This window comes from Schistocerca nitens, chromosome 7 (assembly GCF_023898315.1).
Source record: "Schistocerca nitens isolate TAMUIC-IGC-003100 chromosome 7, iqSchNite1.1, whole genome shotgun sequence".
Lineage (NCBI taxonomy): Eukaryota > Metazoa > Arthropoda > Insecta > Orthoptera > Acrididae > Schistocerca > Schistocerca nitens.
This window is the reverse complement of record NC_064620.1, coordinates 625,740,538-625,812,626: the sequence shown is the minus strand read 5'-3', so window position 1 is coordinate 625,812,626 and position 72,089 is coordinate 625,740,538.

Here is a 72,089-nt window from a genome sequence, read left to right as displayed (position 1 = left end):
AGGTCCAAACTAACTGCTGGCACATTCTAACTGACATCATGACACATGATGACCTGGAAGTCATAGCAGTCAGCAAAGATAATACGCCAGGGCTTATATCGATAAGTGCCGCTGTTGCCGCTCACGGGCAGGCAAGACTTCAACTTAGCGACACCAGTAATTGAAGTTAACATAACGAGGTGGTAGTACGGTAAAAACAGGATGTCGAATGAGGTATGGCATGAACCCGAGCCACGTACGGCTCAGCTCCCTAGCACACTTTCCGCTGGTAGGCACTCCGTGGAGCACTTTTTTCTGACTAAATATTATGTTTCAAGTGGCATACATACTTTCGCCAATCCTGAGATGTTCTTATAATTTCATGAGGTCGAAAATGCTGTTCACACACCTACAACCAATAATCCACATCGCAATAATGCATGAGCGATTAACATCGTCTAAATAATGAGGAACTAAACTACAACAGCTTTTTTTTTACAAACTTTCATTTTTGTGAATTCTGAGTATTACATTTTAAAATTATTTCTAGTAGATACTTGTGAACTGTTAGTCGAGTTATCATAACAATCTCGGCGTCCGGCCATTTACATTACGCCACCTGATCTTCCCCAAGCCATGATGTTCAAAAACCAGGGTTGTTACCCTGAAATAGGGAAATACAGCCATGTCTCAGATAACCTACTTGCAAGATGGAAACATTACTCGTTTTGCCTTCCTTTCAATTGAGATTCGAGAACCTTGCTGTAAGTCTACTGAACCACTAATACAGTACCTGCTAAACACTTTGCCTCGTTAAATCTCTACGAGCAGCTCTGCTGGTATAGAAATAACCTCGACACATGTAGTGCTCTAAATAAGGAAAAAATAAAATAAAATGAAACGAACTTCGCTAAACATGTCACGTGAAACACGCCAAAGCACATGTCGATACCCTTTTGTTCCATATCAGACCTGCTTTCTCGGATTGCTAGACAATATTCAAACAAATAGTGTTAATGAGTTTTATTCCAAAAGGATCAAATACAATAATTAACTCTGTGTTGCAAGCAAAGGGCGACAGACAAAATAAGAAATCTCTTCAGTATAACAATTCCCAAGGCCGAGTTACATAGATTGTACAAGCAAAGTAACTAGTGTCGATGCTGCTATAGAACTCGCTAATCTTGAAACTACTCTTCGACTGGGGCGCGACCAGTCGGGCACGGCGCTTACGTTCTCTTCACATAGAGGCCGCTGCTGTAGCGTTGTCGTCCTGGGGAGGCGTCAGTCAGCGTACGATTGGCCGATGTCTTCTCGTTGTTGTTGTTGTAGTCTTCAGTCCTGAGACTGGTTTGATGCAGCTCTCCATGCTACTCTATCCTGTGCAAGCTTCTTCACCTGCCACTACCTACTGCAACCTACATCCTTCTGAATCTGCTTAGTGTATTCATCTCTTGGTCTCCCTCTACGATTTTTACCCTCCACGCTGCCCTCCAATGCTAAATTTGTGATCCCTCGATGCCTCAGAACATGTCCTACCAACCGATCCCTTCTTCTAGTCAAGTTGTGCCACAAACTTCTCTTCTCCCCAATCCTATTCAAAACCTCCTCATTAGTTACGTGATCTACCCACCTTATCTTCAGCATTCTTCTGTAGCACCACATTTCGAAAGCATCTATTCTCTTCTTGTCCAAACTAGTTATCGTCCATGTCTCACTTCCATACATGGCTACACTCCATACAAATACTTTCAGAAACGACTTCCTGACACTTAAATATGTATTCGATGTTAACAAATTTCTCTTCTTGAGAAACGCTTTCCTTGCCATTGCCAGTCTACATTTTATATCCTCTCTACTTCGACCATCATCGGTTATTTTACTCCCTAAATAGCAAAACTCCTTTACTACTTTAAGTGTCTCATTTCCTAATCTCATTCCCTCAGCATCACCCGACTTAATTCGACTACATTCCATTATCCTCGTTTTGCTTTTGTTGATGTTCATCTTATATCCTCCTTTCAAGACACTGTCCATTCCGTTCAACTGCTCTTCCAAGTCCTTTGCTGTCTCTGACAGAATTACAATGTCATCGGCGAACCTCAAAGTTTTTACTTCTTCTCCATGAATTTTAATACCTACGCCGAATTTTTCTTTTGTTTCCTTTACTGCTTGCTCAATATACAGATTGAATAACATCGGGGAGAGGCTACAACCCTGTCTCACTCCTTTCCCAACCACTGCTTCCCTTTCATGCCCCTCGACTCTTATAACTGCCATCTGGTTTCTGTACAAATTGTAAATAGCCTTTCGCTCCCTGTATTTTACCCCTGCCACCTTCAGAATTTGAAAGAGAGTATTCCAGTCAACATTGTCAAAAGCTTTCTCTAAGTCTACAAATGCTAGAAATGTAGGTTTGCCTTTTCCTAATCTTTCTTCCAAGATAAGTCGTAAGGTCAGTATTGCCTCACGTGTTCCAACATTTCTACGGAATCCAAACTGATCTTCCCCGAGGTCGGCTTCTACCAGTTTTTCCATTCGTCTGTAAAGAATTCGCGTTAGTATTTTGCAGCTGTGACTTATTAAACTGATAGTTCGGTAATTTTCACATCTGTCAACACCTGCTTTCTTTGGGATTGGAATTATTATATTCTTCTTGAAGTCTGAGGGTATTTCGCCTGTCTCATACATCGTGCTCACCAGATGGTAGAGTTTTGTCATGACTGGCTCTCCCGAGGCCATCAGTAGTTCTAATGGAATGTTGTCTACTCCCGGGGCCTTGTTTCGACTCAGGTCTTTCAGTGCTCTGTCAAACTCTTCACGCAGTATCTTATCTCCCATTTCGTCTTCATCTACATCCTCTTCCATTTCCATAATATTGTCCTCAAGTACATCACCCTTGTATAAACCCTCTATATACTCCTTCCACCTTTCTGCTTTCCCTTCTTTGCTTAGAACTGGGTTGCCATCTGAGCTCTTGATATTCATGCAAGTGGTTCTCTTCTCTCCAAAGGTCTCTTTAATTTTCCTGTAGGCAGTATCTATCTTACCCCTAGTGAGACAAGCCTCTACATCCTTACATTTGTCCTCTAGCCATCCCTGCTTAGCCATTTTGCACTTCCTGTCGATTTCATTTTTGAGACGTTTGTATTCCTTTTTGCCTGCTTCATTTACTGCATTTTTATATTTTCTCCTTTCATCAATTAAATTCAATATTTCTTCTGTTACCCAAGGATTTCTATTAGCCCTCGTCTTTTTACCTACTCGATCGTCTGCTGCCTTCACCACTTCATCCCTCAGAGCTACCCATTGTTCTTCTACTGTATTTCTTTCCCCCATTCCTGTCAATTGTTCCCTTATGCTCTCCCTGAAACTCTCTACAACCTCTGGTTCTTTCAGTTTATCCAAGTCCCATCTTCTGAAATTCCCACCTTTTTGCAGTTTCTTCAGTTTCAATCTGCAGTTCATAACCAATAGATTGTGGTCAGAATCCACATCTGCCCCAGGAAATGTCTTACAATTTAAAACCTGGTTCCTAAATCTCTGTCTTACCATTATATAATCTATCTGAAACCTGTCACTATCTCCAGGCTTCTTCCATGTATACAGCCTCCTTTCATGATTCTTGAACCAAGTGTTAGCTATGATTAAGTTATGCTCTGTGCAAAATTCTACAAGGCGGCTTCCTCTTTCATTCCTTCCCCCCAATCCATATTCACCTACTATGTTTCCTTCTCTCCCTTTTCCTACTGACGAATTCCAGTCCCCCATGACTATTAAATTTTCGTCTCCCTTCACTACCTGAATAATTTCTTTTATCTCGTCGTACATTTCATCTATTTCTTCATCATCTGCAGAGCTAGTTGGCATATAAACTTGTACTACTGTAGTAGGCATGGGCTTTGTGTCTATCTTGGCCACAATAATGCGTTCACTATGCTGTTTGTAGTAGTTAACCCGCACTCCTATTTTTTTATTCATTATTAAACCTACTCCTGCATTACCCCTATTTGATTTTGTATTTATAACCCTGTAATCACCTGACCAAAAGTCTTGTTCCTCCTGCCACCGAACTTCACTAATTCCCACTATATCTAACTTTAACCTATCCATCTCCCTTTTTAAATTTTCTAACCTAACTGCCCGATTAAGTGATCTGACATTCCACGCTCCGATCCGTAGCACGCCAGTTTTCTTTCTCCTGATAACGACGTCCTCCTAAGTAGTCCCCGCCCGGAGATCCGAATGGGGGACTATTTTACCTCCGGAATATTTTACCCAAGAGGGCGCCATCATCATTTAATCATACAGTAGAGCTGCATGTCCTCGGGAAAAATTACGGCTGTAGTTTCCCCTTGCTTTCAGCCGTTCGCAGTACCAGCACAGCAAGGCCGTTTTGGTTAATGTTAGAAGGCCAGATCAGTTAATCATCCAGACTGTTTCCCCTGCAACTACTGAAAAGGCTGCTGCCCCTCTTCAGGAACCACATGTTTGTCTGACCTCTCAACAGATACCCCTCCGTTGTGGTTGCACCTACGGTACGGCCATCTGTATCGCTGAGGCACGCAAGCCTCCCCACCAACGGCAAGGTCCATGGTTCATGGGGGGGATGTCTTCTCATAACCCTCTATTTTGTATTGTTCTTGATGTCTTGATGTCTTCTCATAACCCTCTTGATGTCTTCTCATAACCCTCTATTTTGTATTGTTCCCCACTGGCGTGCCGGCGATCGACTTTATGCCGTAACATTACACGCATAACCGTCCGCCCCCGTTAGCTGAGTGGTCAGAGATGCGGAATGCCACGCCAAGTGGCTGGGTTCGATTCGCGGCTGGGGCAGGAGATTTTCTCCGCCCAGGGACTGGGTGTTGCGTTGTCATCATCATTTCATCCCCATCTCCGACGCGCAAGTTGCCCAATGTGATATCGAATGCAATAAGTACTTTTCCTCGGCGGCTGAACTTCCCCGAGTGGGGGACTCCCAGCCCACAACGCCGTACACTCATTTCATTTCCACATGCGTAACCCAATAAGAAATTAGCGTTTAGTGTCCTGCAACTCTTATGATTTCAACGAGTACTGAATCGTTGCGAACCCATAGAGGTTAATTCCTTATACATAGTTTATCTTGAGCAGTGGACGCTCTTCATGCTTAGTGTTCAGTTTTAATCTCCCATTGAAAGATTTAAAACATGTTAATAATGATAATGATAACAACACAATACTGCCAAAACAGTACTCAGTGAGTGTAGATATAAGATTGTGCTTCACGTTGTTAACTTCATACTACAGTATAATCATAGAGGAATCTTTCTTATTTTGCTGATAGTTAAACTTTGCTTTGGGATAGCCCATTTGCATGTTTTATAGTTATTGTTCTTCATTTGGAAATGAAAAAACTTGTAGTTTTCGATCCTGTTCCATAATTTCCTTTACATTTACTGACACAAATTTGAAATATGCTTCACGCAAATAACATTAAAAATTGTGCGACATTCACGTATTCATAAGCTCAGCCCAACGTTATAAAACACTAGTCGATTTCTGTTGTTATAACTACTCTAGGTACACCCTTCATGTTGTTCGCAGGCAGCGCACAGGCCTTCTTAATATAAGTAGCGATGCAGGACACCCGTAATATGGACTCTTTGTCCCGACCAGAACTTCCACCATGTCTTCGTTCCGTGGCAGCAGTGTCCAGTGTCCACTGTGACCAGGAAGCGCGATCGCTCGGTTTTTCATGGCTGTGACGTGTATGCCCGGCGACATGGATACTGCACGGATACAACAGTTCCTGTACGCTATACTGACTCATAGACATAGGTAAAATTAAACTTCACATGTTCTCTGGGTTTATTCTTTACCAGACCCCACCAGTTTCGACATCTTAGAGAGTTTATAACTGACACGTATGTTATTTCATATGGACGTCCACAATATATAAGCAACCTTTCGACTGTTTTTTTTTTTGTATGCTAAATGTTAATACTTTGTATATGTATCGACATGTATACATTGTTTAAACAATGGAAAATCCTGGATGGAATGTAATTCTTTTATGTAAAGGGCAGTTGCTACTCGCCATCAGCGGAAATGCTGAGTCACGTATAGGCACAAGAAAAAGAGAGTCAGAAACTCAGCTTTAGAACAACAAGCCCTTCGTCAAAAACAACACACACACACACACACACACACATACTCACACACACACACACACACACACACACCGCCAAGGACTGTGGTAATGTGTGTATGTGTTTTGCGTTATCCGCGCGCGCGCGCTTGTGTGTGTGTGTGTGTGTGTGTGTGTTCTGCTCTATTTTCGACGAAGGCCTTGTTGATCGAAAGTTCACTTTCCAGTATTTTTGTTGTGCCTATATGCGACTCAGCTTCTCCGCTATATGGTGAGTAGCAATTATCCTCTCCACCCGCTATGCGGCGAGTAGCAACTATCCTTTTCATAACATTGTATACATCGTTTGATTGTGCTGTATACCGGACGCCACTGATGATGTACTCTGGCCCGAATGGCGGTCCGACAGTTTAATACTTTTCTTTCTGCTCGTCGTGTAGAGCAAAATGACTTTTAACAAATACTTACAAGCTGCAGAACACAAAGCACACGAGATTTCGCAATAAAAAAGAATTAATAAGTCGACTCAACACTTGAAAGCAAGCCAACATGCAGAGGAAACCTGACACATTACAGTATTTTTACGAGTTTAGTAAGTCTTATTGTTTTATTCCCTGTTCCCCCTAAAAAATTAGGTGACACACTTTGATAGCTATGCAGGTGATGGGACAGATATTCTGAGCAGTTGTCTAGACGAGGTTATAGTCGAAGAAACGGATGTGACGAGGTTTGTTACAGTAGGGACGAGGCGCCCCTACCTGAGGTAAGGTGCAGTGGCTGGTTATCGTGTCACACTGTCTTTTTTTTCCCTATGCTCAGCTTTCCCTAGAACGTCGCAAAGAACGTTTGCCAGCCCAGCTGTCTGATATTTGAATTTACCGAAGTGTAGTCGGCATTTTAACGACACATCTACGGGTATCTACCATAAATACTTTTTTTACCACGTTTTATTTTATAGTAGTAAACTCGACAGTACAATCTTTCTTATTAATTACAAATGTATCTCTTCGGTCACAGATTTTTCAGTGATCTTTGCTATTAGAGCTTGTACGGAAGACGAGAATGAGCAACTGATAGTGGAGACTCGGCGTGAGTTTGTGAGGTAAGCACGCGGCTGCAGGGAGACGTCGTGTCTCGCGACCCACCGAAAAGATGCCGAGAGCAACGTGTGAACTGAACTATAGCAAATGATAAGTGGCCAGTTATTAACGTAAGTAACCTGTGAACGGTTACATTTCACCTGACTGGACAAAGACGGTTTCGCAAGTACGCTGGGCAGCTATCGTATACTCGCAGTTGAAAGAATTTCTGAGCGTTATTAATACGAACAGCACAGATGTAATTGGTCACGTGCGTCAAGTTGGATCCCTGAAAGTATTATCTAATACGAGTGCGTTTCCGTGTCGTATCGTTATAGTATTTGCATCGCGTTACAGCGGTGGGATATCTGCTATTTCGGCATTGATGTCTTTGTAGTTATTACCCCAGGTTAGCTGGGAATTTTATGGTGTGCGTAGTAGAGATGGGCAAACTGAAACACGTAACTGTTTCGAAACAAATGAAACAGTACAATGTAATGTTTCGAAACAGTGAAACAGTTTGTGTTTTGTAATCTAATAAACCTACACGTTTTATCATCTTGAATGTCTACTGTATAAGTATGTCCATATAAACACAAATGAGGTGCGAGAGCGCTAATCATATCGCAGAAAGTATGAAACTATCACTTAGGCGTCTTGGCAGTTTCGTATTTCATGCAGCAAATGCTCTGCTTTGGTGTCGTGTGACTTTCATACTTTTCAATTGGCTGAGGACAGCCATAGCTGAAGACAGAAGAACCACCACGAACGGAACTGGAGGTGGGAGCGAACTGCAGAAACAACGGATATGGTACTGGGATTCCCACATTCCGTTAGTATGGGAATGTACCCATCCTGCTAATTCCCATGCACACAAAGGGAATCATTGTGGATAATAGGCACAGTCACTATAGACTCACAAATAATTCGAATAAATAACAAAATATAACAGAAAAATTTGTCTTTCAAGGTGTTTCGAACCGTAACTATAAATTCACCATGCTTCCCAGCCCTTCCCGTTCACCATTACACTATCACTGATATGTTAAACAGATTGCTTGCAATTATACCTACATTAAATTTATGTATATGTATAATAACTGTCACTCTACGCCTTTTTTTTATTCAAAATGTTCTAGGCTTACTTGCGTTTCTTAATATGATTACTGTACTTGAACAGAGAAACGTATGTTATAAAAAAAAGGAATTTAACTGAATGATTTTCACATATTTATTATTTTGAATGTGAATAGTATGCGTTGTTTTATTGTTTGGTTAATGTTTATAAAGCAAATGTTACGCCATTTCGGAATAGTACAGTCATCTAGAAACGAAGCTTTATTTTCGGATATCTTAAGCTTCATGCTATTGCTTGTCAAAACGATTTCGACACTCTTGAAAGTGTTTCACGAAGTGGTATGTTGTGTTTCAGTACCTGTGCCGAGCCCGAATCTCGTCCGACACAGAGCGGAATGAAACATCACTGTTTCGATACAATCAGTCCGTTCCAAGCACAGATGGACTGAAACAGCTTTATTTTGAAACAACGATACAGTTTCTGTGTCAGGCTCGAGATCGAATCTGGTCCGGATATCCGAGACAGGGGCGGAATGAAACACCACTACGGTATATTGATAATTTTCACTTATGGACCGTCTGACAGCAACTGAATAAAACACAATTTTAGTGCCATACGCGTTTCGCCTTTATTTTCTGCAAGGCATCATCAGTGGCCTGGAATATGTTCATATGTTAGCTATTTTATTTACATTTTTGTCACTGTGCCTATAGGTTATAAACAGTTCTGGTGGTTGGTATTTCCTATTAAGTAGTAATGTTTTGAACTGTACTTACAGGTTGCGTAGACAGTTTCTTACATATTACGCTCCTGTTGCATTTTTGGTGTTGTTCTAGCAAACATTTTCATCAGTCACCTTGAAAATCAGATATTTGATAAGATAACCACAAATGAAAGTTTCAAAATCATATATTGGTACACATACGTGGATGACATTATTTGTCTGGTAGACGAGCCAAGTGAAAAAATAGATGAACTCCATTCAGAAATAAACAAAGCTCATAAGAACATAAAATTCACACTTGAAAAAGAAAAAGAAAATCAAATAAATTTTCTTGACATTACAATTAAAAAAGAAAATGGAAAACATACATTTAACATCTTTAGAAAACCAACAGCCACGGACACAATAATACATTCCACATCCAACCACCCCCAAAGCCAGAAACTTGCAGCACTAAGACACATGTTACATAGATTAAACAGAATCACACTCAGCAAGAGAAACTATGAACAAGAAATGAACACGATCATACAAATATCTAGGAACAACGGGTATGACACACATGTGGTACACAGGCTCAATCAAAAAACAAAAACACAAATAAAAAACAAACACAACATTTCCACAATACAAAAGAACTCACAAGCTGAAAACTTACAAACACACTCAACAAACACACACAATGACAACACCACACAGAAAAGAACCAGATGGTACACCATGACCTACACACATAAACTAACACACAGAGTTGCAAACATCCTAAAGAGACAGGGCTTCAAAATAGCATATAAGCCTGGGCAAACCCTTCAATCACACCTAAGCCAGCCAGCTACCAAAAGGGACAAATTCCAACAATCAGGAATATATAAACTTGAATGTCAAAGTTGTGATGCAGTATACATAGGCATGACATGCAGGAATTTTGAAACAAGATACAAAGAACATATCAGATGTTGGAAGTATGAAACAAGCCATTCCACATTTGCAGAGCATTTAAAACACTACAACCATCATCCTACAAACATGGAACAAGAAATGAAAATAATGAGAATAAGCAACCATGACAAACATCTCATACAAATGCAAGAAAACTTCCACATCCAGAAAGCCATAGCAGAAAACAAACATGTGATAAATGAACAAACACACATCAACACAGGCTGCCTACTACACTTAATAAAGGAAATGATAACATAAAAAAAAATTCATGACACCAAAATACAGACAGACACACACACACACACACACAGCACAAAAAATATATATATTACACCAAAACACACACATACACAGGACAAAAAGAAAATACAATAAAATAAAATAAAATTAAATTAATACGACACCAAAAGACACTCACTCACACACACACACACACACACACACAAATGCATACACGAACAGACCACAGATACTTCAATAGTTACACTCATAAGTTTGGCAGTAATATTCGATCTTTGGCAAAAACATTTGACAGTCGGCAACAGAAACCAAAACATTGCATTAAAACAAGCGTTCAGTGCATAGTGCTGTGGAATGCGGAAAAAAACAGCAAATCGGCACTCATAGGAAGAAGAACAACATCGAAAATGCAACAGGAGCGTAATATGTAAGAAACTGTCTACGCAACCTGTAAGTACAGTTCAAAACATTACTACTTAATAGGAAATACCAACCACCAGAACTGTTTATAACCTATAGGCACAGTGACAAAAATGTAAATAAAATAGCTAACATATGTACATATTCCAGGCCACTGATGATGCCTTGCAGAAAATAAAGGCGAAACGCGTATGGCACTAAAATTGTGTTTTATTCAGTTGCTGTCAGACGGTCCATAAGTGAAAATTATCAATATACCGTAGTATTACGCGCAACTGAGGAGGACAGGACCACAAAAATTGAAGAAACACCACTGTTTCGAAACAGTGAACCACAGCCGTTCCGAAACACTGAAACAGTTGCACGTATCGATACACTGTATCGAAACATAGAAACAGTGGCCAAATCTAGTGCGTAGTCCTCTCGTGCCGGGCCCCTGACCATGTCAGGCGGACCCACTATGGAGAATCTCGTGGAGCAGCCCTCGCGACCCTCCGACTCTTGCACCGCCGCCCTTTGGGGAGAACCGCGTCGGAAACGTCGCCCATCCCGGCCTCCATTCGCGCATAATGCTCCGCCCACCTCGCAACGGGCGAAGGATCGCTTGAATCGCGCCAACCTCCACAAATCGCCGGTGGATACCACCGGCACTGAAACCGATCATCATGAACACTGTCCACCGTCGTGTGTCAGGGTCCGTTCATCCGTGTCGTCGTCGTCGTCCGACGATTCACCTGACCGACTAGTAATTGATCTTTCTCGTAGTGAGGCGGCGAACACATCGGCTCTGTCTGACCACCACTCGGCTGTACCTGCACCTCTTTCTACGCCGTCCCGCCACCGTGGCGAGTCTTCTGGACATCCTGACCCAGTCGGAAAGTCCTCTGGCCGTCGCTCCAAACGCTCCTCCGCCCTCGCGGGCTGTGGTGGCAGCGGATCGTGTTCCGATACCCCCCTGCTGGGGGACGCCGCACCGGATGGTCCTGTGGATGAGGAAATGGCTCATACTCCCTACCCTCCTTCTCAAGAGATCCCATCAAGCCCTCTGAAGAAAGAGAAGATACCCCCATTGTGGTATATAATGTGACTAATTATACGAAACTGAACACTGAGCTTCAGCGGCTCATTGTCGGCCAATTGAGAGCTGTTTACCAAAAAGATCATGTGAAATACCTGCTTGACAGTAGGGACGACAATCTTACCATTCTCGATTTCGTAAAATCAAAGGCGATGCATTACTTTACCCACCAGACGTCGGGTAATCGCCGCACCAAAATCGTCATCAAGGACTTGCCACCAGAGGTTACAGCAGAGGAGGTCAAGGAGGAACTGCTTCGACTCGATTTCGAAGATTCTTTGGTCCACCAGTATAGCAAGAGGAATCCTGAGACCAGGGCTCTGATGCCCTGCTCCACCCATGTCGTCCCCCTTTCCCGGAGGGAGGACATAGAGCGGATTTACCAAATCCAGTATCTTCTGTACACGAAAGTCCAGATTGAATCTTACGAGGACCGCAACGGGCCAGCCATCTGTCGCAAATGCCAACGTTTACGACATACTGGGAATTACTGCTCCCTACCGTTGCAATGTGTTAAGTGTGCTGGCCCACATTTAGTGGAGAACTGCACACTCCCTGCTTTGGAGAAACCTACCTGTGCCAGATGTTTGCGAACGACACACGATCCCCACCACATGGCATCCTGGAGGGGGTGCCCTGTTTACCAGAAGGCACTGAAGTCTTCTCATCCTCCAAAAAAGAAACCAAGAACAAATCGACCTCCCCCACCACTACGGGACATGACCAACTATCCTGTTTTGCGGGGTCAGCCTGGTGCACTGTCCTCAGCAGCCACTCTGGTACCAGCCACTCAGGCACCAGATGGTTGGGTGGCTCCTGTGCCCCTTCCTGCCCAGACTCCCACGACATCCTTTGCTGCTGCAGCCCGGTCTGCTCCTCATTGTCCATCTTCTGTGACGGCTCCCACTGCTCACCAACTACAGGAGCCAGCTGCAGCTCCCTCCAGTCCATCTGTGGCTCTATATCAGCCCTCTGCCCCTACCCCCACTCTGCCTACTACTACACCTGCACCTGCCCGCCGTAGGGGCAAGCAGACCACACGGGACCCTCCCCCAATGGTGGAGACTGATGCGGCCTTTCGGGCGGACATGCGTGAAATCCTCCAGGTCATCTCCTTTTTTACGAAACCCCACATCCAGTCTGTTATTCGTGACACTGCACAAAAAATCCTTTGGTCGGAGGACGGGCTCTCCAAGGTCATCGCCCTAGTGGAAGGGCTTAGTCAAATATTGTTGTAATGGCGAATGGACCTCCGCACCACCACCAGCCCCCTCGGGATCTTGTCACCTGCATTTTTAATGCCAATGGCATAAAACGGATGAAGACGGAATTGAACACCTTCCTCCATGACCATCGTGTGGATGTTTTACTGGTCACAGAAACACACCTCAAACTGGCAGAGTATTTCTGCCTTCGCAACATGGTGTGTTACCGCTCTGACCGCCTCGACCGCCGTGGTGGAGGCACAGCTGTATTCCTCAACAAAGCTCTTGTCCATACCCAAGAGACTCTCCAGCCAATGGAACACATAGAGGCCACAGCGGTTACCATCTCCACACACCTTGGTGCCATTACCTTTGCAGCAGCATATTTGAGCCCAAACAAGCCACTGCTGGAAGCAGACCTTCGCACATTGTCATCCTTCGACAGGCTCATCATTGGGGCGGATCTCAATGCCAAGCACCCACTATCACCAACAAGGGGCAAAAGCTAACCAGGGCTTTGTACCCGCTCTCTCGCAATAGGAAACTTAACCTGCATACCGAGCTCCGCATTTACCGAACAGTTATCCTGCCTGCCACGATTAGTGTCACCAGGATGCGGACATTGCAGCGCCTGCAGAACAAGGTGCTCAGGTGGAGCCTGCACGCCCCGCCACGCACGAGAATTGTCACTCTCCACGAGGAAGCGGATATCGTCCCCCTAAAGGCGAACATACGCAACAACGCGCGGCGGCTCTATGAGAAAGTGGATGCCTTGCGGGACACTGTCCATGGGTTACGCCACGTTGGGACCACACTTCCACGCCTCTGGGATCGACATCCGGTTCCCCTAACCATCCTAGAGGAATAGGATTCCGACCGTGGCTAACCATAGGCCCGGCACGCCCACCACGGACGCATCCTTTGGCGGGACTAGCCCCCATTCTACGTCCAATACTTTCCAACCATACCTGCCCACGTTAGGCTAAATTTTTCTGCCTGACTCATGTAGTACTGTCACCGTCAGAGGGTGGTACGGGACTACAAGTCCCACCGCCACACTCCAAAGTGAATTGCGGTGACGCAGTCACTGCCCTGTGGATAAATTTACTGCCTCACCAACACAGTTAGACCGCAATAGACCGGTGATGGTGTATTGTAACATATCACAAAAAAAATGTAATTGATTTGCTTAGAATATTATTCAGTAGTTCAAGGTCCGTCGTTGTTTATTACCGATTTGTAGCATCATAACGCAGAAGGGAAGGTGGAACCCGTAGAAATTATGTGACTGAGAGGGAAGTCGGCAGTGTGATGTTCTGGTATAAACAAATGATTTCAACTTTAGAAAAACTGGGTTATTCGTATAAGAGAAAGAGCTTCACAAACTGAGCAAGGCAGTAACGTGTTGGTCCACCTCGGGCCCTTATGCAAGCAGCTACTCGTTGGCACCGGTTGATCGAGTTGCTGGATGTCCTCCTGAGGAATAGCGCGCCACATTCTGTCCCACTGTCGCGTTACATCTAGCTCGTTGGAGGGCAAACTTCCTAAATTGTGGACAGTCCAGCAACCTCGTTGGGCAAGGTAATGTTTGGCATGCACGAAGACAAACAGTAGAAACTCTCGCCGTGTGAGGGCGAGCATTATCTTGCTGAAATGTAAGCCCAGGATGGCTACTCCAGTCAGTCAGATTGCAGGCCGAAGACACGTCTGGAGACGAGGAAATGTCTCGCATTCATCATCTTTCGATAAAGTTTTCACGATCTGTTTCAATGAGCTCAACATAATGTGTAGAGATCTCAACACAATTTTTTCGTCTACAAGATACAACATGACAAGCTTTAGGTACGAAAACAGCAAATGTAATGGGAGGCGGTGCTACACACAGAACACCGTAGTTTAAACAAGATGACTTCAGCCAGTCACAGGCGGGAAGACTGCATAGAGTGTAAGATTAATCGTAATAGGTTTAAATCGAATATACGAAAATAAAACAACATTATTGCAAGTGAATGACAAAACGCATGAAACGAGACATTTATGGAACACAATGTGTGGTGAATGTCCCTGAAGCAAATGAACGATGCTATTGAACACATTCGGATATAGAATATGCAAAACATTCAGTGGGAAAATTATTTTCGGCCTTTCTTGGTCTCTATTGATTGGGGTATCACACCAGCAGCATAGTCGGCTGTACCCTTAACATCATTACCTTGTCCGCGAGGGTAATGAAAGAAAAACGACTTTTGTAGATTAAACTAACTACACTGACATTTCGATCCAAACTTAACCCTTGCAAGCACAGTACATTCGTAGTCTGAAAGCCACACGAATTCAACGATCTAACTGTTTTGTTTATGTTGTACTGTTAGAATTCACTAAATTATTAGGTAAAATTTACACAGTTCTTAAGTGCTCAACTAATCCAGTGGTGGAATATAGGAATAAACTTTATTACGCTTGTAAGCCCATTTTCGAGTATAGAACTGTTTCCGAAGATGGAAACCACGTGAAGGTAAGTGAAGACCAAAGACAGATTGAATGTGGGAAATAGGTCGTGCAGTCACAAATTTTTGTCGAATAGTAGGAGCGAGTACCGTGAACAACGTACTAGAAATCCCGACTGGTAGGGGCTGAGTGTGGGAGTGAGGATGCATTTGAAGGTCACTTTTGTACGTTTTTCTTGAGTAACTCGAAAACTACGGCCTCTAGCGAAAACATACCCCAGTGTAAAATTATTCCTACAAAAAGGCCTTTTAATTGTTTCTCGAGGATTTGTAGTTTGCGCGTGCCGAGAGAGAGAATGAAAATCTCCCGCATGGTCTTTGAAGGCCAGCTATAACACTGCTGGCTGCATAAAACAACATCCGTAGGGGCAGCTGAGTCACCTTGTATATCATACACCAACTGAAATGTGTACAATGCGAAATATTTAAGGATGCTTCACGAAACATAACCTTCTATCAGTCCGTAAAACTATAGAAAATCGCGTAAATTGCTTATGGCGGTCTCCAACGAGGATTTCTTCATGTGAGTCTAAGATTTGTCATGTGACTGAAGTAACGACCAAAAGAAAAACACGTATTCCTAGCTACACTATCCGCTAGGTACAAAACTCTCCCTACCTAAAACTAGAGTAATGGCATTTCAGGGAATGTTCCCATTCTGTTCAAAGACAATTATCAACACAAAAGCTACAGAACAAATCCCTCATTTCTCCTATCTGGTTGCCGAAATAAGTGACAATAAAGGCTGACATATTGGAGCTACGTTTCAACGTTTCTGAACACATTTGTGGTGACGGTGAGTAGCAAGATAGAAAAAGGGCGCGAGCATAAAAGTACATAAAGGCATCACCAGTTTTAATGAATGGGAGTGAGACAAAAGGACGTCAGTAAGACCGAAAGGGCGGAAATGAGGATTTCAAGAAATGTTAAGAGGGTGTACAATATATTGTACCCAATACGTAATGAACACGGAAGAACAGACCTTAATGTTTAGAATATTAGAGAGTGGACTGTAACAGAAAAAGATCGAAAGAAGGTATGAACAGGATAAATGATGACAGATTGCCAAAACGCATAGGGCTAATAAGCCACAACCAAGAAGAGATTCGGCAAGGCCCAGGAAAAGATGTGAATAACTCTGAGTGTGAAGTCGGAAGACGTATTTTTCCTTCCTAAATCGTGGAGTGCAGAAGAACAAACAGACTTTTACTCATGTCGTTATTTTATAGCATGAATCTTATCCAGTGATTCCAGTAATGATTTATTACATGTTTATTATGTATCTAAAATTTTTCCGCGTGTCTCAGTTACAACATACTCAACAAGGAATGCAGGAGTACCAACTGGCCAACAATTGTACGGGCCGTGCATGTGGGAGGCAGCGAGGGTGTACGAGATCAGTTGCAACGCTTCGCCAATCTTCACAACGTATCGTTCGCGGTCCGTTCACTGGGAATTCACTTGTTTCCAGCTGATTTAGAAAATGTGGCAACCAGAAGGGGAGCCTTTGTGCCATCGTTCATAAATAAGTAATCACAGAAATACTCATACCTCTGCACACAGATCCACACCAGCTCGCTTATTCATAGCTGGAGTAAACACTGTCCTATTAAATGTCATAAAGTTGTTCGATGCAAATATAAACGTCAAAATAGACAACATTTATAGTTTAAGACGAGATTTCATTGATTAAGAACTTGACATGCATTTACCTGCACGTGGTTTCCATCTTCGGAAACAGTTCTGTACTCGAAAATGGGCTTACAGTCCTAATAAAGTTTCACGAAGCAAGGCAAAAAGTGTCCCGTTTAATCAACACAATACGAAATGTTTCTCCAAGATCCTACAGTTAAATCAGTCTTTTGCAGCCAGAAGTGTGGTGTACTGAATTCCTAAATAAAACCAACCTGCTTTCAGAGCAAAATGTTTTTGCATTACTTTCTGAACGCTCCTCGTAATTCTTGATCAGCTTCGAATGTGAAAAACTTCTCCCACTGGAAGCGACAGTCACTGGCATGGTTAGCAGTAATTGTTGGGTTATCGATTTCCAATTTCATTTAAGTATTTCAATATTAGCACTGAAGTTCTCATACTCTTGTTCACTTTTTCTCTGAACACTTTGATTTCTGTCAAAAGTTCTGACGCAACAATGTCTTTTGATTATTCACCATTTACCTTTCATACTTAGCTCTCTTACACGTTTATTTCACAGCGTTTTCAGTTCTTCATGCTATAAGTGTCTTAAACTTTTTGGTGAAAAAAACTGAATATTTCGGAATACTTAGCCAGTTGCCCAAACTTTTGTTTCAAACTTATTAATACTGTGTCAACGACAGGGTAGAAAAAATCAGTTTCGTCTTTCCTCTGGAAGCTGTGCCGTGCAAAGTACATCGTCACTTTTACAGTCAAATTGTTTTTTTTTTTTCGTGCCAGTTCTCTTTTGTTCAAATTTTGCCCAATCTGTAAAGTTTCAACTATCACTTTCGTAGTTAAAAAAAACCTTCCTCACGCGAATTCTAACTTAAACTTTATTTAAATTTCGAGCGATTTGGTTGTTAATTTCAAATCCATGTTTTCTACCTGAAGGGCCTTACTTGCTGTTATAAGGGCAAAGAGAAGCTCATACCGAATGACAACACCGTCAATAAACTCGAAGTTATCTAATTCGTTCACAGCAAGTAAGTGTGTTTCGCTTTTTGTTTTCAATTCATCAATGCTATTGCTCATCTCAAGAAGGGCATCTGTGACTTCTCTTGATTGGTACGTTATAGCTTCGACACTCTCCACCCAACTTTCCCATCGAGGTTCTGAAAGCTTCTCACTGTTAATGTTGGTACTCTGTTCAATAAGATTTCCGCTCTCAGAGAGGATGCACCGAAAACAATGTATATTCTTTGGATTACACGAAAAAATGTGAATGCTTTTGCTGTAGGTTTTGCCGCATCTGATAACACAAGATTAATATTCCACCTAGCACGTGGCAAATAAAACGCTCTTGGATTACATCGGGATTCTGGTTTGAACACCACTTCAATTACCTTCTATATTTATACCATTTTCGTAACTTTGGCCTCCGCAGCCACGAATATCGAGACCTAGTTGGTCTACTTTCGATAAACGGGTTTTAGGCAAACTTTCTCCCGTTGTTGAAGAGACATCCATAAAGTCTACAGTCATTGTGTGTTCTTATAGGTTTACAAACCTAACAATCAATGTCATTTGTTCATTGTTGGTTGTATCAGGAGTACAATGAGGGATGACTGAAAAATGTGTACTTTCTTCTACAAAATTAACAGTGTTGTTTTGTGCTTTGAGTGCAAGCAAATTAATGAGTTAAAGTCGAATGTTTTTGTACACAAGAGCGGTCTGGAATTTCTTAAGTTTTTAACCGCGATTAAATTTTTCTGCAAAACAGGTTCAAATTCTGCAATCATTTCCATTAAACCAAGAAAATTGCCATTAATACACCCCTGGAAATTGAAATAAGAACACCGTGAATTCATTGTCCCAGGAAGGGGAAACTTTATTGACACATTCCTGGGGTCAGATACATCACATGATCACACTGACAGAACCACAGGCACATAGACACAGGCAACAGAGCATGCACAATGTCGGCACTAGTACAGTGTATATCCACCTTTCGCAGCAATGCAGGCTGCTATTCTCCCATGGAGACGATCGTAGAGATGCTGGATGTAGTCCTGTGGAACGGCTTGCCATGCCATTTCCACCTGGCGCCTCAGTTGGACCAGCGTTCGTGCTGGACGTGCAGACCGCGTGAGACGACGCTTCATCCAGTCCCAAACATGCTCAATGGGGGACAGATCCGGAGATCTTGCTGGCCAGGGTAGTTGACTTACACCTTCTAGAGCACGTTGGGTGGCACGGGATACATGCGGACGTGCATTGTCCTGTTGGAACAGCAAGTTCCCTTGCCGGTCTGGGAATGGTAGAACGATGGGTTCGATGACGGTTTGGATGTACCGTGCACTATTCAGTGTCCCCTCGACGATCACCAGTGGTGTACGGCCAGTGTAGGAGATCGCTCCCCACACCATGATGCCGGGTGTTGGCCCTGTGTGCCTTGGTCGTATGCAGTCCTGATTGTGGCGCTCACCTGCACGGCGCCAAACACGCATACGACCATCTCTGGCACCAAGGCAGAAGCGACTCTCATCGCTGAAGACGACACGTCTCCATTCGTCCCTCCATTCACGCCTGTCGCGACACCACTGGAGGCGGGCTGCACGATGTTGGGGCGTGAGCGGAAGACGGCCTAACGGTGTGCGGGACCGTAGCCCAGCTTCATGGAGACGGTTGCGAATGGTCCTCGCCGATACCCCAGGAGCAACAGTGTCCCTAATTTGCTGGGAAGTGGCGGTGCGGTCCCCTACGGCACTGCGTAGGATCCTACGGTCTTGGCGTGCATCCGTGCGTCGCTGCGGTCCGGTCCCAGGTCGACGGGCACGTGCACCTTCCGCCGACCACTGGCGACAACATCGATGTACTGTGGAGACCTCACGCCCCACGTGTTGAGCAATTCGGCGGTACGTCCACCCGGCCTCCCGCATGCCCACTATACGCCCTCGCTCAAAGTCCGTCAACTGCACATACGGTTCACGTCCACGCTGTCGCGGCATGCTACCAGTGTTAAAGACTGCGATGGAGCTCCGTATGCCACGGCAAACTGGCTGACACTGACGGCGGCGGTGCACAAATGCTGCGCAGCTAGCGCCATTTGACGGCCAACACCGCGGTTCCTGGTGTGTCCGCTGTGCCGTGCGTGTGATCATTGCTTGTACAGCCCTCTCGCAGTGTCCGGAGCAAGTATGGTGGGTCTGACACACCGGTGTCAATGTGTTCTTTTTTCCATTTCCAGGAGTGTATATCGATAGAGCTTGTAGCTGGCTCCTTTGAAGGCCATATTATGCTCAGCCAGATACCTTATAGCGCGTATAATTCTGTTAGAGCCGAAAACCAACGTTCCTTCTCTGTTTCTAGTAGTTCACTTCGATAACTACCACTTTTTTGTTTCAACTGTCTCACACTGTACGCATCTTTTTGCAAAGTGTATGAGCAGATGTTAACAGAAGATGCTACTGTGGCGCATCCCTACTGGGGATGGTGGTTATCGTTGAAACAACTGGTTTCCCGTTATATCGGTTTGTTACAACGTCAGTGTCACGGACACCTGACAGCTCAAATTTTGAAATAACCGAGTTAAGTTTTTATTTCTGTTATTTCCTGTAATAAATGTAGAAAAAAGTTGACTTCCTGAGTTTCAAGATAAATAGAATCAAAATAATGAGTAGGCAATAAAAGAAAACTTAGTCCGACCATTGTTCACTGATTTTCTCGACAAGTGATAAGTGGGTGAATACTACGATAAATTACTAGTATTATCCTATTGATTCTAATTTTATGAAACTTAGCTAAAAAATGACGTTGTAATCGAGGACCATACCACTATTTGGCCATTATAAATAGCAAGCGCTACAGGATGGAAACTGAGGTTGAAGAGCTCGTATTTTGCGTGTTGGTCTGTCCTTTTTCAAGGGCTACAAGCGAATAAAGGCGTATTATGTAGACACAGATAGCAGGTGAGCTACATTCTATTCTTATTGTATACTATGAACAAATTATTGTTAAGCTTTTGATTTATTACGGTTACCATAATGTTGTTGTGGTCTTCAGTCTGCAGATTGGTTTGATGCAGCTATCCATGCTACTCTATCCTGTGCAAGCTTCTTCATCTCCCAGTACCTTCTGCAACCTACATCCTTCTGAATCTGTTTAGAGTATTCACTTCTTGGTCTCCCTCTTCGATTTTTACCCTCCGTGCTGCCCTCCAATACTAAACTGGTGATCCCTTGACGCCTCAGAATATGTCCTACCAACCGATCTCTTCTTCTAGTCAAGTTTTGCCACAAATTTCTCTTCTCCCCAATTCTATTCAATACCTCCCCATTAGTTACGTGATCTACCCATCTAATCTTCAGCATTCTTCTGTAGTACCACATTTCGAAAGCTTCTATTCTCTTTTTGTCTAAGCTATTTATTGTCCACATTTCACTTCCGTACATGGTTACACTCCAAACAAATACTTTCAGAAAAGACTTCCTGTCCCTAGAATCTATACTCTATGATAACAAATCTCTCTTCTTCAGAAACGTTTTCCTTGCCATTGGTCTACATTTTATATCCTCTCTACTTCGACCATCATCAGTTATTTTGATCCCCAAATAGCAAAACTCATTTACTACTTTAAGCGTCTGATTTCCTAATCTAATCCCCGCAGCATCACCCAATTTAATTCGACTACATTTCATTATCCTCGATTTGCTTTTGTTGATGTTCATCTAATATCGTCCTTTCAAGACACTGCCCATTCCGTTCAGCTGCTCTTCCAGGTCCTTTGCTGTCTCTGACAGAATTACAATATCATCGGCGAACCTCAAAGATTTTATTTCTTCTCTATGGATTTTGATTCCTACTCCGAACTTTTCTTTTGTTTCCTTTACTGCTTGCTCACTATACAGATTGAATAACATCGGGGATAGGCTACAACCATGTCTCATTCCCTTCCCAACCACTGCTTCCCTTTCATGCCCCTCGACTCTTATAACTGCCATCTGGTTTCTGTACAAATTGTAAATAGCCTTTCGCTCCCTGTATTTTACCCCTGCCACCTCCAGGAATTGAAAGAGAGAGAATGCTTTTGACAATGTTGACTGGAATACTAAGTCTACAAATGCTAGAAACGTAGTTTTGCCTTTCCTTAATCTATTTTCTAAGATAAGTCGTATGGTCAGTATTGCCTCACGTGTTAGAACATTTCTACGGAATCGAAACTGATCTTCCCTGAGGTTGGCTTCTACCAGTTTTTCCATTTGTCTGTAAAGAATTCGTGTTAGTGTTTTGCAGCCGTGGCTTGTTAAACTGATAGTTTGGTAATTTTCACATCTGTCGGCACCTGCTTTCTTTGGGATTGGAATTATTATATTCTTCTTGAAGTGTGAGGGTATTTCACCTGTCTCATATATCTTGCTCACCAGAAGGTAGACTTTTGTTAGGCCTGGCTCTCCCAAGGCTGTCAGTAGTTATAATGGAATGTTGTCTACTCCCAAGGCCTTGTTTCGACTTAGGTCTTTCAGTGCTCTGTCAAACTCTTCACGCAGTATCTTATCTCCCATTTCGTCTTCATCTACATCCTCTTCCATTTCCATAATATTGTCCTCAAGTACATCACCCTTGTATAAACCCTCTATATACTCCTTCCACCTTTCTGCTTTCCCTTCTTTGCTTAGAACTGGGTTGCCATCTGAGCTCTTGATATTCATGCAAGTGGTTCTCTTCTCTCCAAAGGTCTCTTTAATTTTCCTGTAGGCAGTATCTATCTTACCCCTAGTGATATACGCCTCAACATCCTTACATTTGTCCTCTAGCCATCCCTGCTTAGCCATTTTGCATTTCCTGTCGATCTCATTTTTGAGACGTTTGTATTCCTTTTTGCCTGCTTCATTTACTGCATTTTTGTATTTTCTCCTTTAATCAATTAAATTCAGTATCTCTTCTGTAACCCAAGGACTTCTATTAGCCCTCGTCTTTTTTCCTACTTGATCCTCTGCTGCCTTCACTATTTCATCTCTCAAAGCTACCTATTCTTCTTCTACTGTATTTCTTTCCCCCATTCTTGTCAATCGTTCCATAATGCTCTCCCTGAAACTCTCTACAACCTCTGGTTCTTTCAGTTTATCCAGGTCCCATCTCCTTAAATTCCCACCTTTTTGCAGTTTCTTCAGTCTTAATCTACCGTTCATAACCAACAGATTGTGGTCAGAGTCCACACCTGCCTCTCGAAATGTCTTACAATTTAAAACCTGGTTCCTAAATCTGTCTTACCATTATATAATACATCTGAAACCTGTCAGTATCTCCAGGCTTCTTCCATGTATACAATCTTCTTTTATGATTCTTGAACCAAGTGTTAGCTATGATTAAGCTATGCTCTGTGCAAAATTCTACCATGCGGCTTCCTCTTTCATTCCTTACTTCCATTCCATATTCACCTACTACGTTTCCTTCACTTCCTTTTCCTACTATCGAATTCCAGTCACCCATGACTATTAACTTTTCGTCTCCCTTCACTATCTGAATAATTTCTTTTATCTCATCATACATTTCATCAATCTCTTCGTCATGTGCAGAGCTAGTTGGCATATAACCTTGTACTACTGTAGTAGGCGTGGGCTTCGTGTCTATCTTGGTCACAATAATGCGTTCACTATGCTGTTTGGATATCTAACTTTAACCTACCCGTTTCCCTTTTTAAATTTTCTAACCTTCATGCCCGATTAAGCAATTTGACATTCCACGCTCCGATCCGTAGACCGCCAGTTTTCTTTCTCCTGAGTAGTCCCCGCCCGGAGATCCGAATGGTGGACTGTTTTACCTCCGGAATATTTTATCCAAGAGGACGCCATCATCATTTAACCTTACAGTAAAGCTGCATGCCCTCGGGAAAAATTACGGCTGTATTTTCCCCTTGCTTTCAGCCGCTCGCAGTACCAGCACAGTAAGGCCGTTTTGGTTAGTGTTCCAAGGTCAGATCAGTCAATCATCCAGAATGTTGCACCTGCAACTACTGAAAAGGCTGCTGCCCCTCTTCAGGAACCACACGTTTGTCTGTCCTCTCAACAGATACCCCTCCGTTGTGGTTGCACCTACGGTACGACTATCTGTATCGTTGAGGCACGCGAGCTTCTCCACTAACGGCAAGGTCCATGGTTCATGGTTCATATCGTTCCTCTGTTATTATTTCCTAGAAATCGCAGGAAGATCTTCAGTCATTCTAAAGTAAATGAAGTAATGTATTTCGAATTCAGGCTCGTTCTGTGCACCTACGTCGCGCGTTCTTCGGCAGCCAATGAGTCTTCAGCAGTGTTCTGAGCGCTGTGCTGTGAATGATGTACGCAATGCGAGCATCATACGCGATCGTAGCTAGTTATTTAACGAATTTTTATTCCATTTGTTCCGAGTTGTCACGGTTGATGGTGGTGGTAGGCGACTAATTCTGCACTAGCAAGCGAGAGATATAATTTGCAGGATGCACGCTTTCATCAGGTGCAAAGCACGTGTATGCGAGTACGGCAACTGCCACTTGTAACCGGCAACAATGCAATCCCCGTCCTTGAGCTGTGCTAACCGCCTTCGTTCGTGGATGGGACTCTAGGATTGGTGCCATCCTCCAATAGGATTGATGTCCGGTGACGACAGGGAGAAACTACCATATAGACCAGGTGGGGGTAAGTCTTCTACACTGCACGCACACACGTTTACGTAAAGCCACGACACATGGCAACGGGGACATAACTGTCTCAGCAATGCTGTACCATTTCTTATGCCATGTGTTTGTTGGTCGTTTCTGTCGGCAGTATTATTAAAATAGCGCTGATCACTTTTCTCTTTTTCTACAATAATGCCGTATTTCAAAACGATGGAAAATGTCTGAATAAAAACTACTCGTTTACCAAAAAAAGATTTGTTTAGAAACAAACAATGGGAAATTCCAAGTAGGAATAGCAACAATGCAGGAAAGGACTGGTTGCTGTTTCCCGTCAGGAAGACGTGTTATGTTGCAGATAGGCATTCTGACCGCAGATGCTGGACTTGGCGGTCGTGTGTGCATTAGGTGTACTTGATTGTGTGTGTGAGTGGTGTGTGTTTCGTTTTTGCTGATGAAGGCTGTGGCCGAGACCTAGCTTTTAATTGTGCCTGTCTGCAAATTAACGGGTCTAAAAACAAAAATTTAGCACTGCTGCTATGGCTAACTGATACTTCAGTATTTTTCCCAGTTATTAGTGACAAACAAAAACACCTTTTTTAACCGAGGCCAAAATATACGGAAAAATACCGGTTATCAAGAACTAAAATACCGTTATCGGTTTTAACCGGTCAGTTTCTTCCATCTCTAATCCTTATCATAGACCTTGGTTCCCCCGACTCCGATGCTGCGATAGTTTTCTGCGATGTACACCAGTAACATGTGCTAATGAAACAATGGGTATATACCGCAACACTTAAACACTTGATTCATGCCTAGCATTGTCATATCTATCGGGGGCCTCGTCGGGACGCTCTGAGATGGGGGTGTACAAGTGAAGTAAAAATTTCATTTAATATAATCACTTTTTATTTAGAAATCAAATACGTGGAATTTGTTGCGACCGAAGTAGTTGGTACACAATAATGTTCCGAAAGATAATCTGGCCACTTGCGACGCGGTTTTGTCAACATTACGGGCAGCGCATAAACAGTTACTTCCGTGGAAGTCCCCGCGACTTCACTTCCTACTTTCACCGAAAACGGTTTCAAGACTGGTTATCTCTGACGTGATGCAAGGCGCAACACAAGCGGGCGTTTGACTGATGCGGACAGTTTGATTACTAAGTGTGTCCTAGCACTGCCTCAATTGACTGTATTTTTCTAGAGGCGCAGCGGACCGCCAAACGAAACATCTGGAATGAACCACCCTACGCAAAGGTAGCAGTACCTAAATGGCTCCTTTCTGGGATATGTAATGATTAATAGCTCTGTCATTCAGTAATTTACAGTCTTCTTAATGTTTATAGAAATAGAGTTAAGTTTGCTTTAGTTACTGAAAAAGTTTTAGCTCGATTGCATTTAAGCTTTGCCGGCGAAACTTTTTGGAACAGAATCGACTGTAGAACAAGTCCTCTGAACTGCCCCTTTTTTTCCCTTTTAAATATTTATAAAAGTCCTTGCAAGTTAGTTTGCAGTTAAATGGCAGTGTAGGACTGATTCCACAGTCTTTGGCAGCAGTCAATTTCTTTCATCAGTCCACTGGGCCGACATCAGCAAAAGTACTCTTTCCACAGTGGCGTTGAATGTGGGAATAGAAGACAAATACTCGAATGATTTTAGCCGTTGGCATTTGCGTTCATGGTTTTCGGTTTGCTTAAGAAAATAAGTACACTTTTCTTCCAGTCACGCTTAGTTTCTAAAAAGCTCTTCATGTACACATATTACTGAAAATAATTCTCGCCTGAAGCATTCACAACATTTTGTCAGGTATATAATAATGTTTTCAATCTTCACCCAATCTGGGGTTTCAGATCCAATCAAATACTTGATATTTATTAAAACAGAAAGCCCATTTCTCAAACTAGTGAAATGCTATGGCATAGAGAACCATTGTGTCTACCTCAAAATTCGAAATAAAATTAATTATTTCTTGATTAGGGTTCCCATTCTTTAATTTGTTCTAATTCATCTGGGTCTGCATGCCAATAACATTTGCAGTCTTCCTTTCATTCAGACATCTTTGTGCGTCGATTAATGATTGTATTTCTTATTGCAGTTATCAAGACTTTATTATTCTCCACGATTTTTATTTATTTTTTTCAAAGAGCCGAGTTTGACTGCAGAAACATGAAGTAAATTTCACTGAACAGATTACTCAAAAAATCTGAAATTATTTTAGGTGACCTGCCTTCACCGTCAAAAAATTTTGTATTAATGGAATCCACGGCTTTGTTGCGGGCATTAACGACAGCCATCCTGCTTTTGAGTTAGATAGAAGAACCTGATGTATGACACCGTCGTGTAAGCGGAACTCTTTCTACTTCTCTGTCCTTATTGTGTATATTGAAAAATTATGAAATATTTTCATGACGGTTATTTCCGTCAGTTAAGTCTGCAGCAACACTTGATATACACTGAAGCGCGAAAGAAACTGGCATAGGCATGCGTATTCGGGTACAGAAAACTGCGCTGCAATCGGCAACACCTATATAAGGCAAGTGTCTGGCGCAGTTGGTAGATCGGTTACTGTTGCTACAATGACAGGTTATCAAGATTTAAGTGAGTTTGAACGTGGTGTTATAGTCGGCGCACGAGCGATGAGACACAGCATCTCCGAGGTAGCGATGAAGTGGAGATTTACCGTACGACCATTTCACGAATATATCGTGAATATCAGGAATCCGGTAAAACATCAAACCTCCGACACCGCTGCCGCCGGAAAAAGATTGTGAAAAAACGGGGCCAACGACGACTGGAGGGAATCGTCCAACGTGATGGAAGTGCAAACCTTCCGCAGCTGAAGATTTCGATGCTGGGCCATCAGCAAGTGTCATCGTGCGAACCATGCAACGAAACATCATCGATATGGGCTTTCGGAGCCGAAGCTCCACTCGTGTACCCTTGATGACTGCACGGCACAAAGCTTTACGCCTCGCTTGGGCCCGTCAGCACCGACATTGGACTGTTGATGACTGGAAGCATGTTGCCTGGTCTAACTAGTCTCGTTTCGAATTGTATCGAGCGGATGGATGCATACGGATGTGGATACAACCTCATGAATCCATGGACCCTGCATCTTAGCAGAGGACTGTTCAAGCTGGTGGAGGCTCTGTAATGATGTGGGACGTGTGCAGTTGGAATGATATGGGACCCCTGACACGTCTAGATACTACTCTGACAGGTGACACGTACCTAAGCATTCTGTCTGATCACCTACATCCATTCATGTTCATTGTGCATTCAGATGGACTTGGACAATTCCAGCAGGACAATGCGACACCCCATACGTCCAGAATTCCTACAGAGTGGCTCCAGAAACACTCTTCTGAGTTTAAACACTTTCGCTGACCACCAAACTCTCCAGACCTGAACATTATTGAGCATATCGGGATGCCTTACAACGTGCTGTTCAAAAGAGATCTCCACCTCATCCTACTCTTACAGATTTATGGGCAGCCCTGCAGGATTCATGGCGTCGTTTCCTCCAGCACTACTTCAGACATTATTCGGGTCGATGCCACACTATGTTGCTACACGTCCGCGTGCTCGCGTGTATCCTACACTATATTAGGTAGGTGTATCCGATTTTTGGTTCTTCCGAGTAGTATTGTCGAGAATATGGGCGGAGCTTCCAATTCCTTGTATATTTTTTCCTAGTTCTTTAATTTGCTGGAACGAATTCCGCTGGCCATGTTAATGAAGCGCTCCGAAGTTGGTATTGATACTGTTTCCCCAAAAACGGATTAATTTGTCTAATGGAATTTGCATTTGTCTTTAAAGGTCAGGATAAAACTTTGCACTTGTCTCCGATGTTTCGTATTCAGCGAATCAAACTTCAGTAGCCTCTGTTGGATTCCACTAGTTTCAGTACTGAACAACTAAAGGAAAAAGAAAAAAAACATCTTTTCAGCGTTGTGGTTCAATGTGTCAGTGCCTGCGTCGTAGAATGAAACTTATTTCAGTTGTTTTATGCATTCGGACACAGAGTGCGGTGCGAAGTTTTTAACAATCGCTGTAGCTTTAGTCCTGTCTGTAGACTGCTGCCGGCCGGTGTGGCCGAGCGGTTCTAGGCGCTACAGTCTGGAACCGCGCGACCGCTACGGTCGCAGGTTCGAATCCTGCCTCGGGCACGGGTGTGTGTGATGTCCTTAGGTTAGTTAGGTGTAAGTAGTTCTGAGTTCTAGGGGACTGATGACCTCAGAAGTTAAGTCCCATAGTGCTCAGAGCCATTTGAACTTTTTTTTTTTTTGCAGCGACTTTGGAGTCAAGGTACATTGCGGAAATCAGTTTTGCGGTACGGTCGAGAGAGCTGAAGGATTGATGCCTGACAACGTTATACGCTGTTGTTAGTTCTGCAGCAGCAACGAGAAATTCTTCTTGGGTATCTTCTTTAATCATGAATGTAGAAATATACCTTGATGTCGAATCTGTTTGTATGATTCTTGGTAGAAATGTGACGCCTCACATCTGCCTTTCCTCCACGAGTTACTGAAACGAAACAGCTACATATCACACACAACGCTTCCTCATCCGTACGTCCTTTGTTGACAAAAGACCACTCTTTTGTGTAATTATGCGAAAAGTGGCACTTTCTATTTCCATCCTAAGGCATTTTCGTAAGATATGATAAGTTCAGTAGACAGTAACCAGTTGGCGATAACACTTAAGTCATAGAAGTACACATTATTGTTCACTTCACGCAGTAATTACTTCAAACATTACTAACTTGCACTCGTTGTTCGTATTACGTTTAGAAAGAACCGTCGTATCAGATTGCTATTCATACGAGAATTGCCCGATTCTTTCGCGTGGCTCTGCTTAAATAGGTCCAGCCACGTACCACTGGAAAAATATGGTATTTTCTCGAACAGTAGCGCTAGATGTAGAAGGTGCTTGCATCGTCGATACAGGACACGTAACGTGCAGTGCCATGTGTGAGACGAACTTGTCAAAATAAACGTGCCGACTTTTACTGATTGAGGCTGCATTTACATGTTGCGCCAACAGATGGGGTTACTCCAGAACAGGCAAGCTGGTAACAGCATTTTGCAAAACTGGGACAGAATCAGGTCCTGTCTGGATGTCGGGACAAGAAGGTCCATGACGCTGACGGTCCCATTATATCGAGTGGCGTGGCAACCCTATTTGTGCTGCTGTAATTCGTTACGGCTGTACAAGAAAACGACAGGGATAATATCGGCTGCTTAGTTTTGGCAATGTTCCGTAGAGTTTCACGTGCCCCAAGACTGCAAAAAAAACTACGGCACGAAAAACAGAATAAGTTCCCATTAACAAAGTGACAACCAAACGCTCCGGTGATTTGCTACAGCCAGAGTACTTCCTCTTGGATTCAGCAACGCTAGAATCAGTGACAATCATTTCTAGAAATTCACGAGAATTCTGAAAATAATAAAAAGTCTACATCCATTCTAGGAGGGGGTAAGAACTCCCCTCGCTGAGCCTGTGAGGACAGTGATTAAAGGTACATGATTTGTGAAGGAGTTACGTTTCAACTCATAGGAGAAAGCCAGTTTGGTTAGTACACCACACAGTGGTTCTATACTCGCAGTTGAAACAACATGGGAAGCGGATTATTTAAATTGAAATCGCAGAGATGTGCTTTAATGTGCAGGAAAGTTGTTTACTGTCTGAATGGGTAATCATTGCACGCTTCGTAAGTTGATAGTTTTAAGGTAAAGCATGCTTTTTCAGTTGTGCGCATGACATCACGGTGGAAGCAGCTGTGACAGTACACAGTTCGAATTGTGTGTGATTGCTTTTGTTGTGTTATGTTATGTTTGAAGGAGTATTTTGATTGAGTTATTTCCTCTGAGGTACTCAGTCAACAGCAGAAACATTCGGAATTCGGGAGTGTTACGGTTTTTGCTGTAATTGATATTTGATTCGGAACTGAAATAGTTAGCGATAGTGAACAGAGGGATCAACATTGTGTTCCCCAGCTCTATAGTTTATGGTTCGTCCTGTGAAATTCTTATTGGAGAATCTACAAGTGAGTGAGAAAATTAATTTTTACAATGCCAGGCTGTGCTGTTACGGGCTGTTTTACCTACAACCGTAACACAAAGAGAACTGACGTAATGTATCACAGTTTCCCGCGTAATGAAAGATTACAAAAACTATGGTTGTCGAAATGTTGTAGGAAAGACAGTGTAAATGTTGCGCATGCACGAATATGCTCTCGCCATTTCGCAGAAACAGATTACTTAAGGAATTTACAGTCTGAATTGCTTAATTTGCCCCGAAAAAGAATGCTCAAGCCAGATGCAGTTCCTTCGTGCAATTTGCCGTGCAGTAGTGCGACTGTCAATGTGTCACCAGCAACAGAAGACAGAAACAAACAGTATAAAAAATGAAAACGACATAAGAGATCCCTGGAGACTCTGGAAAAGCTGTCACCAAATAAGAAACATCATAATAAGAGCACATGTACAGATGACAGTTTTTTTTCAGACAGATATAAAGTTACTTTGATGAATTCTGTAGCGGCATTAGAAAGAAGGAATACTGTTCTTACAAACAAGTGTGTGCAACTTCGAGCGAGGAATAAAGATCTTCAGAATCACCTGTCTAGAACGCGACGACTTATGTGCGAGGAAGAAATTAATAAGGAGGTTCTTGTGTCTAAGTAAATTACTCGTGTGCTGGGAGAAATATTTTCACTCAATCAAATGAAATGTTTATTAAGTGACTCAAAAAGGGTTAGATGGAGTAATGAAGACATTTGTAAATCAATTACTCTCCGTGCTATATCTCGGAAATGTTATAATTTTCTGAGGAAAAAAATCAGGCATCCTCTACCAGCTGTGTCGATGTTGAGGGCCTGGATAAACCGTTTTCTTTGTTGCAGTCCTGGCGTTTTGAAAGATGTTTTGTATTAGGATGAAAATGCAGGCTAAAACATTCACTGACAACGTGTTTGCGTTTTGTCCTTCGACGAAATGAACATCGACAGTAGGATTTGCTATGATCAACAAGAGGACAGGGTGTTAGGACCCCACAGTAATGTTTTAGTTGTTATGGTGCGTGGACTGTTTGCAAGTTGGAAACATCCTGTTTATTTTGATTTTGATATTCGCATGACAGCTGCCCTCTTGAATGAAATTATTGTCGCCTATTGGCTTCTGTCTCGGGTTCTTCGGCCGACGTTCATCTAATGATTTTTCTGACGTTTCGCCAGCACGAGTGGCTGGCATTGTCAAAGCTTCACCCTCCATTGCCGGTGGTGAACTGGAGCCGAGCTTTTTAATAGAGATGGGGCCCCTCCACGCCCGCACCAACGTGGTGACCAAACCAAAAGTTCTACTGTCACCTCCGTAAACATGTTAGTTATCTAGTAAGTGGATCACAGGATGCTGGGCTGTGATGTTGTCCGTGCGTCTGGGTAAGACTACGCATTAACACGGTCCATCAGGTGATAGATAGTGGACGAAACGCGAGTGAGGGTAGCGATTTGAAGAGCAGAGGGAAAAAAGTGCCATGGCTCGTGCCGTGGGAAAAAAAACCTCTGCGACAGTGGGATGGGTAGTAAGAGCAGTAGTGGCTTACTAGCTGCGATAGCTCATGCAAGGTTGGATTTGTTAGTATGGGTATCATGCATCATTACCGTGACAAGCGATGGCGATGTGTCCCAGTGGCTGCAGCTGCTACATTCCTGGAACAATCAAGATCGTTATACAGTAGTGGGAGATCGGCCATAGATCGTCTCACTGTGTGGGGGATGTGTGGAGCCTGTTTGCATGCAGTGTACGGTACGGCTCCCCTGTGTGGTGCCAGTTATCCGGCAGTATATGTCAGCTGGATATCCAGTAATGGCGTCTGATTAACAGGGGCTCGCCTGTGCCGTTATGTTTGCGTATGCTTGGCCATAGATGTTATGCCCTTACAAGTATGTCTTTTGGTCTTTTATGTTTCCATCTATGGTTGTGGTCGTAGTTCCCCAGATTCAGAATAAACGGGTTCTGCGAATGTCTGGAGTTTCTGTATAGTCTTGTGGTGAGTTTGTGGATTACCTCCGTGAGAGTCTCAAGTCGGTATTCCCGGTGAAGGTCCGCGATGCGTGTGTATCGTGGAGCATTGCTTATGATTTTGAGTACTTTGTTTTGTATGAGCTGCAGACGGCGCAGGCGTGCAGGCGCAGCGTATCCGCAGACAGGAGCTGCGTACGTCATCAGGGGTCGGATAAGTGTCATGTACATGGACCTCGACACCCTTCTGTTCAGTGTGCTACGCCTGTTGAGCATAGGATAGAGCTGTTTGAGCCTCGCGCTAGCTCGGTTGGTCATGTGTTGTATGTGGTCCCCCCAGAGTAATTTCCGGTCCAGCCAGACACCGAGGTATTTGACTTTCTCGCGGAAACGTATTGGACGTGCATGTAGGGTTATTGGTCTGCAGTGGCGGTGTTTGCGCAGTTGCTTCGGTCTTCTAGTGAACAGAACGGCTTCGCACTTGTCGACGTTTACTCTAACACGCCATTTCTCCAACCAAGGCTCAGCCACTCTGAGTGCAGTCTGTAGGCGTGACGTAATGTTTGATGGTTTCCAATCTTGCGCAAGGATGGCTGTGTCATCCGCGTAGATTGCCATCATTGTGTTGTGTGTGGTTGGGAGATCGTTTATGTAGAGGTTAAACAGTAGGGGCCCTAGGATGCTTCCCTGGGGTACTCCCGCGTGTATACCGTGTCGTGTTGATTGTTTTCCCTGCACGTCAGTGTTGAAACTCCTGTCTGTGAGGTATGAGTGTATTAGACGCAGCAGCCCGTCGGGGAATCCCGCGTCGCTGAGTTTGCGGATGAGGCCGTTGTACCATAGACGGTCGAAAGCCTTTTCGATGTCCAGGAATACTGCCCCTGTAGCTTTGTTTATGTTGAAGCCATGTGTTATATGTTCAACGACCCGTAGGAGTTGTTGTGTTGTGGAGTGGTGATTCCTGAAGCCGAATTGCTCCGGTCTCAGGATGTCATTTGTTATGCAGTGCCTAGTGATGCGTTTGAGAATCACCTTCTCAACAATCTTACTGAGCGAGCTCAGAAGGCTGATGGGTCGGTAATTTTGTGGGAGGCTGTGGTCTTTCCCCGGCTTCCTGAACATCAGGACCTTGGCCGTCTTCCAAAAGGCGGGGAAGTGTTGGTGTTTTAGTATGGCATTCGTTATGTGTGTTAGGTACTCAGTTGCTTTATCCGTGAACTCCTGGAGGACACGGTTTTGAATGCCATCATGACCAGGGGCTTTCCTAGCAGCGGAATGCATTATAGCCCAGGAGACTTCGGCTGTGCTAGCATGTCGAATGTCGTCGCGCGATGGTTGGGCTAGAATGCGTGTAACCTCTTGGTCAGAAGCAAGTGTGAACACTGGATCTGATGGTACCAGGTTCGGTGTGAATGACGCTGCAAGTGTTCGGGCCATTAGTTCTGCTTTCTCTTCCGCTGAGTGTGCAGGTCCGTCGGGCCCTTGAAGCGTTGGGGTGTATATTTTCTCCCTGGTGAAGTGTCGGGCTAGTTGCCACACGCCAGGTCGTGTGGTGTCCAGCCCTTCGAGTTTTTGGTTCCACTGTTGTGTTCTATGTGTTTGTATTTTATCGTGTATGATGCCCTGTAGTCTGTTAATGTGCCGTTTGAAGTACGGACGCCTGGTGTGCTGCCATTGTCTCCTGAGGCGATTCCTCATTGAGATTAGGCCCAGGATTTCCTGGGGCAGGGCCGCAATGCGTTGTTGTGAGGTGCGATCAGGTATGGTGCCTGCCATTGCGTCCTGGACGGCGTTAGTGAGGGTTTCTACTGCCTCGTCAATTTGTGCTGTTTCATTAATTTCGTGTATAGGCGGGATGTGGCTGTCGAGCGTTTGCTTGAACCTTGTCCAATTCGCGCGCCCGTAGTCCAACATCTTGCGTTGTTCCATGTGCAGCAGTGTTTCCTCAACGTATAGTATTACAGGTTGGTGGTTTGAGGGCAGATCGTTTTCAACGGCAACGTTGAGTGTCGTTGTAATGCCCTTGATGAGGGCCATGTCTATCACGTCTGGCCTGTGTCCCCTCTGATAGGGAATGTGCGTCGGTTCAGTCGGCGCTAGTATAATGTAGTTTCTGCCAAGTGAATGTTCGTACAGTTTTTTGCCGTTGGGATTTCGTATGCGTGAATTCCATTCTGGGTGTTTTGCGTTCAGATCTCCAGCGACTATTACTCGCGGTGAAATGTTGAGTAATGTGCTGATATCGCGTGTTGAAATGCCTACAGGGCTGTTGTATACCGATATCAGTGTGGTGTAGGCTCCGTTGAACTTGACTCTGACGGCCGTAGCCTCGATTTTTTCCAGTTCAGGGAGCTCTATGTTTGTGTGCTCAATGTCTTTGTGTATGACGATTGCAGTTCCACCTGCCACGGCGTCGCCCGGTCGGTCGGTACGATGGACACAGTAGCCAGGAAAGTTTACTTGTTTGTGCGGTTTAAGTTTAGTCTCGCTCAGTAGCGCGACAAGGATTCCCTTGCGCTCCATGAACGCGGCAAATTCTGCCCTTTTGTTGTGGATCGAGTCTGCATTCCAGAACAGGATCCGTGATAGTGTGTGCGGGTCTGCGTTATGGGCCGGGTGTGGCGTATTATTCATGTAAGAGTGTGAAAGAGTGTTGTGATGGCGGTGTGTATGACAGCCCAGTATTGCCCGGGTTCGGCGCTCATGAGCTGGGTGATGAGTGTAGTGACGGCCATCAGCACCTTGGTAAGGATTTCAATGGTCGTGTGTCGAGGGAATAGTGTTTCCAGTATTCCCCCAGGTGATGTGTTGGTGTTGGGTGTGGCAGCCTGAGGTGCTGTTGTGGGGTTAGCGGCCGCTTGTGCGGGTATTGGTGTGTTGTTTGGGGCGGCATTTGTGTTTTGTGACAGAGGTTGTGGCGCCTGTGTTACTTCTGTGGTGAGGGGGATGGTAGTGTGAGTTACAGTCTCGGTGTCTTGTTGACTGTTTTCCTGTGTGTTGCTGTTCTGTTGTTGCTGCGTGGCCTGTTGTGGTGATTTGGTGTTCCCCGCCCTGTGTTTGCGAGTACGTCTATTCCTCCTCTGGGCTTGGGGTTCGGGGGGTTCTTGTGTGGATGTGTTTTCCTGTATATGGTGCGTTTCTTCGCAGCTCGTGATTTCCGGGAGTGGGGTCGTGTTGTTTGGGGGCATAGGTGTTGGTACCGATGCTTGATGGGTTACATGTGTTGTCTGTGGCTGTTGTGTGGCTGTTGCAGCGGTTGTTTCACGTGTGTGTGTAGGGCGCTGAGGTTCCGCAGCCTGTACCGTTCCGCCAGGGCGTGCAACCGTGGCAAACGTTACGCCGTTCCTTACTGGGTTCGGCGCTGGCCTTGGGCGTGGTATGTCGTACAGTACCCCGCTTTTGTCTTGTTTTCGCTTCAGCGCCTGTTTGTATGAGTTGCAATGTCTGAAGTTGGCCGCATGGGGCCCACCGCAGTTGGCACAGCGTCGCTGGTTTGGTTGTGTTTGTGTGCAAGTGTTGGATCTGTGGTTGCCAGCGCATCCGCGGCAGCGAGTTGCCAGGCCGCAGCGGAGGGCCGAGTGGCCGAACCGCTGGCAGTTGTTGCATTGTTGGGGGACGTTGGGTGGTTCGTAAAGTTCTACACGCACGTCCATCCGCAGAAAGCTCTTTATCTGCAGGATGGCGCGGGAATCAGCCGTGTCGGCTAACTCAACCATGTAGTGTGGTAGCGGTGCGTGTGTACGGAACCCTGTCATCCGGGAGGCACTTTTACAGTCGAATCCCAGACAACAAAGGGCCGCATGTACTGTCTCGTTGGGGGTGCTGGGGTCCACTCCCTTGATCACGTACTGCTGGGTTCTCTCGTCCAGCGTTCTGTACGTGTAATGTTCGATCTTCCGATCTTTGAGGAAGGTCAGAAGATCTTTGTATTCGTTGTCTGTGGCAACGTACAGTGAGGCCCTATCCCCCGAGTACTTTGCATGTAATGTGCTGTTTATGTGCCTCTTCGCGAATGCAGTGTTAAGGGCACTAAGGTTCCCGTAGTTTTGTATAACAACTGGGGGGAAACCAGTCTTGTGTTGTGTGGGCACTGTTGTGGCTTTGTGTGCTTTGTTGTTGTTCGCCACAACTGTGTTTGCGTTTTGTTGTGTGTTAATGTTGCTAGCCTGAGGTGAGCTAGTGGGTGTAGGCAACAGCGCCTTTCGGTTGCCTAGCGAGTTTGGTTGCTCGCTGGTTTGTGCTGGTGTTTTTTTGGGTCTGCGTTTTGGGCCCTCCACCTGCCAGGGCGCTGTGTAGTAGTTTTCTGTGTCCACATCCGCCGTCACTGCCTCGATCTCTTGAGGCTGCGGCGTCGGTGGGAGAATGGTGCATGACTGTCCAGTGACAGGTGAGTGTAACGTGATGCTAGGTGTACTTGTTTTTGTGGGAGAGACGTCCGCCCCGAAAAGTTCGGTGATTAGCCGGCGCGACTCGAGCTGCTTTTGCGCTTTCGCGCCAAGCTGTCGAGCGTCGCCAGCCGCTCCCTTGCCTTCGGTAGCGGGCGGGGCGCGAGTTCCGGCGGGTGCAGTCGATCCTCGCGCCTCTTGTGTTGCAGTCTTGCTGCGGGTGACAGCGGGGGAAGTGCTAGCAGCGTCCGCCATCTCGCACTTAGGATTATTTATTAGGTGGGAAGGGGGAAACGACAATTTCACTTTTCTCGAAAGGCGAGAGAAGTGTTACTTGTTCCGTATGGAAGTGGGTGGTCCCTACTTGACGCTAACATGCGCTGTTCGTGTAAGCGCGGCACCTAAGGGAGGTGCGGAAGAAGAATGGCCTGCAGCACGCGGGCTTGGTCCCGTGAAGGAGCCCTGGTACTGCCTCAGAGTCCCTAAAAGAACGTGAGAATCACGTTGGTGGCGTTGGGTAACCGGAGGCTACCGGGAGCTGCGAGCCGAAGCTCTTTCGCGGCAGTCCGCGACTGGTTGCGGGGCTTTGCGTCGAAGGGGAGCGGGCTCAACCCTTCGGCACTCGGCCGGTAGCCGCTGGGCGGCTGCGCCGGGAGCGGCTGATGCGCACTCCTCGGGCGCTGCCGGGCGACTGGCTGCGGAGCGCTGGTAGCGGCCGGCTGGCGCGCGGCAGGTTGGGGGGGGTAGCGGGCGAGCTACGGCTGCTGGCGGTCGGCGGCTGCGCTGCGACGTCCTCTCCGCTCGGCGTCCACGCGACGACTGCTCTGGAGCCGAGCTCGCGGCCGCAGACTATATGTACCCGGCGCGCCAAAGTCCGAGGGCTTCTCCGCGGTCATTTCCGGTGCGGTTCTCCTCTTGCTACCTGCGACGGTCGTTCGCTGCAGTACGGAAGCCAGGATCCGTTGACCTTAAGGCTTTCCCCTTTCTTGTTCAAACTGTTCGCGTGTTTTTGTATTTCTACAGCTTCTCAGAACAAGCGCGTGTGATAGTGCTTCTCTACAGCCAGAACTTTCGTGTCGGCGAATTTTATTACGTGGTCGGCCTCATTCAGTGCGTGCTCTGCCACGGCCGATTTCTCCACCTGCCCCAACCTGCAATGTCGCTTAAGCTCTTTGATCCTGGTGTTGATGGATCGTCCAGTCATTCCGACATAAACTTTTCCGCATGTGCATGGTATACGGTATATTCCCGACATTGCAAGTGGGTCTCTTTTCTCCTTCGCCGATCTAAGACACTCTTTGATCTTCCTTGTCGGTTTGAAAATCGTCTTTACGCCATGTTTGCGCAATATACGGCGGATTCTGTCCGTCACTCTGGGAATGTATGGCAGAAAGGCCGTACCCGACATTTCTTTTTCTGGTTCCTTACTTCGCCGAGTGTTTGCCTCTGTTACACTTCTAATATAATTTTTGGAGTACCCATTGCTCCTCAGGACAGTTTCCAGGTGTTGCATTTCTCGTTTGAGGTGTTTCGGCTCACATATTCGTCGTGCTCTCGTTACGAGCGTACTAATCATGCCTCTTTTCTGGCTCGGGTGGTGGTTTGACAGTTTGTGCAGGTATCGGTCCGTGTGTGTCGGTTTTCCATACACGCTGTGTCCCAGGTTTTCCCCGTCCCTTGTGACCAGCACATCTAGAAATGGCAGTTTCTTGTCCTTTTCTACTTCCATGGTAAATGTTATGTTGGCAAGGAGGCTGTTAAAGTGTCTTAGGAAGTCACCGAGCTGTTCTTCACCATGGCTCCACACCACGAAAGTATCATCGACGTACCTGTACCACACCTTAGGTTTGCAAGTCGCCGAGTCTAGTGCCTGTGCTTCGAATCGTTCCATGAAGAAGTTGGCCACCACTGGACTGAGAGGACTACCCATGGCGACGCCTTCCAGCTGTTCGTAGAAATCTCCATTCCACGTGAAATAGCTCGTGGTGAGACATGCATGCAAGAGCTTTCTGATGTCCTGCGGGAAAATGGAACCGATGTGTTCCAGAGCGTCACTGAGTGGTACTTTCGTAAATAACGAAACAACATCAAAGCTGACCAAGATGTCGTTTGGTGCAAGTTTCAGTTTCTTCAGCTTCTCAATGAAATGTCCTGAGTCCTTAATGTATGTGTCGGTCTTCCCCACGTGTGGCTGGAGCAGAGAGGCCAAGTGTTTTGCCAGTTTATATGTCGGTGATCCAGGAGCGCTAACGATCGGTTTCAGTGAAATGTTGTTCTTATGGATCTTGGGTACTCCATACAGCCGAGGTGGTAGGGCTTCTGTGTTGCGCAGGTTTCTCTGTATGTCTGCCGGCAGAGAAGACGCCTTGATTAATCGATTCATATTCCGTGTGATACGCTGCGTCGGATCTGCGCTTAGTTTTCGGTACGTCGTCGGATCTAATAGGTCTCGGATCTTTTGCTCATAATCTTCGGTCTTCATTACGACGGTCGCATTCCCCTTATCGGCAGACAGTACCAATATACTCTTGTCGGCGTTGAGATTCTTAATGGCTTGTACCTCTTCTTTCCTCAGGTTGCAAGCTGGTGGTTCTGCTCGGCGCAGTATCCTGGCTGTTTCCGTGCGTATTTCCTCTGCCCTTTCACAAGGAAGGGTCCGAATGGCTGCTTCGGTGTTGGCAATGATATCCTCCATAGGTATAGTTCTCGGGATGGTAGCGAAATTCCCTCCTTTTTGAAGAACAGACACTTCCTCTACGGTCAATTGTCGTTCAGTGAGGTTGATCACTGTGTGTGACATGTCGGGAATCGCCTTGTCGGTCTGCTTCCAGCATCTTTCAAACTTTTTCTTCTGTCGCTCGGTGCAGCGCTCGAGTTCGTTCTGCATGCTCCTGTGAGTGATGCTGTCGATCTTGTCCCAGTCGTCTCGATGCATTCTGCTACTTAGTTGATAGAAAATGTCCAGAAGTTCCTGATCCGTTCTTGCCAGGTATCTCCGTGTTGTATGTATTCGCTCACGAAGAAAAGCTCGTTCCATTCGGTCGTAGATACGATGTGCTTGGGCGGTGGTGAATAGGCGCTTACATCTCAAGAACTTCGGTGTAGCACATTCATCTCGGCACCGTGACAGAAAGGCGAGAGAGGACATCAGTCGCGCTTTCTTCTTCCGTCGTTGGTCAAGGCGTCGGTACAATCTGCAAATCTCCTCCCCGTAGAGGCGTAATACAAAATTGTTAAGGCTTTCGTGATCACTTGTTGACAAACTGCCTATTGGCTTCTGTCTCGGGTTCTTCGGCCGACGTTCATCTAATGATTTTTTTTTTTTTTTTTTTTTTGCGCAAACATGGCGTAAAGACGATTTTCAAACCGACAAGGAAGATCAAAGAGTGTCTTAGATCGGCGAAGGAGAAAAGAGACCCACTTGCAATGTCGGGAATATACCGTATACCATGCACATGCGGAAAAGTTTATGTCGGAATAACTGGACGATCCATCAACACCAGGATCAAAGAGCATAAGCGACATTGCAGGTTGGGGCAGGTGGAGAAATCGGCCGTGGCAGAGCACGCACTGAATGAGACCGACCACGTAATAAAATACACCGACACGGAAGTTCTGGCTGTAGAGAAGCACTATCACACGCGCTTGTTCAGAGAAGCTGTAGAAATACAAAAACACGCGAACAATTTGAACAAGAAAGAGGAAAGCCTTAAGGTCAACGGATCCTAACTTCTCCCACCGACGCCGCAGCCTCAAGAGATCGAGGCAGTGACGGCGGATGTGGACACAGAAAACTACTACACAGAGCCCTGGCAGGTGGAGGGCCCAAAACGCAGACCCAAAAAAACACCAGCACAAATCAGCGAGCAACCAAACTCGCTAGGCAACCGAAAGGTGCTGTTGCCTACACCCACCAGCTCACCTCAGGCTAGCAACATTAACACACAACAAAACGCAAACACAGTTGTGGCGAACAACAACAAAGCACACAAAGCCACAACAGTGCCCACACAACACAAGACTGGTTTCCCCCCAGTTGTTATACAAAACTACGGGAACCTTAGTGCCCTTAACACTGCATTCGCGAAGAGGCACATAAACAGCACATTACATGCAAAGTACTCGGGGGATAGGGCCTCACTGTACGTTGCCACAGACAACGAATACAAAGATCTTCTGACCTTCCTCAAAGATCGGAAGATCGAACATTACACGTACAGAACGCTGGACGGGAGAACCCAGCAGTAAGTGATCAAGGGAGTGGACCCCAGCACCCCCAACGAGACAGTACATGCGGCCCTTTGTTGTCTGGGATTCGACTGTAAAAGTGCCTCCCGGATGACAGGGTTCCGTACACACGCACCGCTACCACACTACATGGTTGAGTTAGCCGACACGGCTGATTCCCGCGCCATCCTGCAGATAAAGAGCTTTCTGCGGATGGACGTGCGTGTAGAACTTTACGAACCACCCAACGTCCCCCAACAATGCAACAACTGCCAGCGGTTCGGCCACTCGGCCCTCCGCTGCGGCCTGGCAACTCGCTGCCGCGGATGCGCTGGCAACCACAGATCCAACACTTGCACACAAACACAACCAAACCAGCGACGCTGTGCCAACTGCGGTGGGCCCCATGCGGCCAACTTCAGACATTGCAACTCATACAAACAGGCGCTGAAGCGAAAACAAGACAAAAGCGGGGTACTGTACGACATACCACGCCCAAGGCCAGCGCCGAACCCAGTAAGGAACGGCGTAACGTTTGCCACGGTTGCACGCCCTGGCGGAACGGTACAGGCTGCGGAACCTCAGCGCCCTACACACACACGTGAAACAACCGCTGCAACAGCCACACAACAGCCACAGACAACACATGTAACCCATCAAGCATCGGTACCAACACCTATGCCCCCAAACAACACGACCCCACTCCCGGAAATCACGAGCTGCGAAGAAACGCACCATATACAGGAAAACACATCCACACAAGAACCCCCCGAACCCCAAGCCCAGAGGAGGAATAGACGTACTCGCAAACACAGGGCGGGGAACACCAAATCACCACAACAGGCCACGCAGCAACAACAGAACAGCAACACACAGGAAAACAAGTCAACAAGACACCGAGACTGTAACTCACACTACCATCCCCCTCACCACAGAAGTAACACAGGCGCCACAACCTCTGTCACAAAACACAAATGCCGCCCCAAACAACACACCAATACCCGCACAAGCGGCCGCTAACCCCACAACAGCACCTCAGGCTGCCACACCCAACACCAACACATCACCTGGGGGAATACTGGAAACACTATTCCCTCGACACACGACCATTGAAATCCTTACCAAGGTGCTGATGGCCGTCACTACACTCATCACCCAGCTCATGAGCGCCGAACCCGGGCAATACTGGGCTGTCATACACACCGCCATCACAACACTCTTTCACACTCTTACATGAATAATACGCCACACCCGGCCCATAACGCAGACCCGCACACACTATCACGGATCCTGTTCTGGAATGCAGACTCGATCCACAACAAAAGGGCAGAATTTGCCGCGTTCATGGAGCGCAAGGGAATCCTTGTCGCGCTACTGAGCGAGACTAAACTTAAACCGCACAAACAAGTAAACTTTCCTGGCTACTGTGTCCATCGTACCGACCGACCGGGCGACGCCGTGGCAGGTGGAACTGCAATCGTCATACACAAAGACATTGAGCACACAAACATAGAGCTCCCTGAACTGGAAAAAATCGAGGCTACGGCCGTCAGAGTCAAGTTCAACGGAGCCTACACCACACTGATATCGGTATACAACAGCCCTGTAGGCATTTCAACACGCGATATCAGCACATTACTCAACATTTCACCGCGAGTAATAGTCGCTGGAGATCTGAACGCAAAACACCCAGAATGGAATTCACGCATACGAAATCCCAACGGCAAAAAACTGTACGAACATTCACTTGGCAGAAACTACATTATACTAGCGCCGACTGAGCCGACGCACATTCCCTATCAGAGGGGACACAGGCCAGACGTGATAGACATGGCCCTCATCAAGGGCATTACAACGACACTCAACGTTGCCGTTGAAAACGATCTGCCCTCAAACCACCAACCTGTAATACTATACGTTGAGGAAACACTGCTGCACATGGAACAACGCAAGATGTTGGACTACGGGCGCGCGAATTGGACAAGGTTCAAGCAAACGCTCGATAGCCACATCCCGCCTATACACGAAATTAATGAAACAGCACAAATTGACGAGGCAGTAGAAACCCTCACTAACGCCGTCCAGGACGCAATGGCAGGCACCATACCTGATCGCACCTCACAACAACGCATTGCGGCCCTGCCCCAGGAAATCCTGGGCCTAATCTCAATGAGGAATCGCCTCAGGAGTCAATGGCAGCGCACCAGGCGTCCGTACTTCAAACGGCACATTAACAGACTACAGGGCATCATACACGATAAAATACAAACACATAGAACACAACAGTGGAACCAAAAACTCGAAGGGCTGGACACCACACGACCTGGCGTGTGGCAACTAGCCCGACACTTCACCAGGGAGAAAATATACACCCCAACGCTTCAAGGGCCCGACGGACCTGCATACTCAGCGGAAGAGAAAGCAGAACTAATGGCCCGAACACTTGCAGCGTCATTCACACCGAACCTGGTACCATCAGATCCAGTGTTCACACTTGCTTCTGACCAAGAGGTTACACGCATTCTAACCCAACCATCGCGCGACGACATTCGACATGCTAGCACAGCCGAAGTCTGCTGGGCTATAATGCATTCCGCTGCTAAGAAAGCCCCTGGTCATGATGGCATTCAAAACCGTGTCCTCCAGGAGTTCACGGATAAAGCAACTGAGTACCTGACACACATAACGAATGCCATACTAAAACACCAACACTTCCCCGCCTTTTGGAAGACGGCCAAGGTCCTGATGTTCAGGAAGCCGGGGAAAGACCACAGCCTCCCAAAAAATTACCGACCCATCAGCCTTCTGAGCTCGCTCAGTAAGATTGTTGAGAAGGTGATTCTCAAACGCATCACTAGGCACTGCATAATAAATGACATCCTGAGACCGGAGCAATTCGGCTTCAGGAATCACCACTCCACAACACAACAACTCCTACGGGTCGTTGAACATATAACACATGGCTTCAACATAAACAAAGCTACAGGGGCAGTATTCCTGGACATCGAAAAGGCTTTCGACCGTCTATGGCACAACGGCCTCATCCGCAAACTCAGCGACGCGGGATTCCCCGACGGGCTGCTGCGTCTAATACACTCATACCTCACAGACAGGAGTTTCAACACTGACGTGCAGGGAAAACAATCAACACGACACGGTATACACGCGGGAGTACCCCAGGGAAGCATCCTAGGGCCCCTACTGTTTAACCTCTACATAAACGATCTCCCAACCACACACAACACAATGATGGCAATCTACGCGGATGACACAGCCATCCTTGCGCAAGATTGGAAACCATCAAACATTACGTCACGCCTACAGACTGCACTCAAAGTGGCCGAGCCTTGGTTGGAGAAATGGCGTGTTAGAGTAAACGTCGACAAGTGCGAAGCCGTTCTGTTCACTAGAAGACCGAAGCAACTGCGCAAACACTGCCACTGCAGACCAATAACCCTACATGCACGTCCAATACGTTTCCGCGAGAAAGTCAAATACCTCGGTGTCTGGCTGGACCGGAAATTACTCTGGGGGGACCACATACAACACATGACCAACCGAGCTAGCGCGAGGCTCAAACAGCTCTATCCTATGCTCAACAGGCGTAGCACACTGAACAGAAGGGTGTCGAGGTCCATGTACATGACACTTATCCGACCCCTGATGACGTACGCAGCTCCTGTCTGGGGATACGCTGCGCCTGCACGCCTGCGCCGTCTGCAGCTCATACAAAACAAAGTACTCAAAATCATAAGCAATGCTCCACGATACACACGCATCGCGGACCTTCACCGGGAATACCGACTTGAGACTCTCACGGAGGTAATCCACAAACTCACCACAAGACTATACAGAAACTCCAGACATTCGCAGAACCCGTTTATTCTGAATCTGGGGAACTACGACCACAACCATAGATGGAAACATAAAAGACCAAAAGACATACTTGTAAGGGCATAACATCTATGGCCAAGCATACGCAAACATAACGGCACAGGCGAGCCCCTGTTAATCAGACGCCATTACTGGATATCCAGCTGACATATACTGCCGAATAACTGGCACCACACAGGGGAGCCGTACCGTACACTGCATGCAAACAGGCTCCACACATCCCCCACACAGTGAGACGATCTATGGCCGATCTCCCACTACTGTATAACGATCTTGATTGTTCCAGGAATGTAGCAGCTGCAGCCACTGGGACACATCGCCATCGCTTGTCACAGTAATGATGCATGATACCCATACTAACAAATCCAACCTTGCATGAGCTATCGCAGCTAGTAAGCCACTACTGCTCTTACTACCCATCCCACTGTCGCAGAGGTTTTTTTTCCCACGGCACGAGCCATGGCACTTTTTTCCCTCTGCTCTTCAAATCGCTACCCTCACTCGCGTTTCGTCCACTATCTATCACCTGATGGACCGTGTTAATGCGTAGTCTTACCCAGACGCACGGACAACATCACAGCCCAGCATCCTGTGATCCACTTACTAGATAACTAACATGTTTACGGAGGTAACAGTAGAACTTTTGGTTTGGTCACCACGTTGGTGCGGGCGTGGAGGGGCCCCATCTCTATTAAAAAGCTCGGCTCCAGTTCACCACCGGCAATGGAGGGTGAAGCTTTGACCATGCCAGCCACTCGTGCTGGCGAAATGTCAGAAAAATCATTAGATGAACTTCGGCCGAAGAACCCGAGACAGAAGCCAATAGGCAGTTTGTCAACAAGTGGCCACGAAAGCCTTAACAATTTTGAATTCGTATAAGGTTGTAGCTTGTGTAGCAGACATGGGTACAAAAAACGCTCGCGTTTGGAATGAGCTTGGTGTGACAGTGGGTGTTCGCTGATGTCCCACATTTGCTTAAGCTGTTACGGAATCATTTCCTGGATAAAGGTATTATTGTAGAAAATAAGGCAGTGACGAAATCCGTGTTCGAGGGACTGTTGGCTTTAGACAGTGGGGAAATGAAAATGTGCCCAAAGTTAACCCAGCAACACATCACTGTTAAGGGAAGAGTGCGTTTAGCAGCGGAATTGCTGCCTCAAACAACTTCAGAGGCCGTTTGGTATTTAATGCCAGAAGGAGGACAGGCTAGTGGCTTCATACAGCTGGTCGACGATACTTTACATGTCCTCAATTCAAGGACCTCCGAAAGTAAGAAACCTCTGGCGTGTGGACTCGGAATTCATTTTGAAGCACAAGAGCAATGTCTGCACCCAAGTTCTACAACTGCTGTGAGAGGATGCACGTTGGATCATCAAGGCATTTGTTACCTTTTCAGAAAAGATTCTTGAAGTGTATTCGGTCAATTTTAGGTCTATTCAGTGACTTAAGAGAATACGATGTCAAATACATACTTACTGCCAGGCTGAATCAGGACTTTCTCGAAATCTTCTTTTCTCTTGTAAGGGGGCCTGAGACATTTTTATGACCATCCAACTCCGATAGACGTAAAAAACCGAATCAGGCTATTATTGTTAAGTGCAAATGCTTCCGATATCCCTCTGTCTAATGCTTCTTTTGTTGAACCTGATGAAGAAGGAACATTTGTTACTGCAGCAGTGTTCAGCAGCTTTCTTCCTGATATGTCTGAAGCACTGTCGATGATCGAAGGGCAGAAAGAAATTGAGGGGATAAAACTGACAGCAGAAAAATATAAGAGTTCTTCAGCATCTGTGGGTTCGGACTGTAGCGTGGAGGGATTTCAGTACCTGGCCGAATATATAGCCCATCGGTGCAGGCAATACGACAGAACATTAGCTAGCCACACCCACTGAAGAGCTAATGTCGGTCCCAGGGGAAAAACCAGTCAGCTGGCTGTGTACGATTTCTAAGGGAAGGTTACTTGTGCCATCAGAAACTTGGCTTGAGACAATAAGCCAATTTGAGCTGACTTTTACTCAGCTCCGTGGCAGTGAAAGTTTGTCTGCAGAAAGAGGCATAATTTGTAAGCTGTGTGCAGCACTTGGTGAGCGGTTCCACAATATACACAAAGAAATAATTAAAATATATGCTAGAACTCGCGCATTTATTCGTCTCGTCTGCGCTGGCTTTCATGAAAAGACAGCAAGAATATCTGAGGCACCTCAGACAAAAAAAGGAGAAAATGACATATGTCACCAAAGTAATCAATTCACTACACAGTGTAACTGTTTTGCAAATAAAAGTTGTGTATATAGGTACATACATTTTTGACAGAACAGTTGGATATAGAGTGTCGTTGCGTGTGATATTCTGTTTGTAAACTTCTCCCTAAATTGTCATGGTGTTACAAGACATGTTACGTACGAATGCTTTTGTATATTTGCAACACTGCTTCGCAGCTTCACTGCAGAGGAGAAATGGTGAGTAAATTTCTTTTTTTTTCTTTATATATTGCTAATTTAAAGTAATTATGCTCTTAAGTAAATTCATTTCAATGCGATTAAATGAATACTTTCTGATTTATTTGAGCCGAGGTTTCGAATTTCAAGTGTGTGTCAGTGTGGTTGTGATGTGATATTTTACCGATGTGTAAGGCATAAGCTGCGAAAGAATATAACTCATCAGTTTTAACTGTAATATTTTAGCAGCAGAAAAGCAGTTTAGACATCTCAATTCTGGTATAGACCTAAACAAAATCTTCTGCCAAAAATTTGACGTAAACGCGCATGCCGTGTCATCTGCTTGTGAACGCTAGCTTCCTCGCTGTCAGTAGGCAAGCCAATAGCAGAGCAGAGCGTTTACTGTCCAACCTTATTATTTAGTAACCTTGAAGTAATTATTTCATGAAAACGCTTTATATGTTTAGGGAAGCTGAGAACTGTGAATTGATAGTCAAGCTCTCGTTATGTAACAATGCATCACTATAACCTGGGTAATATGCACTCCATTTTAAGGAAAGCTAGTTTTTCTCGCATCTAATATTTTACGACGACATATCTGCTAAACTACCTTGTACTATGATTCCAGTTTGCAGGTACGTTCAGTCGCATACTTGTATTGTGTCTGAAAAACGGGTTGTGAATACAGTTATTAGTAAAGAAATAATAAATTAGAACGTCATGCATGTTACTCCCCGAACAGCGAAAACGTAGTAACTGATACACCTTTTTTCCCTTCCTTTACTTAGAGGAAATTTTCGGCGAGAAAAAAGTATCGGAGTAGTTCGAAATTATGAGAAAAGTCTGTTGGAATTCGCAAAGCGCTCTGATGAGGACAAACTGGATGATTCGCATGCTTTGAGTTACACTGCCTTAGTTTAATTCTTCGGTTGTGCCAAACCTGTTACGTAAGATCACACCTCTTACTGAGATCATTACAACGGCAATTTAAACACAGTCTATAACTATGTGAAATGCTGAAAATCAAATTTTTGTTGTAAGACGTTAAATTGGGGTCCTGCTACTGGAATTTATTGTCAGTTATATGCGATTTTTCAGACCAGACGTACAATGGAGAGACGTGGCGTAGAATTCCATCGCTCCTCTCGCCTTTTGAAACCCATGAAGTATGCTATCCCTCAGCGCCGAATACCCACCATGCATTCAATGGAATGTTATGAAAGCAGAATTTCGAATTTGGGCCTACGTTATTAAAGTATCCTTGGAGATACGTCTGACATAAAATCCTATTAGCCTGGACAGTGGCCATCAATTCGATGGCATAGTGGATGGAATGATAATATTACGGCTTTACGCTGCACTTCACTAGATTAGAGATTAGATTAGATTAGATTAATACTAGTTCCATGGATCATGAACACGATATGTCGTAATGATATTGAACGAGTCAAATTTTCCAATACAAGACATAATTAAGTTAATTTAACAGCATAATTGAGTTAATATAACAACTTTCTTATTTTTTAATTTTTTTAATATAATTTTTTTGTTTTTTCTTTTTTTTCTTAATTTACATCTAAAAATTCCTCTATGGAGTAGAAGGAGTTGTCATTCAGAAATTCTTTTAATTTCTTCTTAAATACTTGTTGGTTATCTGTCAGACTTTTGATACTATTTGGTAAGTGACCAAAGACTTCAGTGGCAGTATAATTCACCCCTTTCTGTGCCAAAGTTAGATTTAATCTTGAATAGTGAAGATCATCCTTTCTCCTAGTATTGTAGTTATGCACACTGCTATTACTTTTGAATTGGATTTGGTTGTTAATAACAAATTACATAAGAGAGTATATATACTGAGAAGCTACTGTGAATATCCCTAGATCCTTAAATAAATGTCTGCAGGATGATCTTGGGTGGACTCCAGCTATTATTCTGATTACACGCTTTTGTGCAATAAATAATTTATTCCTCAGTGATGAATTACCCCAAAATATGATGCCATATGCAAGCAATGAGTGAAAATAGGCGTAGTAAGCTAATTTACTAAGATGTTCATCACCAAAATTTGCAATGACCCTTATTGCATAAGTAGCTGAACTCAAACGTTTCAGCAGATCATCAATCTGTTTCTTCCAGTTTAATCTCTCATCAATGGACACACCTAAAAATTTTGAATATTCTACCTTAGCTATATGCTTCTCATTGAGGTCTATATTTATTAATGGCGTCATACCATTTACTGTACGGAACTGTATGTACTGTGTCTTATCAAAATTCAGTGAGAGTCCGTTTACAAGGAACCACTTAGTAATTTTCTGAAAGACATTATTGACAATTTCATCAGTTAATTCTTGTTTTTCAGGTGTGATCACTATACTTGTATCATCAGCAAAGCAACTAACTGTGCCTCTTCATGAGTATAGAATGGCAAGTCATTAATAAACAGGGTGTTACAAAAAGGTACGGCCAAACTTTCAGGAAACATTCCTCACACACAAAGAAAGAAAATATGTTATGTGGACATGTGTCCGGAAACGTTTACCTTCCATGTTAGAGCTCATTTTATTACTTTTCTTCAAATCACATTAATCATGGAATGGAAACAGACAGCAACAGAACGTACCAGCGTGACTTCAAACACTTTGTTACAGGAAATGTTCAAAATGTCCTCCGTTAGCAAGGATACATGCATCCACCCTCCGTCGCATGGAATCCCTGATACGCTGATGCAGCCCTGGAGAATGGCGTATTGTATCACAGCCGTCCACAATACGAGCACGAAGAGTCTCTACATTTGGTACCGGGGTTGCGTAGACAAGAGCTTTCAAATGCCCCCATAAATGAAAGTCAAGAGGGTTGAGGTCAGGAGAGCGTGGAGGCCATGGAATGGGTCCGCCTCTACCAATCCATCGGTCACCGAATCTGTTGTTGAGAAGCGAACGAACACTTCGACTGAAATGTGCAGGAGCTCCATCGTGCATGAACCACATGTTGTGTCGCACTTGTAAAGGCACATGTTCTAGCAGCACAGGTAGAGTATCCCGTATGAAATCATGATAACGTGCTCCATTGAGCGTAGGTGGAAGAACATGGGGCCCAATCAAGACATCACCAACAATGCCTGCCCAAACGTTCACAGAAAATCTGTGTTGATGACGTGATTGCACAATTGCGTGCGGATTCTCGTCAGTCCACACATGTTGATTGTGAAAATTTACAATTTGATCACGTTGGAATGAAGCCTCATCCGTAAAGAGAACATTTGCACTGAAATGAGGATTGACACATTGTTGGATGAACCATTCGCAGAAGTGTACCCGTGGAGGCCAATCAGCTGCTGATAGTGCCTGCAAACGTTGTACATGGTACGGAAACAACTGGTTCTCCCGTAGCATTCTCCATACAGTGACGTGGTCGACGTTACCTTGTAGAGCAGCAACTTCTCTGACGCTGACATTAGGGTTATCGTCAACTGCACGAAGAATTGCCTCGTCCATTGCAGGTGTCCTCGTCGTTCTAGGTCTTCCCCAGTCGCGAGTCATAGGCTGGAATGTTCCGTGCTCCCTAAGACGCCGATCAATTGCTTCGAACGTCTTCCTGTCGGGACACCTTCGTTCTGGAAATCTGTCTCGACACAAACGTACCGCACCACGGCTATTGCCCCGTGCTAATCCATACATCAAATGGGCATCTGCCAACTCCGCATTTGTAAACATTGCACTGACTGCAAAACCACGTTCGTGATGAACACTAACCTGTTGATGCTACGTACTGATGTGCTTGATGCTAGTACCGTAGAGCAATGAGTCGCATGTCAACACAAGCACCGAAGTCAACATTACCTTCCTTCAATTGGGCCAACTGGCGGTGAATCGAGGAAGTACAGTACATACTGACGAAACTTATATGAGCTCTAACATGGAAATTAAGCGTTCCAGACACATGTCCATATAACATCTTTTCTTTATTTGTGTGTGAGGAATGTTTCCTGAAAGTCTGGCCGTACCTTTTTGTAACACCCTGTATATTAAGAACAACAAAGGACCCAAGACCGACCCTTGTGGAACCCTAGTCTTGATAGTTCCCCAGTTTGAGGAATGTGCTGATCTTTGCATATTATGAGAACTGCTTATTTCAACTTTCTGCACTCTTCCAGTTGGGTACGAATTAAACCATTTGTGCACTGTCCCACTCATGCCACAATACTTGAGCTTGTCTAGCAGAATTTCATGATTTACACAATCAAAAGCCTTTGAGAGATCACAAAAAATCCCAATGGGTGGTGTTTGGTTATTCAGATCATTCAAAATTTGATTGGTGAAAGCATATATGGCATTTTCTGTTGAAAAACCTTTCTGGAAACCAAACGACATTTTATTAATACTTCATTTTTACAGATATGTGAAGCTACTCTTGAATACATTACTTTCTCAAAAATTTTGGATAAAGCTGTTAGAAGGGGGATTGGACAGTAATTGTTGACATCAGATCTATCCCCTTTTTTATGCAAAGGTATAACAATAGAATATTTCAGTCTATCAGGGAAAATGCCCTGTTCCGGAGAGCTAGTACACAGGTGGCTGAGAATCTTGCTTATCTGTTGAGAACAAGCTTTTAGTATTTTGCTGGAAATGCCATCAATTCCATGTGAGTTTTTGCTTTTAACAAGTTTATTATTTTCCTAATTTCAGAGGGAGAAGTGGGTGAGATTTCAATTGTATCAAATTGCATAGGTATGGCCTCTTCCATTAACAGCCTAGTGTCTTCTAATGAACACCTGGATCCTACTATATCCACAACATTTAGAAAATGATTATTAAAAATATTTTCAACTTCTGACTTTTTGTTCGTAAAGTTTTCATTCAATTTGATGGTAATACTGTCTTCCTGTGCTCTTGGTTGACCTGTTTCTCTTTTAATAATATTCCAAATTGTTTTAATTTTATTATCAGAGTTGCTGATTTCAGGCATGATACACATACGTCTGGATTTTTTTTAATAACTTTTCTTAATATAGCACAGTAGTTTTTATAATGTTTGATAGTTTCTGGGTCACTACTCTTTCTTGCTGTCAGATACATTTCCCCTTTCCAGTTACAAGATATTTTTATACCCTTAGTAAGCCATGGTTTGTTACATGGTTTCTTAGGAGTATATTTAACTATTTCTTGGGGCAGCAGTTTTCAAATGCATTTACAAAAGTGTCATGAAATAAATTATATTTTAAATTGGCATCAGGTTCATGGTACACCTCATCCCAGTGTAACTGCTGTAGGCTGTCCCTGAAATTTGCAATTGTTAAATCGTTGACTGAACGTACTACTTTGGAGGACTTTTTAGTACTGCTGAATGGAGCTATGTCATATATTGTAACTAGCTGTGCACCATGATCAGAAAGACCATTCTCAACAGGCTGAGCATTTATCTGGTTAAACTTATCTTGGTCTATAAAGAAGTTATCTGTCAGTGAGCTGCTATCCTTTACCACCCGAGTAGGAAAATCAATAACGGGTGTCAAATTGAAAGAACCGAGTAATACTTCAAGGTCAATTTTCCTATTATCCTCTTTCAGAGAATCTACATTGAAGTCCCCACAAATAATAATTTTCTTCCCCCTGTCTGACAGATAGCACAACAAGGAGTCCAAATTTTTCAGAAATAGATGAAAATTTCTCGAGGGGGACCTATATACAGTTACAATTATAAATGTGCCTTTATTTAATTTAAGCTCACAGGCACATGCTTCTATATGTTTCTCTGCACAAAACTTTTTTGTTTCTATACTTTTTGCACAATGATAACTTTTGACATATATGGCAACTGCTCCTTTCTCCATATTTTCTCTAATTACATGTGCAGAGAGCTTATACCCACTTACATTTACCTTATCCATATCAGTAACAATGTGATGCTCAGACAGGCATAGTATATCTATTTCATCCTCAGCTTCTAAATCTTCTAAACAAACCAGAAGCTCATCTATTTTATTCTTTAACCTCCCAATATTTTGATGAAATATACTTACATTATTTTTAATCATACTTTTATGAGAACCTTTCCTTATTCTACCATTTGCAGTACTCTCCTGTCTGAGTTTCCCATTGTGCTTAGGCCTAGTTCCTACACCAGTGGTCACATGATGTTCAGAGAGGCAGATTATGTCAACTGGGTTGGGTGACTTTAGGGGAGTGACGATAGGGGAGTCTGTGTTAAGACCGTGGTCTGCTTTTCCGTATGCCGCTCCTTGCGCCATGGTACTGTGGATATGCTTTGATGTTCCAACACGACATAAAAGTTCGACATGGAAGGAGTGAACGGCTGCTATTACACCAACTGAGGTAAGATGGTTCTGCTAACGTCAACTCTATACTAAGTTGCTTATCCTCGGGGTTGCTCTGTTCCGCTCTGCTTCTATACATGAACTTAAATAAGTGTCACAAGCAGACACTAAAAGGCTATTGACCGCTTATCAAGAATTTCCTGATTAAGTCATCAGTAAAAGCCGAAAATAGTCCCCAGGACACCCGGTATCAATTACTGGCTATTTAACAGACATGCCATTTTCGGTATTTTAAGTAATTATTAACCGACTTCTAAAATTCAAAATGCTGTCCTCATGTACTGTGGGTATAATCTTACGTTAAAGGTTCAGCATAATTTCTCAAGTACGAGAGTTGGAAAATGTGTATACGTTCTCAGCCGCCGAAATTACCCAAACTATATTCATCTTGTATTTGACAATGAGAGCATTTTGAGACTTCCAACAAACTCATAATTTCAAACGTACTGAAACTTATTCTCCCTATGGCCCTTTATAAAGTAGGAAAAAAAGTTTCTCATGTATTTAAGTTCAAGGATCCGGTTTTTTTTGTTGCAGTCTTCTATCCGAAGACTGGTTTGATGCAGCTCTCCTTGCTACTCTTCCCTAAGCGAGCTTCTTCATCTCCGAATAACTACTGCAACCTACATCTTTCTGAATCTGCTTAGTGTATTCATCTGCTGGTCTCCCTCTACGATTTCTAGCCTCCACAGTTCCCTTCCAGTACTAAATTTGTGATCCCTTGATGTCCCAAAAAGTGTCCTATCAATGGATCCCTTCTTTTAGTCAAATTATGCCACAAATTTCTTTTCTCCCCAATTCTGTTCGGTATCTCCTCTTTAGCTACGTGATCTACCCATCTAATCTTCAGCATCCTTCCGTAGCACCACATTTCAAAAGCTTTTATTCTCCTCTTGTTTAAACTGTTTATGATCCATGTTTCACTTCCATACTTTGCTACACTCCAGACAAATAACTTCAGGAAACACTTTCTAACACTTAAGTCTATATTCGATGTTAGCAAATTTCTCTGCTTCACTAACGCTTTTTTGCCATTGCCAGTATACATTTTGTATCCTCTACTTCGACCATAATCAGTTATTTTGCTGTCTAGATAACAAAACTGATCCACTACTTTCAGTCTCGTTTTCCTAATCTAACTCCATCAGTATCACCTCATTTAATTCCTCTAAATGTCCGCCCCTGGTAGCTGAGTGGTTAGCGCGACGGAATGGCATACCCAACGGCCAAAACAGTGTCAAAAGTATATTCTGTAGTATATGTAAAAAAAAGTTTCTTCCACTTCTGCTCCACCTATCATGGTGACGTTTCCCTCATACTGTCCCACTTAACAGTGTAACTAGAGGAAGAGATCAAACCAGAATACACAATGTGCCTGTGCCATCACAAGTGCATCACATACAGAAACATAAACTCAAAATCAATGCATCGATGCCAAATATAAACTGTTATGCCTGTCCTGCAATGTCTACCCCCTCAAAAAAAAAAAAAAAAAAAAAGACGACAAATGGCCATGTAAAAGGGTTTAAGGAACAACAATAAGAGAAAAACGAAAAAGGAAAGTATAAAAACGAAAACATATAAAATGACAGTAATATTAACCAACACTAGGAATATAATAGATTAATAGAATAACATGTCATATACTTATTTAATATATTTAAATAAATATATATGGTTACAAAAAAAAACGGCCCGGGTTCGATTCCCGCTCAGGGACTGGGTGTTGAGCTGCCCTTATCATCATCATCTCATCCCCATCGACAGGTAAGTCGCCAAAGTGGTGTCATCTCGAAAGACTTCCACCAAGCGAATGGTCTACCCGACGGGAGGCCCTAGCCGCACGGCATTTCCATTTTCCTTTCATCTAAATTCCATGATCCTTTTTTTTGTTTTCGTTAATGTTCATCTTATATCTTCCTTTCAAGGCACTGTCCACTCCGTTCAACTGATCTTCCAACCCTTTGCTGTCTCTGACAGAATTACAATGTCATCGGGAAACCTCGAAGTTTTTATTTTTTTCTCCCTGGACTTTAACTCCTTCTCCAAATTTTTCTTTGGTTTCATTCACTGCTTGCTCAATGTAGAGATTGAGTAACTTAGGGGACAGGCTACAATCTTCGCGACAAAAAATAAAAACATCTACAGCCGTCCTTATCATTTTAATTTATTTTGTCGCTACCAGTTTCAACGCTTCATTGCGTCATCTTCAGGCTGTCTTTGATGCGGTACAAAATAAATTAAAATCGTAACGACGTCTGTAGGTGTTTTTATTTTTTGTCACGATAGTAAACGGCCGTCGTCCCAGAGACCTCCTGCTAAAAGAATGAACATACAAAAGGCTACAATCGTGTCTCACTCTCTTCTCAACCACTCTTCCCTTTCATGCCCCTCAACTATTAAAACTGCAGCCTGGTTTCTATACAAGTTGTAAATAACCTTCCACTGACTGTATTTTATCCCTGTTACTTTCAGAATTTCGAAGAGAATATTCCAGTCGACATTGTCAAAAGCTTTCCGTAAGTATATAGTTGCTATAAACGTAGGTTTGTCTTTCCTTGATTTATATACTAAAATACGTCATAGGGTCAGTATCGCCTCATGTGTACCTACATTTCTTCGAAATCGAAACTGATTTTTCCCGAGGTGGTCTTCTACCAGGTTTTTCATTATTCTGTAAAAATTCGTTTTAGTATTTTGTAGCCTTGATCAGTTATGACATTTTAATTCATTATTTATTTACTACTGACTATATTCGCAACATATTTTGCAGGCAGTATCCACATATATACCACTACACGGACCTGCAACAGCATATCGTTGTACGACGCATAGATGAAGTGGCTCAAATGGCTCTGAGCACTATGGGACTCAACTGCTGTGGTCATCAGTCCCCTAGAACTTAGAACTACTTAAACCTAACTAACCTAAGGACATCACACACATGCCCGAGGCAGGATTCGAACCTGCGACCGTAGCAGTCGCACGGTTCCGGACTGCGCGCCTAGAACCGCGAGACCACCGCGGCCGGCCACAGTTGAAGTGATATGAAGTATGACGTCATATACATTGAGGTGGGTGAACAACGAGCTTAACATATTAACTGATTTGTAAAGCAATCAGCCGTTTCAAGCTCTTATACATAAGGGAGTTCGATCCTGTGGCGAATCTGGAGTTGGATTTGGGAGGGGGGGGGGGGGAGGGGGGGGGTTACTGATAATTTTAAAACAACCAAGTATTGGGTAAAACGGCGCACTAAAAGCATCGTTTGCACTTTTACACCGCGCGTAAGTATGAACACAACTAAGTAACTGCCTTTTACCACTCATGCAGACTCTTCCACTTCACCACTCGTTCTGCAAGGGAGGCAGGTTAGGTGAGATAGGTGGTGAAGTGTTTTATGCACATATTTCATTGTGAAAGCATTTTTGAAGCTAAATCTATGAAAACTGGTATGTGGCGTCTTGTTTGGAAATGAAAGAAAAAACGTGTTTCACTGTTTTTGGAAAACCAACCCCTAAGGGGGTGAAATAGGGCCAGGTTGAGGTTGTCACTCTGCAGCGGAGTGTGTGCTGCTATGAAGCTTCCTGGGAGATTAAAACTGTGTGCCGGACCGAGACTCGAACTCGGCACCTTTGCCTTTCTCGGGCAAGTGCTCCACAAGTTCTGCAAGGTTCGCAGGAGAGCTTCTAGAAGTTTGGAATGTAGGAGACGAGGTATTGGCGGAATTAAGGCTGCGGGGACGGATCGTGTGTCGTGGGTAGCTCAGTTGGTAGAGCACTTGCCCGCTAAAGCAAAGGTCCCGAGAACGAATCTCGGTCCGGCACACAGTTTTAATCTGCCAGGAAGGTTCATGGCCAGACTGATTCACTGACTCATCACCGCGCAGCCGAAACCGCTATGGATAGAAACTTGAAATTTGGAGAGGGTGTGAATCTTATACTGTAGATATCGTTTAAGTAGGGATCATTCGAAATTGAAGACAAAAAAAGGGTGTGAAATAGGGGACGGAAGGCTTTCTCAAAATATGTCGCAATTAAGGCAGTTCTGAAGCTAGAACTACTAAAATTGGTATTTGGTTTCTCGGTTAGAAGTAAAAAAATGCACGTTCCAGCAATTTTGGAAATTCAACCACTAAGTGGGGAAAATAGTGAGCGAACGTTTTCTGGAAATAATTCATTATCACTATTTAAAAACAGTCGTAGGTTGCACAATATTCATTATTAAAGAACAACTAATCTATTTTAAAGCTAAATCTATGAAAATGGATGTTAATTTAAAAAAGTTTAACTGTTTTTGGAAATTCAATGTCTTAAGGGAGTGAAAGATGGGATAAAAGGTTTTTTAAATTATTTCATTATGGAAACGTTTTCAAAGCTAAATCTTTGGAAATTAGTGTTTGAATTCTCTGTTAGAAATAAAAAAAAAAAATTGTTTGCTCTTTACAGAAATTCAATCTTTAAGGGTGTAAAATTGTTAGAAAAATATTTCGTTACATTAAAAAAGTTTTAAAGCTTAGCCTACGAAATTGGTACGAGTATTTCACTTCTAGGTTAGCTATAAAGAAGTATGTGTTTCAATGGAAATATGATCACAAGAACGCAAACGGCATGATTAACAGAATCCTTGAACTACAGCTACCGGAATTGCTTTTTGGTCAGAATTACATTCGGAAGAGTCCATGCATCTTATGGCCTCAATTAGCGTGAAACGTTTAGAAGGTGTTGCAGTTCGCGAACAATATAAAAATTTGATTAAAGAAAAACAAAAAAAATCTGTGCAGACGATACAGACTACGCGTGAAAACTATCGGGTGCTAAGCTAGTATGTGATACAGATGGAACTGCGGTTCGTGTTACAAACACGTGGAGTCGCAGAGATTAAAATCTGTTAAACCCGAACGTTGAGGGGACTTCCTCAATTTTACAACAGAATAAATACCGTTCGCACACTTGCGTTGATCGAAACGTTGAACTAACTTCACCGAATTGTCTGTGCAGTCGAGGATATGGCTCTTGGGGTAATATTGCATAAGATTCTTGTAAATTCGTGTAGTGGACTAAGAGGTCATATCAGCTCAAGTGGGAGGTAATGAGGAGGTCCATTAGCAGCCACAACCATGAACGGTCTGACAAATAAATCGAAATCAGTCTTCGACGTGCAAAGTCTTGATATTTCCTTGAGAACTGGTGACGGAATTTTTCAATTACTGAAACGAAGGTAATCATGTCTGGTCGAGAAATGACTGCCTTGAGCTTTGAAAAATGTTCCATGTCATGAACTAGAAGCTGATTTTTCCACAGGATTAACTTTTGTTTTATAGCATCAATATAGTCGACCATATATGTAAATCATTCTCCCCTTGCATTAAAAGATTTGATGAAATCAAATAACTGGTGACGTCGACCATAAAAGATTTTGTCACTGCCCTACTTTTCTTTTAACTCTTCTTTGCCTAATGACGTCGTCTTTGTGCCTGGTGGCATAACGACGTCCCAATGAACGTTTTTCGCAGCTCATAATAGTGCGATGGTGTATAAGCAGTTTGCATGGTGTTCAAAGAGCAATTCCCATTTAGCACTGAATGATGTGACTTCTCCACTTTTTCTTTCAAGTGCGTAGACGCAGCGGTGTTCCTAATTCAGAACGTAAATCTAATTTAGCAGAGTCGGTGTTGTCGGGAAAACGTGACAAGGCGACTGGCTCTCTCTAGCGGCGTCCGGTTGCTGACTCGCTTTGCATTTCCTGTTCCCCACCGCTCGCCCCTCAGCGCCATTTGCCCAGACCGGCTCTAAATATAACCAACTCGCTTTTCTTAAAATATATAGAATTCAATCAGTATCTTTCTTCAGTTTGGTGCAAAAATGGCTTCTTAAAATAATATTAACGTTTCCTTTGTCTTACAAGAAATTATGAAAAAGATGTAAGAAATGTTTTCAAATGTAGTTTTAGACATGAGCTGTTAACATATATACTAGGCGTCGAAGACTTTTAACTCACCCCCACCCTCACCTACCTTGGCCTCACCATTGACCGTCACCTCACCTGGATACCTCATCTCCGCTCCATCCAATCCAAAGCCCACAACCGCCTCCGACTCCTCAAACTCCTCTCTGGCCGGGCATGGGGGTTGCACCCCTCTACCATCCTCCACACCTACAAATCCTTAATCCGTCCCATCCTCTGTTATGCCAGTCCTGCCTGGATATCTGCCCCCCCCCCCCCCCCCAAATTCTATCAGTCCCTCCAGATCCTTGAGCGTCATGCACTCCGCCTCGCCTTCCGTATCTGCCTCCTGTCCCCCACGCGGATCCTCTATGATCTCATTCCTTTCCCCCATCTGCTCCTATTCCTCGAACATATCCGCATCCTCTACACCTTCCGCCATCTTGAACCCCCTCACCCCCTGGTTGCTCCTCTCCTCTCCCATCCCCGCCCCCTGCCACGTCTTCACCGTTGTGTCCCCCCTACCCTCCATCTCTACACCCCTCATCTCCTTTCCCAAGGTGGCTTCCGTCAACTCCCCCTCCCGGATGATGCCCTCTCTCCCTCCATTTATCCTTCCTATCAACTCTGATCCTCACCCCCCTCCTTTCCTCCGACCTTTCCCTGGGCTCCCTCTTCCTCCCCCCTTCCATCCTGTGTTTTCTCCCCGCCCAACCTCCCCCTGTGTCCCTTCTCCTCCCCCACCCCCCGAGTCCTTTTGCATTCCCCTCCTCTGCCTTCCCCACTCCCTGGCACGTCTGCTCAGCACCCCCCTCCCCTCTTATGGGTCTTCTCCATTGGCTTCTTTCCCCCCTCCCACCCTTCACTTTTCCTCTCCTTCCCCCCCCCCCCTTTCGGCTGTGATATGTCATATTTGTGCCAACTTTTTAGTGCCGTGTTTAAGTGAGTGTTCAGTGTTGTGCGTCTTTCCACAGTGTTGCGAACAGAAATCATGCTGTCGCTGGGTGTGCATCTTATATCTTGCGAACAGAAACCAGACTGTCGCCGTGTTTTTTTAACTGTCTGTCTGTTATTTTTCTGCTTCTTGTGTATTATCTTAGCATCATCACCCATGTGTTTTATGTTTTAAGTTCTAGAATTTTCTGCCATTTTAAAGTCACCGATTTTATCGCCAACTGTTATTTTTTATTATCTTCCTCTTTTTAACACAAATTCTGTAGGCTGCAGAGCGGCGTAGTCAGCTGCTGTCAGCCCGCCCCCTTCAGGGGGAATTGAAATTCAATAAAAAAAAAAAAATAAAAAAAAAAAAAAAAAAAAAGAAAAAAAAAGACTTTTAAACTTGATCCTCCTCACCCGCTCGTGTCCCCGATCCTCTCCCACCCCCGCCCGCTGCCGCGCCTGTATTCCCACGTCCCACCCGGTCTCCATCTCTCCACCCTCCTTACCCTCTCCCAAGGTGGCTTCCGCCAGCTCCCCCTCCCTGATGATGTCCTCCTCCCCTGCATCTACCCCTCCTATCAACTTTGATCCTCCCCCCCCACCTCCTGTGTCCTTTCCTTCAGGCACCCTCCCTCCCCCCCTTTCCCTTCCCTTCTCTTTCCTTTCCCCCCCCTCCCTCCTACCCTCTCCTCCGGGCTTCCCTCCCCCTTCCTCCCTCCCCCTCTCTCCTTTGCCCCTGGCATCTCTGCTCTCCCCTCTCCCATTTCCCCTTCCTCCTCCTCCACCTCCTCTCTTGGCAGGTCCCCGGACTCGTACATGCTGAGTGGACATTCGCGCGCCGGAGATCATCGCCTTCAGTGTCTCGTGAGTGCTGTCATGTTTTAGTGTTCAGTGTTCCCGTCATACTCCATCGTTCACCTGTGCCATCGCCATCTTCAGTGTTAGTGCGTCGTGACAACAGTTTGTAGTGAATTATCGTCGAGTGTGAACGGCTCCGTGTTTGTCTTTCTGTGTCTACTGTTTTATTACCCACCGTTATGTCACATTTGTGTATTCTTTCTGTTCTTTCTTTATCTCCTCTACGGCTGAAGAGCGGCGTACCATGCTGCTGACAGCCTGCCTGTTTGTACGGGTTTGAAAATAACAATAAAGGAAAAAAAAAAAAAGTCGAAGACTTTCCCACACCAAACGCTGACTGGAAATATCTTGTATGATGAGGGCCCCATAATCTGCAGGTTGACAGAAACTGTTCTGTCAGTGGAGGCGCGCCTATTTGGTAAAACATCCCCACCTTCACCTCCGTGCGACTCATCGCCTGCATCGGGTGGGGCCTGCACCTGTCCTACAGAGAGGAGGCGTGTTTCAGCCCGAATCAATGGAGCGCTCTGTCAGTTCAGAGGCAGGTCTCCGTGCCGGCGCTGACGCTCGGCGTGGTAGGAGGTCCACAAAACCTCAACTGTTGGAGGGGATGTTTTGCACTTTTCCAGAGAATGGGGGCGGGGGGGGGGGCGGGGCTGCGTGCATGCATGCGTCCGTCGGTTACTCCCACTCGCACGACATCCCGACAAGGAAATTCATCGCTCGATCTGTCTAAACGCCAAACGCATCCAATTTGTCGCTCGACCGGTTGGTACGTGTGTAGGGCGCTTTGAAATGTTGCGAGCTGCGGCCGTATTGGCTAGACAGCTCTTGTGACGTCACATCCTCGAATCACGTGTTCGCGGTGCCTCAGTTAGCGGGTTGTATTCAGTGAGTGCGGTTCGAAACTTCTAATCTGCACAGTTCCGTGTTCCTCACTTCTGATTTATCCAGCCGGGTTGCTGTTTAGACTTCCAGAGAAAGGTAAACCCCCCTACGACGTAACAGTTACATGTTGTATACTTTTCTTGTGATATCTCTTACAGAAATCGAATTATTCATGTTTCCGTGGCGGTTCAGTAACTCGTTACTTGTAGGACGATCTCTGGAATTGATAGGCCGACTAGAAAGATTGCTTTCGTTAACGAAGTGGGTCAACGGAAGCGTCCGATTCCACCGGTCGTCTTTGACCCGTGTCATAAGGCTGTTGTGGTGTGTGACGTCACGACGGCGCGGAATTTAGTTTGTGAGAGTGGCGTCTTTGTAGGTGTCGTTTTGATATGATCGATAGTGCTCTCTGGTGGTGTGTTTATGTGTTGTGTGGCAGGTGATGTATTTGGTTTAGTTTGCGTGTGTATAGATGGCGTATTGTTACGGTCTGTGGTTCTCTCTGGTGGTATGTTTATGGGTAGCGTGATACGTGGGATATGGGGTTCATTTGCGTGATAGCATTGCAGGTGTGTGGTGTTGGTAGTGACTGTACTTTCAGCGGAATATTTTTCAGTGAGTTAACGATTTTATTTTTGTTATGTCGACGTTATTGTAGTTTCTTTCTGTTCGTCGTGTGTGAGTTTTGGTAAATTGCTCCGTTTATGTATTTGGTAGGTGTGGATGTGACTGACAACGTCAACAGTTTTCGGTTGTCGGCGATGATGGGTGACAAGTGCTTTGTCTCTAACAAAATTTCTTCAACTATTCGGATTTTTTGATGAAGTCGTGAAGAAATGGTGCTTACTAATGTTCCAGCATCTCGGACCAGGGACGGCTATATGTGGAGATGCCGTAAGAAAAACAGGTCAAGGGAAGTGTTAGATTCCAGTGGATATTGTTCTTAGTTGATTTTGGGAGGGTTGTTGTCGTTTTATGTTATCGTTTTTGTCGTCTGGTTTAGTGGCGTGTGTTTATTTTTAGTTTGTCCCCACCCAAAAACCCCCAATTTCCCCCGCTTGTCCCGTTAGTTTCACTGTATTTTTGGAGGAATATGTGTTTAATGGTTTTTCGATCTATTTTTGTGTTTGTTGTTAGGTTTACGTAATGCCGTCATAGTCACGATGTGGGAGTTCTTGTGAATGGTCTTTTCCGCCATATTGGTGATGTCATTAGTCAAAGCAGACGGGTGGAATCGGACGTGTCCGATAACCTAGGTTTTTGCTTTGTGGACTCTATGGATCACGGTGAATGACCGACAATGTATGGTACACTTGCAAGAATTTGCGACGTACACGCACTGAATACAAGGGGGTGTTAAAACATAGGACCGTGCGTATTTAGTTATTTCGACAACATACATTATTTTAAGGGCACATCAAGACGTGCTTTGGCTCGTAATAGTCATGCTGCCCCGTAACAGCGGCATGCTCTTGCTAAATGAATATCATATTTGCAACATATCGTCCGCTGCAGATCGCTACTGTATGACAATAATGTTCCTTGTGCGTAATGCAACCAATTTTATTCAATACCGCCTCATTAGTTATGTGATATACCCATCTAATCCTCAGAGTTCTTCTGTAGCACCACATTTCGAAAGCGGGTCGACAGAAGCGTCCGATCCCACGCGTCGGCTTTGACCCGTGACGTAAGGGTGTTGTCGTGTGTGACGTCATGACGGCGCGGAGTTTGGTTTGAGTGTGGATGTCTCCAGTTCTGTTTTATTTTATTTACTTTTCTGATCTGTTCGTTCTATCTCGTGAGATTTTTTTTTTTAAATTTAAAAACACTTATTACTTATTTTAATTATCTGTTTCCTCCAATTTCTGTTTTAGTTTATTATATTTATCTTTCTGATCTGTTCGTTCTATCCCGTGAGATTTTTTTTAAAAAAAGACAAAAAACACTAATCAGCCACTGAAGCATCTTTATCTTCTATGGGTTGCAGGGGTTACGACCCCTGGGGAGGTGGGTGGGTATTCATGAATGGCTGTCTTCACTAACACGTTGTAGATACGCAAGGCGTCTAAATTTGTTTATATTTAGTTTGCCCCCCCCACCCAAAACACCCGATTTCCCGCGCTTGTCCCGGTAGTGTCATTAGGCTTCTTGTGGAAAGTGTGTGTGTTTGTTTTTGTTTCCGCCATATTTGTGACGTCATGGGTCAAAGCAGACGGGTGGGATCGGACGCTTCCGTATTTCCTCGAAAGCTTCTATTCTCTTCTTGTCCAAACTATTTATGGTCCATGTTTCACTTCCATACATGGCTACACTCCATACAAATACTTTCAGAAACGAGTTCCTGACAAATCCACACTCGATGTTAACAATTTTCTCTTCTTCAGAAACGCTTTCCTTGCCATTGACAGTCCACATTTTATATCCTCTCTACTTCGACCATCATCAGTTATTTTGCTCCCCAAATAGCGAAAACTCCTTTACTATTTTAAGTGTCTCATTTCCTAATCTAATTCCCTCAGCATCAACCGATTTAATTCGACTACATTCCATTATCCTCGTTTTGATTTTGTTGATGTTCATCTTATATCCTCCTTTCAAGACACAGTCCATTCCGTTCAGCTGCTCTTCCAGGTCCTTTGCTGTCTCTGACAGAATTACAATATCATCAGCAAACCTCAAAGTTTTAATTTCTTCTCTATGGATTTTAATTCCTACTCCGAATTTTTCTTTTGGTTCCTTTACTGCTTGCTCCCTTCCCAACCACTGCTTCCCTTTCATGTCCTTCGACTCTTATAACTGCCATCTGGTTTCTGTATAAATTGTAAATATACTTTCGCTCCCTGTATTTTACCCCTGCCACCTTCAGACTTTGAAAGAGAGTATTCCAGTCAACATTGTCAAAAGCTTTCTCCAAATCTAAAAGTGCTAGAAACATAGGTTTACCTTTTCGTAATCTAGCTTCTAAGACAGTTCGTAGGGTCAGTTTTGCCTCACGTGTTCCAATATTTCTATGGAATCCAAACTGATCTTGGGGAAGATCGGCTTCTGCCAGTTTTTCCATTCGTCTGTAAAGAATTCGCGTTAGTATTTTGCAACCATGACTTATTAAACTGATTGTTTGGTAATTTTCACATCTGTCAACACCTGCTTTCTTTGGGATTGGTATTATTATATTCTTCTAGAAGTCTGAGGGTATTTCGCCTGTCCCATACATTTTGCTCACCAGATGGTAGAGTTTTTTCAGACTGGCTCTCCCAAGGCTGTCAGTAGTTATAATGGAATGTTGTCTACTCCCAGCGCTTTGTTGCAACTTAGGTCTTTCAATGCTCTGTCAAACTCTTCACGCAGTATCATATCTCCCATTACATATTCATCTACATCATCTTCCATTTCCATAATATTGAACTCAAGTACATCACCCTTGTATAGACCCTCTATATAACCCTTCCCCTTTCTGCTTTCCCTTCTTTGCTTAGTACTGGGTTTCCATCTGAGCTCTTGATATTCATACAAGTGGTTCTCTTTTCTCCAAAGGTCTCTTTAATTTTCGTGTAGGTAGTATCTCTCTTACCCCTATTGAGATAAGCCTCTCCATCCTTACATTTGTCCCCTAGCCGTGCCTGCTTAGCCATTTTGCACTTCCTGTCAGTCTCATTTTTGAGACGTTTGTATTCCTTTTTGCTTGCTTCATTTACTGCATTTTTATATTTTCTCATTTCATCAGTTAAATTCAATATTTCTTCTGTTACCCAAGGATTTCTACTAGCCCTCATCTTTTTACCTACTTGATCCTCTGCTGCCTTCACTACTTCATCCCTCAAAGCTACCCATTCTTCTTCTACTGTATTTCTTTCCCCCCTTCCTGTCAGTTGTTCCCTTATGCTCTCCCTGAAACCCTTTACAACCTCTGGTTTAGTCAGTTTATCCAGGACCCATCCCCTTAAATTCCCACTTTCTTGCAGTTTCTTCAGTTTTAATCTACAGTTCATAACCAATAGATTGTGGCCAGAGTCCTCATCTGCCCCTGGAAATGTCTTAGAATTTAAAACCTGGTTCCTTAATTTCTGTCTTACCATTATATAATCTATCTGAACCTGTCAATATCTCCAGGCTTCTTCCATGTATACAACCTTCTTTGGACGCTGTCAAGGGGAGATCTAAATGAGGGGGTGGCATGAAAGTGGCCTATAAGAAACGAAAGAAAGAACTGCAGATAGTGAGAAATTACTAATTTGTCTGCTGTTGTGCAGGCAGGGAGTGTATCTTACCCTGAGGCAATCACATCGAGCACCTACTGCAGAAACTTTTGGCCAATGGCCGACGATGCTACATTATGCACAGAGGGTGCTGTGACAGAGGCAGAGATACATTTGTGTCTAGCTGCTGTGAACCACCTGTCTCCTTGGAACATTGGCAGCTTGTTTACCTGTTACCAATTGTATTCCCAGACAGTAACATTGCCTCCAAAATGCAGCTTTAAGTCAAAAGTAAATTACAGTATTGTGTTCACACTGATCCTTTTGTAACCAAACAACTGTAGGATACTGTTGCCACCTGTGACATGGTAGCGACTGAGTTTGATCTATTTGTACATTTTTGGATTAGTGTTGGGCCAGATTCAGAGCAGCTGCCTCACTTCAGTGTTTTTGGAAAAAAAAAAAAAGTTCAGTAAAAGAAGGTTGGATTTGAGGCAAGTAAATGCTAGTCTAAGGTAAAAGTGAAAAGACGAGTTGTTAGGTGTCTGTGGATGGCCCTAATAGCATTCCCAAGAGAGTTAAAGAGCTCAAAGTCTAGGGTAATCCAGAGGGTCCTGCATTTATGGACTTTGGGACATGGGGCTTACATATAGTGCTTGCTGACTTAGATAGGTTGTACTAACGTGTAAGAGCTTTACATGGTTTATTTAAAAAATTCCGTCCCGCCTTGTTGGTTTCAACCATATTACAATCACATCTGTTTTCCCACAGATGTTTTGTAATGTATGGTGAACGTAAAATAAAATGGTGAGAGTCTGGGTTCAGAAAATATTAAGGGCTGTTTAATAATGTCTGTAGGAAGTAGGAACACAAGTGGGTAAAATCAGAACTTAAGGTAACTATTGAAATTCCTAAGAGTCTTAGCTGCCTCTTGCTGACAGCTCATTTAAAATGTTTTTAAGACTGGATGCACAGATTGAGTCACTTCTGACTAAATTTGAGTCATATACTCCCTTATCTCAATTTACCTATACTGCCCTCCAGTCTATGGTCAGGATTTATTAGAAAATTTGTCAAACAAGGAGACTGGCTTCAAAATAGATCTGAATGATGAGATTAATTTGTTGCAACTTCCATGAAAGTGGACATCAGGCACAGAACCAAACAGGCTTGTTCTGCTTGGTTTGAAGGAGCTCGCCATCAGAGACCTTGGCAGTCATTGGCAATTCTCTCACAATGGGCCACTTACCTTCATCACAGTCTCATTCATAGAAACATAAATGGTATGAGACAAGAATCAGGCACTCAGAGTTGCAATTTGGTATCTCATGATATCATGTACTGAATATGGTCATTCTTTTGCTACAGTTAATCCATTCATTATTCAGAAAGGTGTTGATGTAATTGCAGACCCAGTGAAATCTTGATTTTGTCTACATAATGAGATTTTGTTTTTTGAAACTAATAATTATTTTAAAGCCCAACAACTACATAAAGCTTCTCCCGACCATAGTTATACTGTTCATGTTGAGGACCATCAAACACAAAATTCTTCTTGTGTTGTTAGTTACACTTGGATGCTTGATGGTCTGGCCGAGGGAGAAATCCATACATACCTCTCTGACCAGGTCATCACTGCAGTGCATCAGGTTATGTAAATGGTTAATGCCACCTTACTCCTCTACACTTTTGATCAAGTTGTACTTCCATCAAAGATCAAAGCAGGTTATGAAGTTATTACAGTCTGACCATACATTTTAAACGTGATGCTTTGCTACTAGTGTCAACGTTAAAACCACACTCTAATGTCCTGTAAAAAAAACTGTAAAATGTGTTACTTGTTGTAGGGATGCTCATGAGGATGATTGCCCACCTCTTCCTCCCCTCTGTATCAATTGTAATGGTGACCATGACACCTCATCACGAGAATGTACAGGAAATCCACATGAAGGAAAAAGTACCTGTGGTGTGCATACTGTACGACCTTCAGTACACACACCATCAGATTATTTGACTTGTCACTCTAACGAAGTAGGCAAGTGTCAGCAATATGTCTCGTGGTCTTATCGTGGTGTGTTTATCTTCTGCCGTTAGGTCAGATGATAGAAATGCCACTTGCACGCTTAGAGTAGCAGATTGATGGTGACCAGCTTTAAACAGAACTTGATTAATTTTCACACACATTTATTAAAATAATAACAATTATAAACCTTACTTAACTTATCTCTGATACTTGACAAAGTGTCTATACATTTCTCTTCATGGCTATGTACAGGAATGTGATAATCTTCTTAGGCGCATACTGAAACTTGACTATAGACTAATGCAGACTAGTGCATACTGACTAATCGGAGGTCTGTAGACTCGTTATAATACCTCTCGTGTTCAGGTATCACTGCGCGAGTGTGATCCGCGAGGAGAAAAGGTTCTGCGTTACTTATTAATATGCGGATCGGTAGAAGCAGAATTGGGTCCGTCTCTTAGGCAGTGCCATCTCGTAGTGCGGATACGGACGAGCACTGCGTCTGTGCTGTTGTGCTTAGTGGTGTGCGCTCTAGTGGGAAAGTTGTGTACACGCTGACTACGTGGAACTATGTACACAACAGTACCTTACCATGTTGCTTGCAGGTTGTTGGCTAGTCAAAGGCCCCGTGATTTACCATCTGGCACTTACAGTACCGTTCTTGCCACGCCTCGTACCACAAATGACTTGGCCATGCAGATTTGTGACCTTACACCATCGAAATACAATCCACCATCACGGAATCCGTTTAGTCACTGGCACGTTTTAAACTAGCCTGGTTGAAAGTACCTATGCAGAAGCTGCCAAACTACTGCTGTCAGACTGGCATGATCTTCTTGTCAGCAGATACACATGCCATTTGTCCGCCATGCTCGGCCACTCTTCCTATGCCTCCTTCAATGACTCCTTTGACTGCCAGTTTGGGGAGTGTCTCTCTTCTTTTACCGCCTGTAGTTCACTTTCGGCTATTGCTCTGGCGGCTTAACTTTGTGCTACCCTCCACTTTCCTGATTGGTGTGAACCATTCACCACCTTCACTTTGTGTGGCAGCCCATGTTCACCTTGGACTTCATTAGCTTCCTAAAGAACCTAATCCAAATTCGATCTATTAATGTGAGTTTCTCGAACATCACTCAGAACTTTGTGAAAGTACATTTGTGTACACAGTGGCTCTCAGACTGACTGTGGTTCAGGAGTGCCTTCCTCATTGTCACTGAAGATTTTTGGTATTGGCTTCCAAATCACTGCTTAGTGTTTACAGCAGAGCTCTTTGCACTGTATTGGGCCACACTGTACATCTGGCGACACAGGCTTTTCAATTGTGTCATCTGTTCAGATTCTCTCTGTGCCCTTCCAAGTCTGTGTGTGTTGTACACAGTACAGCCTTTAGCGCAACAGGTCCAAGAAAGATTCCAGTTCCTCAGCCTCGAGGGAGCCACTGTGACAATTAGTGGGTCATCGGTCACGTCATCTGACTGGAAATGAGGCTGCTGACGCTGCTGCCGAGGCTGCAGTCTGCCTACCTTGGCCCACTAGTTCTTACAAACTGATCATCTCCATATTGCCGCCTGTCAGCAGGTGGTGTCACTTTGGCACTATCTCTCATCTTCCCTTTATGGCACCAAGGTCCAGTGGCTTGGCTGATCTCCTCTTGGCCCTTTCTGAGAGATCATTTTAGCTAGGTTGATGTAGGGCACTGCCATTTTAGCCATCACCTTTTGATAATTGGAGAACCCTCACCACATTGTGTTCATTGTCATCAACCATTGACAGTTTGCCATTTTAGGACCGAATCCCCTTTCTTTTAACCACCTAAATTCTAATGTATGTTTTCCATCTGAGTTATCAGCCATTTTAGCAATTGATGCATGGGCTGTTGTCTCCATTTTACATTTATCCATCCCAGATGGCTGGCCGCTCTTTGGTGGGTTCGTGCTTGGCTGCCACGGGGCCCCAGCTTTTGCAGCATCTTTTACCTTCCATGCATCATGTCTGTCCTGTAGCGGTTCTTATTTCTGTCTCTTGGGTAACATGTATGGTCTGTTTTGGAAATGTATTCTGCATTTTCAGCAGTCATAATAAGAATACTCTGCACTGTCTTTTGTTCTTTTGTTTTTCTTTGTTGACCACCTCCTATCCGTCCCCCGCTTCAGCGTTTGAGGATCCTCTTCTTCTTCTTCTTCTTCTTCTTCTTCTTCTTCTTCTTCTTCATCTTCATCTCCTTCCCTGTGTGCGCCTGAAGGTTGGCCTATGCGTCTGCTGCATAACAGGTGGTGGGGTAACGTGTAATTCACAGCCCCAGGTCGACAGGTAGGGTTCTCACGTAACCCTGGAACAGGCCAGGCCTGGGGAGGGGTGACTGCCTGAGCTGCTACCTTCCCAAATTGCTGATTCGTCCCTCTGTGAGGTGTTTGGGAGGTGTGACCTGAGGTATGGACCCCTTCTCAAGGGGCTCCCAGTAGGAAGAGTGCACCATCGGAGATGCTGGCAATCGCAGGGGATTTTCTGACAGTGAGCCAATCATCTTCCCAGTCAATGGCCATGAAACATAAATGGAAGTTGGCTAACGATTCAAAGACCCTCCCAGCTGCACTACGGTTCCTTGTGGATTTGTGTACTGAAGATGGTCAGTCCTTCGCTACGTTAAATATGTTTGTTATTCAGAAAGGTGTTAATGCAGTTGCCGGTCCTGTGAAATCCTGCTCTCATTTATGCAGTGGCACTTTGCTTTTGGAAACTACTTCTGATACTCGAGCACACGAACTGCTTGCAGCTTCGCTTGATGGCTATCCTATTCGTGTCGAGGCCCATTGAACACCGAATTCCTCCCGTGTTGTTATTTACGCTCGGTTGCTTGATGGTCTGACTGAGGCAGAAATCCTAATGCACCTCTCTGATAAGGGTGTCATTGCAGTCCATTGGGTGACGAGAAAAGGAGATTCTCTTTAGTGCCCACATGCACTCATTTTCTCACCTTCGGTAGAGTGGTGCTTCCATCGGAGATCAAAGAAGGTTATGAAGTTATCACAATCAAACTGTATATTCTGATAACTTGTTATCGAATCAGTGTGTTGATGTGCAGCATGAAAACAAGAAAAAGTTCAGAAAACGTACTTAGGGATTACAATTACTAACAATTGGAACTGTTACACATGAAATTTTGTGGGAAGGTGAAACAGTCTGTGTTTCACTGGCCGAACACTGACGAGATGCAACAGGTTGACTAAAAACACTGCCTACACTACACTTGTCCAT